The 71,404-nt window shown below is 41.9% G+C and overlaps 2 protein-coding genes and 1 pseudogene across 9 annotated transcripts; 1 reads left to right on the top strand and 2 right to left on the bottom strand.

Moving 5' to 3' along the window:
- Positions 1-8,147: 8,147 nt before the first annotated feature.
- Positions 8,148-41,100, bottom strand: Hnrnpr (heterogeneous nuclear ribonucleoprotein R). 6 transcript variants are annotated; one of them, XM_027399736.2, is made up of 11 exons: positions 40,944-41,100; positions 37,664-37,832; positions 35,344-35,462; positions 34,548-34,655; positions 31,511-31,624; positions 22,889-23,065; positions 20,466-20,601; positions 17,142-17,356; positions 13,529-13,678; positions 9,541-9,662; positions 8,148-9,416 (listed from the first exon to the last, which is right to left on the bottom strand). In XM_027399736.2, the coding sequence occupies exons 2-11, from the start codon at positions 37,818-37,820 to the stop codon at positions 8,804-8,806; spliced, it is 1,911 nt and encodes a 636-aa protein (XP_027255537.1). In that variant the 5' UTR covers positions 37,821-37,832; positions 40,944-41,100; the 3' UTR covers positions 8,148-8,803. The 6 variants fall into 6 exon arrangements, with proteins under 6 accessions (XP_027255537.1, XP_027255538.1, XP_027255536.1 ...); XM_027399737.2 differs by having other exon boundaries at positions 17,142-17,347; positions 37,664-37,835; positions 40,944-41,097; XM_027399735.2 differs by having other exon boundaries at positions 37,664-37,835; positions 40,944-41,097.
- Positions 18,361-18,460, top strand: LOC113833929 (annotated as a pseudogene).
- Positions 41,101-57,693: 16,593 nt separating the features above from the next.
- Znf436 (zinc finger protein 436) lies at positions 57,694-65,464 on the bottom strand. Of its 3 annotated transcripts, none has more exons than XM_027399734.2 (3): positions 65,330-65,464; positions 62,880-63,006; positions 57,694-60,283 (listed from the first exon to the last, which is right to left on the bottom strand). In XM_027399734.2, exons 2-3 carry the CDS (start codon positions 62,983-62,985, stop codon positions 59,031-59,033), a joined length of 1,359 nt encoding a protein of 452 aa, XP_027255535.1. In that variant the 5' UTR covers positions 62,986-63,006; positions 65,330-65,464; the 3' UTR covers positions 57,694-59,030. The 3 variants fall into 3 exon arrangements, with proteins under 3 accessions (XP_027255535.1, XP_035295397.1, XP_027255534.1); XM_035439506.1 differs by lacking the exon at positions 65,330-65,464 and adding an exon at positions 63,973-64,447; XM_027399733.2 differs by lacking the exon at positions 65,330-65,464 and adding an exon at positions 63,973-64,447 and having other exon boundaries at positions 62,880-63,123.
- Positions 65,465-71,404: the final 5,940 nt, after the last annotated feature.

The following is a 71,404-nucleotide window of genomic DNA, read 5'->3' on the forward strand; positions in this document are numbered from 1 at the left end:
TTGCTCAAGCTGGGTTCAAAATGGTAATCCTCCTGCCCAGCTTCTAGTGTACTAGGATGACAAAGCCATCACTGTAATATTTTACACTAAATGGTTTCACTCAGCATTTTTTTTTCATTTAGAAACATCAAATAGAAATGTTTACAATGAATACAACCACATTACTTTTCACAACATAAAAAAATAAGCTTCAGCAACAATATTTACTATTGTTTATATTTAAAGGGTGGAGTCTCCCTGCCTGTATAGCCTCAGACTTTGATTCTCCTGCCATAGCCTCTAGAACAATGCACCAACAGAACTTTATTACCCAACAGGAGGCAACCACACTTTTTGTTTTGGTTTTCTCTGGATGTCCTAGAACTCATCTCTCTCAGAGATCCGCCTGAGTGCTGGGATCAAAGGAGTATGCCACAACTGCCTGGCTCCAAACCTTTGAGTTGTACCATGATTTGCTGGAAAGGCATTTAAGTTCTTCTAACCAAACCAACTGAGCTATTTTAACAAAAGCCAAATAAATAAGCCCAATTATATAAAACAGATTCAATGACAGGAGTTGTTGTACTCACATATTGAGCAATATAAAGCATACTTCCTTTTAAAGCCCAAAATTTTAAACAATATTTTCTGTTTAGTCTATTTAAAACAGCCAGGCTGGAGAGATGGCTCAGTGGTTAAGAGCACTAGCCATCAATTCCCAGCACCCACATGGCAGCTTGTAACTGTCTGTATCTGTATCTGACACCATCATACCACTGCACATAAAATAAAGTTAAATAAATTATTAAAAAAAAAAAACTCTAGGGAACTCAAAATTTATAGGCTTACAGTATTCTTGGCTTGAGTATAGAATTAATCTCCCAAAAACATGTGGGGCAAAATTAAAGCCTTCTGTGGAATATTATGAGACCTGAAATGATGCAGTTCCTTTTCATCAAGACTGGAAACTCCAGGGTGAGTCCTTCCCAGTGGTGCTGCAGCTCAAGGACTGATCCTCCTCACACCACAGTGTGCAGCTGAGTTTTAAGACGATCAACTTCTATGTGATTTTAAAAGGATGAAGCTGTAATTTTTTTTATACAGACATTGATTAGGTTGCCAAGGTTAACCTCAGACATGTCATGAGCCTAACTGTATGATATTTTTTATTTATTTATTTATTTTTACTTATTTTCCCCATCATGATGGGAATTAAACCCAGGGGTTTGTGCACAGGAATAACTGAGTCCTCTTACCACTGAACTATTATCACAGACCCCTGACCTACTAACAACTAGGCCCTAACATTCACCGTCTGAGGCTAGGCGTAGTGATACAGGTTTTTACGTCCAGCACTTGGGAGGCAGCTGACAGATCTGAGTTCAAGGGCTACATAGTAAGATCCATGTTTAAAAATAAATAAATAAAGTAAAGGTTAGGTCACTATCTGGGAATTGCAAATAAATAGTTGAAACAGGATTTCTTACAGGAAATGTTTATACATGGCCCTAATTTTTCTAAAATTTCTAAATAGAAAAGCAACATTTTCATAGATACAGGTATAAGACATCCTTCTATGTCAATAATACAACTGCACAGGAAATGCTCATTTTCACAAATGAACTAAATGAATTTAGGGTCTAGACACTAGCAGACACGGCCTATAGACACCCCAGAGTAAACGTGGCCCACATCTGATCTTGGAGCTAACACCATAGGGCCTAATCAGTACCTACACTACACCTGCACCTGTCTGTCCTCTGCCCTGCCAAACTCTGGCTATGATATCTGAAAAAACTTCAGTATGTCTGCTTTTACAAAGGCCCTTCCTGGTTCACTGATCTTTTGACTTGGGGACCAATTTAAAAAAAACACAAAAAACAAAAAAACCCAGAACAGTAAACTGAAAACCAGTGATCTCAGGGAAGGCCTTACTGTTCTCATCTTATAGTCTACACTTATCAGCCATTTCATTCAAGCCATAAGACAGAATATATTAGGATTCCTTGCTACTCATTCAATTTGTTTTGACCATTTGACCCCTATGACCTTTCCCTAAGTCACACACACACACACACACACACACACACACACACACACACACACACTCACACACTTTAATGGCACAGCACAAAGAGGAATAAGTGTATGACTTCAAGTAAATCTCCATTATGAGATGCAGAACTTCCACCTTTACCATTGGTGAGGATCTGAGTATATATATCCTCAAGGAAAATAACAGAAGAAAACTGGCCATATCAAGGCAACCTGCAAGAGAACGGGAGCTGTATGAAAACAGAAATTAAACTTACTTGAAGACACAAGAGAAGAGAACTCTTCACCTGGAACTTCCTGCTCACTGGCAGTATTATTTCTCAACTACACACCCAAATTCCCCAACACAGCTGTCATCACATACCCCGTTAGCCATCTCTCTTGGTGGTACATCATATTACAGGCTCAAGGCAATAAAAATCCTACAAAAAACACCATATAGATGCTTCCATTTGCCCCTTCAAAGGTTCAAGATCAATTCTAATGTGATTTGTTAGTTTCCTCAGAAAATCTTTGTTGACAGACTGTAACAACAAACAAAACATTCCTGCCTGACATCTGTGAGCCCAGGTCTCATCCAAGGTACTCTAAGTACCCTCCAGAAAGACCCACACCCAGACACTCAGTACAAGTAACTCCTCTACTGCTCCTTGATTAGCTTCCTTCAAACAGGTTAGCACACTAAATTTGGGGGTAATTCCTATTTACTGTAAAAACCTGAATTTAAGAGCCAATGAATCTTTGCACAACTGAATGCATCACACCCCACCCCAAATCACCAACACAACATTTTGAACATGTTAAATTTTATTAAAAATATTAACATTGTACAAATATTCCAATACAGTTATGGTACATGAACACTGTACCAAAATCAGGTTTTTCTTAAAATGATTAAATGGAATATGTCTTGTAAATGACCCCAATTTGGATATAACTCATGGTACTATGTGCATATGAGGAATTTGGTGTCTGTAGGCATTTTCAAGTCAATTATAGAAATGGCCAGAGAACATAATTCTAAACACTGTAGTGACTATGTTCCTTAACAGGCCAGAGAAGTCTCTTTGGTTCTCTCTTTTGGTCTTTCCTTGTGAGAAATCAAGGTTAAGTAATGTTTTGGGATCCTGACACAGCTGCTCCAGGAAATGGAGGCCCTTATTTGAGCAATTTAAGTGTTCTTCTATAGTGCCCCCTACCCTTTCTGGTTCCATTAAGTGTATTTTGTTGACAAATGCATATGGTCAATAAATTTGCACTTTTATTTCTCTTTACTTACACAAATTCATCAAAACTGAGTGTTCCTAACACCAAAGTTCCCCAAAAGCATGCTTTTTATTCCAAGCAATCAAGTTCTACACCTGACTTTTTCTAGCACTCAGACAATGTGCATAAAATGTGTACAAAGAAACACAAAACTTGAATCCAACCCTGAAATTTCTAGTCATTGTGTATGATTTCATTTGTGATACTCAGCTACTCATTCTACAGTAAACTGAGAGCTAAGTAAGCACTTATACTCACAACGCTAACTAGCACTATCTGTCTATACTGACACTGCTAATAGAAGGCTAAGCTCCACAGGAATACTGAGACAGTTCTTTGGATCTGAATACCTATAATTACTTTTGATCTGTTACAAATTAATTATATTTTTGTCTAGTTATTAAATTGTTTTCCCTTAACTTATACTTAATCATAATGAAATTCCCTGAGTATAAGCTGGGATAAGTTTTTGTTGTTATTGACTAAAGAAATTTTTTTGTGCTATTAGGTATTGACCTAGAACCTTAGGTATGCTAGGCAAGTGCTCCACCACTGCACTACATCTGGAGTCTTGGGTTGCTATTGTGTTACCCAGGATGGCCTGGAGCTCACAATCTTCCTTTCTCAGACTCCCTCAGTGCTGGGATTACAGGAGCATCACCACACACAGTACAGAATTGTAATTTAGTAATCATCGAGATTTTGAGCATTAATTCTAGCAGTATTTACTAATCTTGTGAGCTGACAGATTTGTGACATCTTTTTTTACATCTAGATGGGGATGCTGAGGACTGAACTTAGTACCTCAAACATATTAAGTATGAGTTCTCAATTCCACCTTTATGTTTCTGTTCAAGTTTAAGGTCCTAAGACTTTAGCCATGTAAGTAAGCTTCCTCTGGATTCCAAGTTACCGTATCAATATACCTTTAAACCAATACTGTTATTTTATTAAATCGCTAAAACTTTCAAGTTTACTCTTAAAATATCAAAACTTTATAGAAATAAAAATGTATAATATACTGTTTAAATCTTCCAGTCTAGGCAATACCTTCTCCTTTTCACTAAAAATTAGTGTACAATAAATCTTTTAAGATGCTAATATACTAACTTACCCAATAAAAATATAATAGATATGATAATAGAGGTTAAAAATCACAGTAAAATGTCATTATTGCTTCAACAGATGTTCTAGATTGTAAGATATCTATCTTGATAAGTTATAACTGGGATTATTTCATTAATTAATATCTGCAGGCCTTTCCAGTTGATCTACTAATATAAGAATGAATGAAACCCTTATTATATGTTCCTATTGAGAATACAAATACTATTTAAAATCTTATTATTCTATAAGGCTAACATAACCGCTTACTTATAAAATATGGGCAGCATTTTCCCAAAATTCCCCACTAATGAATTAAAAAAAAAAGAAAGAAAGAAAGAAATGAAAGAAATAGGAAAAAAAAGTTCTTACCAACAATTCCATTGGTTATGGTCCCCAGCGAACCCCACCTAGCAAGTCGACATCATGACATGTCAGGGCAGGGCAGCCTCAACCTCGCTTCCCTGATAGTCAGGTGATAAAAGGAAGGAGTTAAAACAGGAAAAGAACACTTGCAGATTTCTGGACAACATCTGAAAATGATAAAAAAAAAAAAAAAAGAAAAAAGAAAAAAGAAAAAACAAAACAAAACCAGAGCTTCTGGTAACCTCAAAATAATAACAGTAATATATATATATATATATATACACACATATAAACATGTACTTTAAAAGAAAAAATTTCTAGAAAGAGTACTAGTAACTACTCCAAATTAAATATTAATATTAAATTACTGACCAATATATTACATAATATTTTTAAAGCTTGGTGTTTGCATTTCAAAAGTAAGACCTGACCAACAAACTTCTAACGAAACAGTAAATATGTTTGGTTCATGGATCTGTTATTCTGGACTCTCCAGCAGTCACCCGATCCACTGGCTTGCTCAGAACTCTACCCTAAGTTAACAGAAGCTCCCACTGTAGAGAAACAGAAACACATTTACAGGTCCAGTACAGTCTTTCTATAAGGCTCTCTTCACTGCTCACTTAGGAAATTTCAAATCAGAGTACAAACACTGCAAGCAGTAAGTACAACTGACTGTCTCTGAAAAATTGTCTCTGAAAGATAGACTTCAAAAGGCAAACTTTTAATACATTTATGAGTCTTTATAATGAACAAGGAATAGCCTTATAGCAAGTATTTACTGGAAGGGTTTGGTTTTACAAATAATACACAATTAATAAAACATAGGTATGATTATATTCAAATGGGCAGGAGGCAAATGATGTAATGAATTTCAAGAATAATTTTATAAGGCTTTATTATCCAAGAGTGGAATTTTATGTCCCTTCTCTCCTATAATTTAAAATACATAATTTATTTTGATGCATGCTAACCTTTATAAGAGGGTTCATATCCTAAACCAGTCAAATGAGAAAAATGGTCTCTGACTAGGAGAAAGCATTGGGCTTTCTTTTGCAGAATAACCCCTATAACTAAGAAAAATGAAAAACAAATCTGCTGTACTTTAAAAAAAAAAAAAACTTTAAACATAATTCATTTTTCCTTATCTCTTTTGATCAAGTAAATCTGAATTTAATTAGGAATCTGGCAACTTATTAGAACTTTTTTGTTTTTTAATTAGAACACCTTCATATAAATATACACATTTAAACAACTGCTATAAATGAGTGATCAAATAAAAAATTAGCATTCCATTATGGGGAAGGAATATACTCATTGATGTCAGGAGGATACCTACAAAGAGGTCTACCTCAATATAGGTATCGTTTCCCAATACTCAGTCATAAATAAAGCTTCACCAACTGGGTTGGGGAGAAAAAAAAAGATGGAAAGATAGAACAGGAAGTCAAATCCCTCAGAATTCATAATCTGTGCCTATTTAATTAAATAAAAAAAAATTCCCTAGTGCAAACCTACAACTTTTCTTGATTGACATTTGTTCAATTTCCATGAAAAGATGAGCACTGAACTTATATTTTTCTGAATGATCCAGCAATAACTCATATGAGTTATAGGAGAAGCTCTATAAAACTTTTATAGTGTCACTGATCGTTAACAAAAATCTTAAAGCAAAAATTAAAGGAAATCTCTGTAAGTATATTTTTAATTAGTGAAAGGGACAGAAAAGGAAGTGCTCATTTAAAATTTAAAATAAAATATATAATTAAAGAATTTTGAAATGAGTTTTACTGTTCTTGATAAAGTTTGCATTTTAGCGTTACTGGCAGAAGCACAATAAACTGCTTTTCCAGAATCTATTCTATTTCCTTTCCTAACTTTTTTTATGACTAACATCTAATTAAATATTTTTAAAAACAATTAATTGTGTGAGGCACGTGTGTCATGCTCACACAGTCAGATCTGACAGTACTTGCTGGGCCATCTTGCTAGCCTGTAACATATTAAAAATTATTAGCAATGAAATTTTTACTTGTATATTTTGCTCTTTCCAAGAAAAAAAATTTGGGAAGTAAGTCTAATTTACATTCAAGGTTTCAAATCATATTTTTAAAATTTAAAAGCAGCATTTAAAGAATATCTGCTGTCTGTATTTGTATACATGGGCATAAGAAAAATTAAAAACCGGAGTCTAAACCTTACCACGTAACATCCATATTAACTTATAACTACAACAGGCCACATAATTCCTTAATCAACTTCTACAAAGCAAGACTATTAATAAGGCCTGTTAAGTTATTAAACTATATAAACTTTGAAAAAATGTGGCATTTGGCTTTCATCAGCAAATGTTAATTTTTAAAATTCAAAATGAAGTCATGAAACTAAAATTATGATCGACTGTGCCGACAAAGAATTAAATGGCTTATGATTCTGAAATCTAAAACTGTGACCACAAAAGACACCAAACAGGAACAAAGCATAAAACAAGGGAGTACACTTTAATTCCCCAGTGGCTTATGTTTTATAATTTAAAACATTTTAGAAGAGGTTAATACAGCTCAATGGGAGCATATGTGCAAGGCTCTGGTTTCAATTCCCAGCACCAAAAGGAAAAAAATTCAAAGTAAAATTTACATTCTATTCTTCTGCTCTTTTCATTCAGTAAAAAGTCATTAGAAGAAATCAGAATTTCTAAAAGAAACAAGGAAATAGATGGTTATTACTTGGCCAACAAAAACTTAGCCAGCAGATATAATAAAATTTAAAAAATATAGGATTTAGCAGAAAGCCAGAGCTATATCTACTTGATATTTAAAGGCCTCTTGCAAGGCATGACTGCTTCCCAAAGCAAGTATACCTACACAGCGATAGGAATCACAGTCCTAAACCGCTAACTGAAACAAGTACTGATCATAAACACTAAAACAGAGGCTTAATCCACAGTGCAAATGACGCCACAATACTAAGTTTTCTCTGATTTTGTATTTACTTATCCAGCAAATAAGGTCTTCAGTCACAAATTATTCTTGATTTGAAAGAATGTGGGTCAAAATAAATTGTAATCTGCTTCCCCAGCTCCATTTTGCTTTAATGAAAATTATTCAATACCTGTTCAAAAACCTTTGAGTCTGTTTTCTTTTTTTAAGAATAAATTTCAAAATTAGAGATTATGAGAGAACACCAATCAATGAAATGCTATTTGGAATATGTGAATTTAGAATCCTCAAATCTGATATACACAATACATGATGGAATAGACAAGAAATTTTTCATGAATTTGATCACTCACATAGGCAGTTCTACTTTGAAAACAGTATTCCTTCAAGGATTACGAATAAAATAATGTTTTAGGACACAATTGAATTTGAAATAGGTAATGTTTTGAATAGATTTTTGAGTTTTATTGAAATCTTACATGAACAAGAAATTGGAAATACAATCACATCAAAGAACAAATTGTCACGGCTTTGACGTTTAAGCCAAACAAATTTTGTAGGGCAGATTTCAAAAAGGTGTGAAGTTATAACAATTTAAAAACACAGTTAACCTGCTTCTAGGAATGCAAAACATACAGTCATAGGTTATTTTCAATACAAGGAAACTTAAATCTGTTCGCTTTAATTTCTTAAAACTACTAAGACAAAGCACTAGCTTGTACTTTTATTTACAGCATACTCCATACTCCTATGTAATCTATTCCAAATCCAAAAAACCAGAACTGTCCAAACCAAAGGTTCTGCAAAATCATGATTTAACAGTTTGTTCTGAAGCTAAAATAAAGCCTGGAACGATAAAAGCATTGTAACCCCAGAATAAGGGAACTCTGCAAGCCCAATAATGTCCAAGAGCATTTAGAAAAGAAGAAAAATAAAAAGACTTGAGTATATACACAATAGTGATTTCTTCAGCTGAATACAAATGGCAGCAAACTGCTACTTAAAGATGAAACAGTTAAGCCAATTTTGTTTTGAAGAATGTAGATCTAGAGCCAATCGTATCTTGCCAGTATCGTTTTCAAGCCCTCACTTGTCTATTTCCACTGTTGCCCATAAGTATCCTGATAAAATTCTTGGTTGTCATTATTGTAACCATAGTTACCAGAATAGTCACCACCTTGTTGAAGCGGCTGCTGAGCGATGGGTTGGGAACCCCAGTTCTGTTGGTTGTTGGTCTGACGACGTTTGGAATCAGGCTGGTTGTACCCATCTGCCTTTCTCTTGCCTCCTACATTGCCCCCTCGATTGCCCCGAGCTCCACGAGAACCACGGCCTCTCTGCTGTTGTGCAGGACCCCCTCTGCCACCCCTTGAGCCTCTTGGTGGTCCCAAAGGTGCCCCCCTCTGTGAATAGCCAGCTCTACCTCTTGGAGGTGGTGCTCCCCGCCCCCTTGGTGGTGGTGGAGCACCTCGCCCTCCCCTTCCTCCTCCTCTTCCTCTTACTGCATAGCCATCATCATAGCCGTAGTAGGGATCTTCATAGCCTCCACGATAGTCGTGATAATCATAACCATAGTAATCATCATAGTAGTCTTCATAGCCATAATAATCTGGAGGGTAGCCATATCCACCTCTCCCTCCGCCACGACCTCGACCTCTCATTGGAGGCGGCATTCGGGGAGGAGGGTGATAATAATAATCTTCATACCTAGCGAATGGAGGGAAGGGAGAAGAGGAACAATGTATCAGTTTACTTCAAAATTCATCCTGCCCTCATCATCTGGATCTGTTACCACAGTATTCTTTACTCAGATAGGAAAATATAAACTCACGCAGTGCTTCTGGAGGCCTGTCTAGCAGCTTGGCGCTCTTTCCTTTTCTTGTCTGGTGGCTTAGCTAAGACAATTTCAATTTCTTCCCCTTCTATTTCTTTTCCATTCATTTCATCCATAGCCTAAATTACAAAAATAAGTTTATTGTATAAGAAACAATATTTTAAAATGTAATATAAATGGGGAATTTGAGAGCTAGCTCAGCAATTAAGTGGCTGCTATTTCAGACAACTCTGGGCTCAATTCCCAGCACCCATGTGGCATCCTTACCACCAGTTACACGGAATGTGGAAACCCCTTCTTTTTAAGTTTCCACGTGCACCGTGCATGTATGTAATACACAGACATACATGCAATCAAAGTATCTATACAAGTAAAATTTTTAAAAAATCTTGAAAAGGCATAAATGTATCATTGACTTTAATAAACATTTAAATTTTCAAGAGTACTCTAGCCAAAAAAAAAAAAAAAGAACAAACAAACAAAAAAACAATCCTCTTTCCTTCACTTTGTTTTATACACAAATTACTATTGAGAACAAAAAGCAATGCTTTACTATATTTTAGAAGGTGAAAGAGGGGCTGGAAAGATGGCTCAGCAGTAAACAGTACTTACTGCTCCTACAGAGGAACCCAGGTTCTATTCCCAGCACTGACATGGTAGCTCACAACCATCCCTAACTCCAGTTCCAGAGGATCTGATGCCCTCTTCTGAACTCTGAGGGCACCAGGTAGGTCATATATATATACACATATGCAGACAAAACGCCCATACACATAAAACAAATAAATCTAAAAGGTTTTCTTTAAAAAATAAAAATAAAAAGCTGCATTTAGCCAAGCTCCTTAATTCCATATAATTAATTATTGAAGCAATCTATACCCAGTGAAACTATCAGCATCAATATACATCAGACAAAAACTAACTCTTCAGATATCAATAAAGATGTGTTATTCATCATTTAAATCTTGTACAGACGTTTCATGCATGGGAAATGCAAAGGTTAACTGAATATAGCTATCTGTGAAAAACGCAAGATACTAAATCTAATTTTCTCTCATATCTAACACAGGACTTATTGTAGCCAAACTAAAAGCAGAGCACAGAAAATGCTAATGAAGCTTTAAGCAACCAAGAGAAAAGCAAAAACCACTTCTCCCCCCCCCCCCCATTTTTTGAGACAGGGTTTCTCTGTATAGTTCTGGCTGCCCTGGAACTCACTCTGTAGACCAGGCTGGCCTCGAACTTACAGAGATTTGCCTGCCTCTCTCCCCACCCCGCACCGCCCCCCACCCCGCCTGCCCCCAGTGCTGGTATTAAAGGCATGAGCCACTACCTCTGGCTGTCTTTTTTTTTTTTTTTTTTTTTTTTTGGTTTTTTTGAGACAGGGTTTCTCTGTGGCTTTGGAGGCTGTCCTGGAACTAGCTCTTGTAGACCAGGCTGGTCTCAAACTCACAGAGATCCGCCTGCCTCTGCCTTCCTAGTGCTGGGATTAAAGGCGTGCGCCACCGACACCCAGCTGTCATTTCATTTTTAAAAGAGTTTGTCTGTCTGGCCTGGAACTATATTCACCAGGCTGGCCACCTGCTCCTGCCTGGCCCAAACACTAAGAAAACTGCTTTTTTTTTTTTTCCTCCCCAAAGTGCTGGGTATCAAATCCAAAATCTTGCATATGTTAGGCAGATTCTACCAGTGAGCTACAGGACTGCTTCAACCTATTATCTTATTGCTTCAGTGCTTGTAGTTTAGGTGGTAAAACCTTTGCCTAGCATCATGTCTGAGTTTGATGTCCAGCACCACACAGCACCAACACAAATAAACATAATGACGTCTATAAACAAAAGAATGGAACACCTATCTCTATCTACCCTAACCATCCAGGATACTTCCCAGTTGTAATTTCACAGGCTTTTTTTTTTTTTAAAGCAAATCATCCTACCATTCTTATATTTTCAGTTCTTACAAGTATTTCCTACTAACTCACCCAATTATTTAGTACCAAGTCAAAAACAATATTCATAAAGTATTAAATAAATTTATGTAGCGTATTCTATACCATTAGAAATTTAAGAAGCCAAACATTAGAAGAAAACTATTGCATAATAAGCTATGAATTTTTTATAATCAGTATCTCAATACACCCCAGTAGAAAGCAAAGTGACTAATTCTACACTAGAACTAGAAGAGGCAGAGCTAAGGTCTAATATACTCGGGGTATGGGATTTGATCATCAGTACTACAAAAAAGCACATAAACAAAGCCCTGTACTAGTCCATGATTCTATAAGTCCTAGGAGGAAAATGTTCCAATCAGGAGTTAACAGTACACACTGTTCTATTCTATGTCAGCACAAGCTAGAGTCATCATGAAAGAGAGAACCTCAATTGAGAAAATGCTCTCTCCCAAATTAACCTTCAGGCAACCCTGGGAGGTATTTTCTTGTGGGATAAGCCAGCTCCCTGTGGGCAGTGTTACTACTGGCCTGATGGTCCTGGGTACTGTAAGAAAGCAGGCTGAGCAAGTCAATAAGCAGCACCCCTCCACTTGAGTTACTGCCCTAAAGTCCCTGGATGATCAACTACAAGCTTTAAGATGAAATAAACCCTTCCCTCCTCAAGTTGCTTTTGGTCATGCTGTTTTATCACATCAACAGAAATCCCAACTAGGACGACCACCAATAGAGAATTTGGAAAAAAGAACAAAGTTTGAGTCACTTAGTATTTTGGACCAATCTTCCTAATCATATTTAAAAAAAAAAAAAATGAAAAAGAAAAACGACAAAAGTAGTCTTGATTCTCCTGCCAAGGAAGGAGACAAGAATAAGAAAATTTGGAAGTTTCACCATTAAGAGGTGGGGCTGAAGCTGGGCAGTGGCAGTGCATCTCTGCGAGTTTGTTTGAGGCCTGGTCTACACAGAGAAATCCTGTCTCGGAAAAACAAAACAAATCAAACAAAAAAATGTTGAGGCTGTGGCATATGTCTTTGACCCCAGCACTTGGGAATACAGATACAGGTGTGTGTACCTCTTTGAGTTCAAAGCTGACCTGATCTACATGGTAAGTTCCAGGACAGCCAGGGCCACACAGAGAAACCCTGTCTCAAAAACAAAAACAAAACAAAAATAAATACAACAGAAACGAGAGTTACTTAACTTACCTGATATTACCCAGTATATCACAACAATATCACACTTTTTGAGACAGGGTTTCTCTGGTTAGCCCTGGCTGTTTGTGGAACTTGCTCTTGTAGACCAAGAAGGCTTGAACTCAGAGATCCAACTGCCTCTGCTTCCCAAGTGCTGGGATTAAAGGCGTGAGCCACCACTGCCTGGTTACACTTTTTTTTAAGTTATGTTCAGAATTTGGCAAAAAAAAATCTTAAGACTATAGTTGGGTATGGCTCAGAGGAAAAGCACTTGCTTCCTATGTATCAAGTCTTAGGTTCAGACTGCAGCAATACACACACAAACATATAATCACATACATACTCCTAAACACCAACTTTATTTCAATTTTAAAAGTTACTTTATGGGGCTGGAGAGATGGCTCAAGCTAGGATAGTATAATGCTGTTCCAGAGAACCTGCATTTGCTTCCACTCTGGGTAGCTCACAACCACCTGGAACTCCAGCTCCAGTGAACCCAGTACACTCTTCTGGACTTCTTGGAGCACCTGCATATTCACACATGTACATACTCTCACTCAGACATACACATATTAATTAATTTAACTAATTAATAATTCATCTTTAAAATCTTAGCTGGGTGGTGTAGCACACACCTTTAACCCAGCATTCAGGAGGCAGAGGCAGGTGGATTTCTTTTGAGTTCTAGGACAGCCTGGTCTACACAATGAGTCCAGGATAGCCAGGGATACACAGAGAAACCCTGTCTCAAAAATAAAAGCAATAAGAAAAATCTTAAAATAGTTATTTTATGAGTCTACCACGTTTGAAAATAGTAAGAAAAATAAAAACCCCAAATTCCTACCTTAACAGCAGCTCCTCTATCTTCAAAATGAACGAATGCATAATCTTTCAATTTCTTCACTCTCTCCAGTTTTCCAAATTCAGAAAATGACTTTTCTAGTATTTCTTCTGTTACTGTAGTAGCCAAGTTTCTCACAAATAAAACTTTCACCTAACAGCAATAAATACACAAAATTGGCACTCCTAAATTTTAGTTCAAATCTCAAAATACCACTTGTCTTCACAGCATAGGCTTTTTTTTGGCTTTTCAACTGTAACCCAATAAGGCTAAAAGTGCAGTCACAGAAAGTCTGAGAACAATTCTCATATTAGCTACCACTTTACTAAGGCTGTTTAAAAGGTAACAGTTACACAAACTGCTGGTTCCTGCCTTCTCTCTCAACAGCTAGCTAGCTCCCACTGAGCAAAACCTATTAGGCACCAATACATAATTATCATTATTTATTCACAAATTTATCATAGCTTCTAAGTTATGACAGAAAATAAGTATCATTTTTATACCTAAAACTATAGATAGTCATATAAAAACTATACAAGAAAAGACTTTCTTGGGCTGAGGAGACAGAGAACAAAATCTAGAAACAAACCACAACACTTAAATCATTTAGAATAGCATTAATGGAGAAAAAATACTCCAAACAGATCAAAAGTACAAAAGTGTAATGTGGGGGCTGTATATGCTAATGCTATATCTTCCCAGAGACATGGTCAATACAGATGAATAAACACAAAAGGCTGCCGACAGCCACTCATCTAAGAACTAAGGAAAACAACAAACTTTTATTTGCCTGTACTTGTCTAAGTAAATGCTAAAAGAGTAATCCATAGATTATTAAAACTAAGTGCCTTCCTTATAGGAATCATGGCAGACATGATGGCAGGGGTGGACTTGTGTATACTTTTCTGTGTGCTTTTTCAATCTTGAATTAAACTATTCAAGCAAAATAAAATTAGCATGCCCAATGAACAAACTGTTACCTCATAAAGGGAGATATGATTCAGAAAGATCTGAGCAGCCCAGGCATTGTAGCACATACCTTTGGGGGGAGTCACAGTACATGTAAGCCTGGTCTATAGTGAGTTCTAGGACAACCAAGGCTCTGTAGAGAGACCCTATCTAAAAATATAATACTTTTTACCTCTACCTGTGTCTTTATATTTTCCATGCTTTCAGACTGAGACCTAGACTAGACAGGCTTCCGGTGGCTTATTCACCTTTTGAAAAGGGGAGGTGGGGGGTAAAAAAAAAAAAAAAAGCTACTCCTTGGACTTGGACTGAAGTGTAACTAACTCAGTGGTAGATTGCTTGCCTCACAAAAATGAGGCTGTAGGTCTGGTCTGCAGCAGCAAAACAAGAAGATACAAACAAGTTTGGAACTCTACTTAAAAATTTTTCAACAGGGCTGGGAAGATGGCTCAGTGGTTAAGAGCACTGCTTGCTCTTTCAGAGGACCAGCACCCACATGACAGTTCACAACTGTCTGTAACTCCAGTTCCAGGGGATCTGGGACCCTTGCACGCAGCTGAAACACCATTGTATATAAATAAGAATAAATAAATCATTTAAAAAAATGTTCAACAGAATTCTAGAGTGTATCTTATTTGTATAGCATTTGCTAAGCACTGCAAGGTCTTTGGTTTGAACTCCATTAGGTTTTTAGGTTTCATCTGACTGTAAAGCTGGCCCAACTTGCCAAAAGGTAAGTTGTGAGACTAATGTGTAAACAACAGAACCTTTACCCAAATACATAAGCTTTCATTTTAAGGTAGAGAGGAATTAAGGTGTCAATTTTACTCAATTCCAAGTTTGCAGAGGCTTCCTTGCCACTCTGAAACCTTTTGTTTTCATGGAATTTGGGGAGGTTTTCTTTTAAGACAGGGTTCTCAATGGCAATGGTGGCAGTGCATGCATTTAATCCAGCACTCAGGAGGCAGAAGCAGGCAGATCTGTGAGTTCTAGGTCAGCCTTGTCTACAGAGAAGACTTCCAAGGAAAACCAGGTCTACACAGAGAAACACCATCTCAAAAAAACAAAAACAACAACAACAAAAAAAAACCAGGGTAGAAAGACATAGTTTCAAAACTAACTACTTACGTAGCCAGCAACAGCATTAAAATTCTAACCTTAATGTCTTTACCTACCAAATACACTACCACCATGTCCAGTTTTATTCATTACTGGGAGTGGAGCCCCGTATTTTGAACCAGAAAATGATAAGTTACAAGATTAAAACTGTGCCATTATCTAGTGGGTGGTGGTAGTGGGAGGGCTTATTCTGAACTTCCACTTGAAAGTTTCAATGAAATGTGATTCAGAAAGCAAAATTACTAGTTCTATCTAGAGATCGATGTGGAATTTTACTACTCCCAATGCATAAGACACCTTTATCTTTTAGGTATTTAAAAAAAAAAAAAAAGCAGAGGATATGTTTTGTCTGTACAGGTGGTCAAAGTTATAGTATAGTTTAAGAGACTTAACCAATCCAAATAAAACACATGACATACAAGGTCCAGTAATTAGTACAAAGCCACAATATACTAGAAGAAACAATGAAGACTGAAATCAAGTGAAAGGAAGGAAGGAAGGAAGAAATGGAGGGAGGGAAGAAGGAAGGGAGGGAAAGACCAGGACTATTTAGATTCCTAGTCCCTTCCCTGGATTATTCATCTACTCAAGTAATATGAGACAAAAAACAGGAAGAACTCATGAGAGAGACTCTGGATCACCTATGTCACTGCACACAAAGAGACTGACTACACCACACTAATATAAACCAGAGTCTCCAACTAGTCAGAGGGAGCATCTGCCTCTTTAAAATTTGGAGAAAAAAAAAAAGATCAAATCAAAAAAATTTCAGTCACGAAGATACAAACACTAATTATGGTCATCAATAAAGATCCCCCTGAGGAAAGAGCCATAAACTGAATACACAAACTCACTGCAAGCAGCAGTCCCAGGAGCCATCCAAAAATGTCCAAGAACCAGGACTCTCAAGCAAAGATCCTGACAATGAGGAAACTTAGGACTGGCTCTTGGTAGGCCCTGTCAAGTCTATTTTGCCACGACCAAATAAATATCAACAAGCATGGCCATCTTTTGTCTTTTTTCAAGGGGGAAAAAAGAACATTGGATACATTAAAATAAATTACCTGTGAATCTAAATAAAGAACAATCACATTCATGTAGTAAAGTCACAGCCTGAGCTGCTTCAGGCCTGTACCGTGAGCGCTCAAGTCTGGGCAAGAGGAGACCAGCCTGGGCTATACAGTGAGTTCCAGGTCAGTCTTCGCTAAACAGGGAGAGTGTCCAAAAAAAAAAAATACTATTTTTGGCCACTATGTTGTTTTTCATGGTGCTAGCATTAAATAAAGGCTCAGTGTATATGAAAAACCGTTTGAAGAAACTAGATTTCAGTTCTTTTGGTGTATTCTGATCTGGAGGAAATTAACCAGATGCTAAGACAGACTACTATGTGTAGTGTTACATAGTGTTTTTGCTTTTTCTAAGCAATTACAGTAAAGAGTTACAATTTGTATTTACTATCACAATGTTTGAGCTTTGAATACAAAATTGAAATGGTAACCTACTCCCAGCCCCAAGCAGCAGTGTTTACCTTAGCCATGACTTCTGGATCTGGTTCTTCGACAGGGTCAGCCCATTCAACCGTAACTACATTTCCCCACACTTTAACTTTTCCACTCATCAGCCGTCGTCTGGCTTGTGCTGCTGACTTGTGATCCTCATATTCAAGGAAGCAGAACCCCCGATTCTTCTTTTTGTCATCGGGTTGATGATAGAGAATAACGTCCACCAAACCCTCTGTTAAACCAACAGCCAGATATATAAGCCAAAAGCATCCACCACACGTCTAGTGATTAGGCAGACCTAAATCCACTTGCCAATGAGCAAAAAAAAAAAAAAAAAATTGAAGAAGCCTCACAGTAGTAAACATTAGATCAGCATTATTCAATGCAGAATTTGGGACAGTAAGTATTATGTGTTTTCTAAGTAGGTTCATCTACTATGACGTTTTTGCAATGATAAAACATTACTCATAAATTAATAAAGGTACTATCAGGACCTCAAAGCTCCAATTACTTACATAAACTCAAGAGAACTGTCAACAACTAATCACAGACAAAAAAAAAAAAAAAAAAGCAAACAAAACAAAACAAAAAAACCCTTCCCTACACCCAACTAAATAGTTACTACTTTTACCATGAACAAAGATGATCAGCAACTATCTATGCCAAGTTCCTCGACCTTAGTCCTTTCCTTTGTCCCTTCCAGGTCATGTGAGCTAACCAAGTACTTTCAACACCCTTATAAACAAATGCACCCATTTTTTTCAAGCCTAGATTTCTCTGAAATCCAGGTGTATGAGGTGCTTAAAATGTCTTGGACAAACTTCACATGTTCAAAACAGCACACCTACACCCAAAATCTATTTTCCCTAAGCTTCCCCACCTAATAAACAATCAACCATATCAGCTAAGTCCTCAAGACAGAACATAAGACTTTTTTTCCTTTATTTCATCTCTATGGTCCAAATTCAACACATTTTATTTAGTTTTTTCCATTTCACTTATTACCCTGGTCCATGCTTCTCTCTAAGCTACTACTAATCCTGGTAAGTTCTAAGCCCTTATCCACAGAATAGAAAGTGTTCTATAAAGATGAAACATGTTATTCCATGCCTAAGACCTTCAAAAATCTTCTCATTCTATATGCAATGAAATGCAAACTTCTAACATGGTCTAAAAGAACTTTAAATTGCCTTTAAACAAATATTAGCTTTCTATTAGTTACTTTAGCATAACAAGTTATTTCTTATGTTGTACAAAAGGAGAGAAGGTTAACACACCTCTTGGCAAAGATAAAAGAGGCCCTTGGGCATAACAACATACAGTTTTAAAAAAAAAAGTTATTTCTTGACATAGAAACTTGATAAATGTTACTCTTTTGGAAGGCACTCTATTGCTTGTATGCTATATGCTCTTAAGTTTTCAGGTCTTGACTGAAATAATACCTTATCAGAAAATCTAACCATGGGTACAGATAGTAGATATTGTGTAGCTAAATAATCTGTATCCCCCCCTTTATTTTTATTTTTTTGGTTTTTTTAGACAGGGTTTCTCTGTGTAGCTTTGGAGCCTATCCTGGCACTTGCTCTGGAGACCAGGCTGGCCTCGAACTCACAGCGATCCGCCTGCCTCTGCCTCCGAGTGCTGGGATTAAAGGCGTGTGCCAGCAATGCCTACCCTGTATTTTCCCTTTTATAGTATTTTACTACAATGTAGAAATACCTCTTTAATTTTTTTGGTCTAAAATCTTTTCCCAGGCCTTATAAAGGCAAAGAATATGTCTCTTATCCACCATTGCATTCCAGAGTTTAGCAGGCATTTTAATAAGCATCTGCTGGAGGAATAAGTAGAAGGACAGGAAGGAACAGAAAGGAACTGCTATATAAACAGTGAGTAGAGCAATTAACCAACACAAAATGAGCATTGGAAATCAAAGTTTCAGAGTGAGTAGAATTTCTGATGAAAAGATCCAGATCTATTCTGGTTAACTTAAGTTTGGCCTTAGATGGGATATCTATATAGATTTTAAAAGTACTAAGAATAAATCAATTTAGGATAGGAGGAGGAGAATTAGGCAACCCCTCGGGTTAAAGGAAGGGTGAAACTAGAGCAATAAATGACACTTTCCCCTTCTTCAAGGCAGAAGACAGTATGACTGGGTGACAAAAATATAAAGGAACACAGCGGGTTTTTGTTTTTTTTTTTTAATAAGAGGCCATGGTCTTAAAATAGTGTTTTCAAATCATAATCCAACCTTTCTTTTTTCTTACTTTCCTGTGTGTAAAAGAGAGAGGAGGAGAGACACACACATACAAAGAGAAAGAGAGAGAGAGAGCATGCCAACAGGTATACCAGCAGATGCTCCTATGCCATGATGCATCTGTGGAAGTCAAAAAAACAACTTTCATGAGTGGGTTCTCTCCTGCCAATTGAACTCAGATCATTAGGCCTGCAGCAAGCACATCTCCACCAGGTAAGTCATCTCACTGGTCCAATCTCAACATTTAAAAAGTGAAATGAGGGCCAGATGTGGTGGTATACTCTTAATTCCAGCACTCCAGAGGCAGAGGCGGAGACAGAGGAAGCAAAATCTCTGTAAATTTGAGGCCAGGCAGGTCTACATAGCAAACTTCAGACCTGCCAAGGCTAGAGACTATTTCAAAGGGAAAGAAAATGTCTAGTAAAATGGCTCAATAGGTAAGAGTACGTGTACAAGCAAGAGGACCTAAGTTCAAATCCCCAGCACCCACATAAAAAGTGAAATGGAATGGAAAATAAGATGAATCATTTGTAATAAATCAAAGTATGGTTTTACTCAATTATTTCAGATTATGTATAGTCTTCCATTTTGTCTTGAGATAGGGTTTCAGTTAACTCTGTTGACAAGCTCCTAACCTTCAAGTTTGAGGAATACAAGCATGCATGCACCACTATGCATGACTCCAGTTAATTTTATTTAAGTATGTGGACCTGTGATATAAAATGTACTTCTCAATCAACTGCATGGATTCTATTAGTATCTTTTAAAATTACATAGACAGGAGGACATCAGGAAGAAATGAGACCTCTCTTCTCCCAAATCCTAAAATTACTGGAGGAAAAAGCTTTCACTTGAGGGATAGAGATTAAAGGCTCTGGCAAAAACCAAGGTTCGATTAAGACAAAGTAAAAGGGAAATTCCATGAAATTAAGAATACTTAGAAACATATTTAGTCCAACCACTATTAAGCATAAAGGAAGCAATTTAGATATAGGAGACTGTAACTCTTAGTCTCCTTCGGGGGGAACATTTATATTTATAAATAAAGCAACAGATTTCCACAAACCAACTTCTAAATGCATTTTTGTTTTACCTGTAACTTTACTGAACTCTTCCAGAATGTTTTCTTTAGTCTTATTCTTTGGAATGGATCCAACAAAAAGTCTGTTGTTTGCCACAGAAATGCACACTCCCAGGTGTTTACCAGGGCGAATCTCATAGCTGTCACACTGCAAAGAAGAAAAGAACCAGAGACCCCCCCCAAACCACCCCAAACTGAGGACAACTGATATTGATCTAAAGAGCCCCACAATTTATGGGCAAATGCTCACCAAGCTCCCAAAAGCTTGCAGAAACATGAGTGTATATTTAAACTTGTTACAATCTCCAGTTATAACTTGGTTTTGGAATCTCTACTGTTCATTTATATAAAAAGGACTCCATATTCATTTTAACATTGACTATTTCTTTTTCTTCTTCTCAGGGAGGGGGTGAGACAGGGTTTCTCTGTGTAACAACCTGGCTGTTCGGGAACGCACTCTGTAAACCAGGCTGGCCTTGAACTCAGAGATCTGTCTGCCTCTCTACCTCCCAAGTGCTGGGATTAAAGACATACAACTACAACTGCCTGGCTACATATTTTCAATTTTATCTACCTAAAATTTCCTTTCCAGAGAATTTCAGAAGGAATACTTGAAACTACTCAGAGTCCCTGAGGATAAAATTAAATATAGATAAGCAACAGCCAAAATAATATGTACAAAGGAACATTGGGTTTAATCAATGCCAAAGAAATGTACTATATACAAACCTCAATTCTAAATAAAGTTGTCAACTACCAAAACACTTTCAAAACTTTATGAAGATAATAAAAAATGTTTTTTGGGTTTTTTTGTTTGTTTGTTTTTTCGAGACAGGGTTTCTCTGCAGCTTTGGAGCCTGTCTTGGAACTAACTTTATAGACTAGGCTGGTCTTGAACTCAGAGATCTGCCTGTCTCTGCCACCCACGTGCTGGGACTAAAGGCATCGACAACCACTGCCCAGCAATAAATAACTACAATGACAAATTCTTTAATAAATTTTAGTTTTAGTTTTAAAAACATTCATTTATTTATTATGAATACAACATCTGCCTCCATGTATATCTGCACTCCAGAAGAGGGCATCAGATCTCATTATAGATGGCTGTAAGCCACCATGTGGCTACTGGGAATTGAACTCAGGACCTCTGGAAGAGCAGCCAGTGCTCTTAACCTCTGAGCCATCTCTCCAGCCCCAAATTTTAGTTTCTTTATATTTTACATTACCATTAGTCTACTAAAAAAGATGACTAAAACAATCACCTATATTCTGTCAAAAATTAAAGCCTTGAAATTTTAATATTGAGTAAACCAAGTTTGAAGAGAAAAAAAAATCCACCAGAAAAACTAAAACCTGGGCCAAGCCAGGAAAGAAATAATTCAGAGCTCACTAATGGAAACAAAACATTGGATGGATACAGCTGTGCTAACAGGGAAGAATGCTCTACCATTCTTCACATGCCCTCAGATGTCTGGCAAGAATCTGTCAAGGAACAATGACACTGTTACACACTGAGAGAGTCACCTTCATAAGGTAAGAATATGGGCTGGAGAAACGGCTCAGCAGTTAAGAGCACTGCCTGCTCTTTCAAAGGTCCTGAGTGCAATTCCCAGCAACCAAAATTTGGCTCACAACCATCTGTAATTAGATCTGGTGGCCTCTTCTGACCTGCAGGCACACATGCAGACAGAACACCATATAAAATAAATTTTGAAAACAAAAACAAAAACAAAAACCACAAGCCACCTGCAAAACTTACTGCTGCTCTAATAAGCACAAGATGGTAATAAACCGTAAGTCTATTGCATAATAAAAAGGGGGATTTAGAATACAATTGTTTAATTGTATTGCTGGATTATGACAAAAATAAAACAGACTCACACTATTTCTTAAACCAAGTCCTAAAAAAGTCATTCTCATCCAGTTATGTTCTGCAGAACCATCTAAGTAAGCCTCCATTATACTTAGTACCAAGCATAAAGTCTGACAGTCTAAGAAAAAACTGAGCCAGGCGGTGCTGGAGCATGCCTTTAATCCCAGCACTCCGGAGCCAGAGGCAGGCGGATCTCTGTGAGTTCAAGACCAGCCTGGTCTACAAAGTGAGTTCCAGTACAGCCTCCAAAGCCACAGAAAAACGGGGGGGGGGGGGGACACGGGGACACGGACACGGGGACACACGGACAGACGGGACTGAATTGGCTTGATACTTATTTTAAAAAAAAAAAAAAAAACTGAGTTTTTTTTTTGTGCTAACCAATCTATTAGTTAACTCAGAATTATAATCAGAAAAATAAAGCAAAGATTACACACCAACTCAGTCAATATAAAGATATTAAAAGAAGTAACTAAAGAAAATGAAACTGTTAACTGCAAGTGTTTTTGAACTGAAGTTTATTCTCTCAAAAGTTCTTCGACAGTGAATATTTATTACATACCAGTTTAACTGCTTCCTGGGCAGCTTCCTTTCCACAGAAGGTGATAAATGCATATCCTCTGTTCTGACCAGAAAGTGGATCCATCATGAGGCGTAGATCCCAGATCGGACCGGCCTTCTCAAAAAGGGGTACCAACTCATCCTCATACAAGTCTCTTGGGATTTTACCTACGAAGACCTGAAATAAAGCTTCCTTGTTAGAATCCAACATAAGCATTTCATTTTAGAAGCAGAGGCAGAATTCCTGTCTCTTATTAGGGGGATAAAAGCATAAACTACTTAAGGCAGAATGAAGACAATTTGAATCTGGCAGTTGGTTTAGATTAAATGTAAACTTGAACTTTTATTATAACCTTGAAGTCAGGTAGGCATGGTGGTACATACCTTCAAAACCAGCACTTGGAAGGCAGAGGCAGGTGGATCTCTGTGAGCTTAAGACCAGCCTGGTCTCCACAGTGTGTTCCAACCCAAACAGGATTACACAGTATGATCCTGCCTCAAAAACAAAGGAAAGGAAGGAAGGGAGCAAGGAAGGAAGGAAGGTAAAGGGAGGGAGGGCAAGGCAGCACACACCTTTAATCCCAGCACTCGGAAGGCAGAGGCAGGTGGGTCTTTGTGAGTTCGAGGCCAGCCTGGTCTACAGAGTGAGTTCCAGGACAACCTCCAAAGCAATACAGAGAAACCCTGTCTCAAAAAACCAAACCAAACAAAAAAAAAAAAAAAAAAAAAAAAAAAAAAAAAAAAAAAGAAAGAAAGAAAGAAAAGAAAACATAATAATAACATTAAAGTAAAAATACATCAGCTTTTGCACCAAAATTTTCAAGTTTCTCCAACATCAACATTAAAACAATTGGTTTTTTTTTGTTTTTTTTTTTTTTTGTCTTTTTGCTTTCGAGACAGGGGTTCCCTTTGTAATCCTGGCTGGCCTGGAACACTCTTTGTAAGCGAGGCTGGCCTAAGAAATCCACCTGTACCTCTGCCTCCTAAATACTGGGTTTAAAGATGTGCACCACATGCCCAGCTCTAAAACAATCTTTTGATATAACATTTATAAGCCACAAATACTAAAGAGTAAACCAACATTTACATGAGAAATTTTCTAGTGAAAATTCATCTACATCAATATTTTAAATTCTGAACAATGACCCAAACCAATAAAGTAACAAGAGCACTCTGAACTAGGACTAGGGTAGTAACTAGGGTAGGTATGATAGAGTGCGTCCTTAGAACACGTAAGACTCTGGGTTCAGTCCCTAACATTGAAATAAAAAAAAAATTATTAATGGTCAGGCATGGTGACACATGTCTTTAGTCCTGCCTAGCCTTTAACTGTTCCCAGAGAGACCCTGTCTCCTTAAAAAAAAAAAAAAGGGGGGGGGGGGGGGACGACAGCCCAAAGGCTATAGCTGTCCATTTCACTGAAGAGGGGTGGAAAGTCAGAAAATAGTGCAAATTAAGTTAAACCATGCCTATAAGTTTAAAGTTTTTCTAGAGATGTGTTGGGTAGGAAAATGACTAGATGTGACTTAAACATTCTAAGGGAAGCATACAGATAACTGGATAGAAAATGAATTGTATGAACAAGCCTCTATCAGTGAGGGTTAACAGGCCAATCCTGGCAAGCTACAATGGTGGCTTAGCCTAGTAATAGTTGACAGCTATAAGGGTGGTAAGATACTAAGTTAAACTAGATTCAGATCTACACTTTTAGCTCCTCGGAACAAGTATTCCAATTAGTGAGCCAATTTCCTCATCTGCCAACCACACATGCAAGGGCAACTTTGATAGTAGAGCTCATATCATAGTCTTTAGTTCTCAGTAAGTTCTTATGTGTTCACTATGTAGCTAAGGATGACCTAGAATTCTTGATCCTTCTGCCTTTATCTGCCAAGTGCTGGGAATCACATGTTCCTGTCATACCTGCCAACTACATAATCCTTTTTGTTATTAAATGTATGGTTGTTTTGCCTACGTGTATGTATGTCTGTTACCCAAAAAGGCCAGGAAAGGGCATTAGATTCCCTGAAACTGGAGTTATTGATGGTGAGCCTCCATGTGGGTTCTGGGAGTAAAGTATGGGTCCCCTGCAAGAGCAACAAGTGTTCTTATATAGAGCCCTCTCACTCCCCCCCCACACACACACACCAGACATGATTTCTCTGTGTAGCCTTGATTGTCCTGGAGCTCACTCTGTAAAACAGGCTGGCCAAGAACTCTTAAGGGATCCACCTACCTCTGTTTCTGAGTGCTAGGATTAAAGGCATGTGCCGCCGCCACCACCCAGTTTTCTCCCCTTTTTAAAGCAGGGTCTCATGTATATCAGAACTCGTCCTCAACTCAATGTGCAGCAGAAGATGGCTTTGAACCTCTGATCCTTCTTTATCTATCTTGGTGCTGCAATTACAAACATGCTCCACCATGCCTGCTTTATGCACTACTGGGCATCAAACACAAGATCTCATGCATGGAGGCAAGCACTGCACCAATTGAGTTACATTCTTAGCCTATAATACATTTGAAGGAAAACAGGATACTAGGAATTAAACCTAGACCCTCACACATAGTAGCCAAGTACCCAATCAGAACTATATCACTAACCCATGCTTAGAGCAGTTTTATATGAGTCTATTATATTTGTGAATTTCAAAATTACACTGATGTAGGAGGCTGGAAATACAGCTAAAGGTAGAAAATGTAGTCTATTCCTAACATGCACAGAATAGAATATCTACGGAGCTCACTGCACAGGAGAGAGGAGGTTCAATAAAGTGAAATTAAGTTTGTTCTTTAATTATTATAATGAAATGGTGTTTGATAATTATATCTTTCATGATTCATGATTTCTCCCTACCCAGTAGAAACAGATAAAGCAAAAAGTTGAGTGGCACTCTGAAAATATATACAGCACAACTGCATCAGATATTTACTCACACTACTTCCTTAACATTTGTGCCATCATTTTTAGAACCAGACAAGCTTATTTCACTAAGCTAAACTAAAATAAAAATATGTATTTCAAAAGAAATAATTTAGAAGTTGGTTAATCTACAGAAAAAGAGTAAGAAAAATAAGCAATTTATACTCTAATAGGAAAAGCTCAACCTGTGCTGGGCATAAGCCAACTCTCCAGCTCTAAGTTTACTATTGCAAAAACACCATTTTCTCCCATGCAGGGCTTTCAAAGTCACATAGCCTAAGTCTCTTAAACTTACAAGCTCTGAAAAAACCTTCATTAATAAAATGATGACCAGCCATTTCTTTTGAAACTTTCTACAGAATAGCCAACTTATACAATGGTCCTTAACCAGAGGGTTTCCACCCTTTCACAGGGGTCACATATCAAATATCCTGCATATCAGATACTTACAATTAAAGTCTTGATCTCCGACTTGACCTCACAAATATTCACCCCAGGTTTAGTCATGTTCCACCATATCCTACTCTAATATTTGCCTTTGTTTTCTTATAGCCACCATTAAAATTCTTTTGGTTTTGATTGAGGTCAGTGCCTCAGAATAGAGAATATTAAAATTGAATTTGGAGATAATGAGGCCTATTCTTTAGATAATACTATCTGTAAGTTACTTCCAGAGAGAGGTATGTACTCATTAACAAATTGTTAAGCATTATCCTGAGAGTGAGAAATGTACAAGAATGACAGATGCTTCTGGGAAAGAATGGCTCAATGGTTAAAGAGCATGTACTGTCTCTTGAAGAGGACCCAAGTTCAATTCCTAGAACCACCTGCCTGTAACTCCAGATCCTGGGGTGTCTGATACCTAGGGCCTCTGCAGACTACCACACACTGTTAGTACACATATCCATAGAAAAAAAAGGTGCTGGGCATGACTTGAATCCCAGCACTCAGGAAAAGGAGGCAGATGAATCTGAGTTCAAGGCCAGCCTAGTCTACAGAGACCTAAATCCTGACCCTGTAATGAGGTATGGATATGTACAACCAAGTCCAGCTTTTACAGTGATGCTGGGGATTAGAACTCAGGCCTCAAACACTTTACCCACTGACAGACCCTATCTCAAAAATGTGGAAAACAAGCCAGGCGTTGGTGGCGCACACCTTTAATCCCAGCACTCGGGAGGCAGAGGCAGGTGGATCTCCAGGCCAGCCTCCAAAGCCAGAGAAACCCTGTCTCAAAAAAAAAAAAAAAAAAAAAAGTGGAAAACAGGGCTAGAGAGATGGCTCAACTGTTAAGAAAACTGCTGCTCTTCTAAAGGACCCAGGTTCAATTCCCAGCACTCACATGGTAGCTCACAGCTATCTGTAACTCCAATTCTAGGGGATCGGCACCCACATACAGACATATCACAGGCAAAACACCAATGCACTAAAAATATTTTTTTTTTTCGAGACAGGGTTTCTCCATGTAGCTTTGAAGCCTATCCTGGCACTCGCTCTGGAGACCAGGCTGGCCTTGAACTCACAGAGATCTTCCTGCCTCTGCCTCCTGAGTGCTGGGATTAAAGACGTGCGCCACCAACGCCCGGCAATAAACAAATTTTTAAAAAGTGGAGAGCCAGTGAGATGATTCAGTCTGACAACCTGAGTTCAATCTCTGGAATCCACATAAAGGTAGGAGAGAACCAACTCCACAGAGTTGTCCTCTGATCCCACATACACACCATGAAATGCAAACCATAGCATCCATGCTCCTCACTACCACACATACAAATAATAAATAAAATTCAATAAACATAGGGGCTGGACAGATGGCTCAACAGTTACAAGCACTTGGTGCCCTTACAAAGAACCCAAGATTAACTCCTAGTACCAACAGAAGCTCACAACACCTTGTACCTCCAGCTTCACGGGATGCCTCTACATATATGTAAGCACTCTCACATACACATTAAATAAACCAACCTTTTGCTAAAATATATGGTGGGAAGCAATTGAGGAAGCACCTAACAAGAACCTCTGTCCTCACCATAGGCACTGAATGGTACAGCATTGAGGACTGCTTTTAAACTGTGCTGTCCTCTTGGAGGTGTTTCAGGATACCTTAAGAACCAGGAAAATACAGAGCAGTTAATACCATTTTTAATCCATTCATTTTGTATGTGTGTTTGCTTATAAGAAAAAGAAAATCTAATGCTAAGAACTCTTAAGCCACAAATGCTGATGCAGTCTCAGCCACACAACAAAAGTGAACACAGCCTGAGGTATGTGAGGCCCTTGACTCAAACAAGTAAAAGAACAATACTAAAACTAGTAGGAAAAAAAAAAATACTAAGAGTTCAAAAAAAAGTGGACCACAATGTCTCTCTTTCCCCCTCTCTCTGTGGTGTTAGAACGGAACCTAAAGCCTTGAACATATTAAATAAGACTCTATCACTGACTATTATCTCTCCCTCCCTCCGTTTGTTTATTTGAAGCAGGCTATATAGCCCTGGCTGGCTTCAAGACCCACAGTGAGCCACCTGCTCCAAGAGCTGGGATTGCAAGTCTAAGCCGACTCATAAACCACACCAGTCCCAGACCACCCCCTTTCCCTTTGAGATACAGTTTTGCTAAATGCACAAACAGGCCTTGAACTTGAGAGTCTGTCTCTACTTCCCAAGTAGCCTGGATTATAGGCTTAAGCCACGAAGCCCAACTGAACCACATTTCTTCTAAATCGATTTAAAAGTATATAAACAAGACAAGAAGTGGTGGCACACACCTCTAGTCCCAGCACTTAGGAGGCAGAGAGACAGGTAGATGGATCTAAATTTGAGGCCAGCCTGGTCTACAAAGGGAGTTCTAACATACAGAAAAATATTCCAAAACCACATCCCACCCCACCCCACTCCCCCCCCAAAAAAAACAGTAAAGGATGGAAGAAGCTGTTAATGATTGGTCAAGAGAGAAATAAAACCATAATATTACTTATTTGTAACCAACCTATGTTTCACTGCTGATACATGTTTCTGCAAAGAGCCTATATAGCTCAGAGTCCCAATTCCAACCCTACTGATAGATAACTTTATTCTTTTATTACATTTATACTGAGGATGGGAGCACACACCATGGCACACATGTTAATGTCAGAAGACAACTTGCAGGGGTTGGTTCTCTCCTTCCATCATGTGTCCTGGGGATCCAACTAAGGTCATCAGATGTGGCAATAAGAACCTTAACCCTCTTACAGGCCCACATTATATGATTCTAAACCAGTCAAAAACTAGTAATATGCAGATGGTCCTAGTGTTTCTAAACCCCCAAAAGGAGAAATGCTTAGAATCCCTTTTAATATTAAGCATTAAGAAACAGAATATAAATATTATAACATGATAATGAAGGTCAAAGAGCAAAGGCAATGACCATACTATGCAAAGAAAACACAAACCTTAAAATTGTTACTGTGGCAGTGAGATGGCTGAGCAAATAAAGATACTTTCCACACAAGCCTGGCGAACTAAGTCTGATCCTCAAACCCTAGTAAGGTGGAAAGAAAGAACCAACTGCACAAAGTTGTCCTCTAATCTCCACACACATCTGCACAAATCACACACGCACAAATCACACGCACGCACGCACATTTTCTTTAAAGTAATGCTAACTACAGTCATCATTGCTTATCCATTTACAACCAAAAAAAAAATTATGATCTTTGCCTTTGGTCATCTGAAAATAAGCTTTAGCTTTTAAAAACATACAATTTATGGGTTGGAGAGACGGCTCAGAGGTTAAGAGTACTGACTGCTCTTCCAGAGGTCCTGAGTTCAATTCCCAGCAACCATGGTTGTGGAGATCTGGTGCCCTCTTCTGGCATGCTGGCAGAACATTATATACATAATAAAAAATAAAATCTTTAAAAAATATCATTAAAAAAAGAACATACAATTTTTAAGTGTAAAGGTGTCACTGTCTCCTTAAAACTGTTCAAATGGGAGTCTAATTAAATTTTTAATTTCTTGTAACTCTAATAGACAACCTAAACACTTTTTGTTTGTTTGTTTTTTTCAAGACAGGGTTTCTCTGTGGCTATGGAGGCTGTCCTGGAACTAGCTCTTGTAGACCAGGCTGGTCTCAAACTCACAGAGATCCACCTGCCTCTGCCTCCCTAGTGCTGGGATTAAAGGCATGTGCCACCAACACCAGGCCAACCTAAACACTTAACTAATGTCTAATAATGGTAATACTCCCCAAATAATGAGCAGACACCATGACTATCTAAGAAGTTACCCCTATCATCCTCACTTCCATCGTGTTGTTTATTTAAGAGACTCCTATAAGCAAGGGAAGGTATCACATGCCTGTAATGCCAGTACCTGAGACGCTAGACAACTTCAAGTCCAGCCTGATAAATATCTTTCATCAAATACTGTCCACTGTGTTCCTGACACAATGATAAATACTAAATATAGACAACGGAGACATCAAATCAGAAAAAGTCCCTGCTGTAACGGGCTACTTTTTGTTGTCTAGTTTCTCCATTTAAAAGATCAGAGAATGTTACAATAAAAACAAGCACATGGAGGACTAGGGCTGTAGATGTGGGAGGAACCCAATGAATAGGGTGCTTGCCTAGCACACAGGAACTCTTGGTTGGATCCTCAGCACTGCATAAACCTGGTGTGGAGTAAACTTGTCACCCCAGCACTCTGGCAGTATGAGCAAGAGAGAAACTTTTACAAAAGCCTAAGAGCCACTTCTTTATTATGTGTGAACCAATATGCTCAACTCTTTTCTCTGATTCTACAGCTGCACCTTCCCTTGTGGAATTCCCTCCCATTTACAATGTCTCTCATTAACTACTAAGTGTATTTTATGTGTTGAGAACAAGTAGAGTTTAGAAAGTATTGACATTACAAAATGGAGCCAAACATGATGGTTAACCCCAGCACTACAACACCTGCATGTTGTTGAGGCACACAGAACTGCCAATTGTTCAAGGCAAGGCTGGTCTACATGGAGCACTATAGCCACTAAGGATTACATGTAAGACTTTGTCTTAAAATAAACATGACCCGAGTATACTGGCACGTGCCCATGACCCCAACTCCCAAGAAGGGAGGATTGCAAGTTCAAGACTAGTCTGGGCTACATACTTAGATACCATTTCAAATAAAACGTCTTGAGTCAAGAGCACAGCACGTAACACATTCAGAATGCATGAGGCCCCAAACTCAAATTCCCAGCACATGCACATGAGCGTGTGCGCGCACACACACACAAAGGCAAAATTAAAAACAGAAGGAAAAAAAAAAAACCTGCTTCTCCCTTTAGCAGTAAGCTCTAAGACTCCTTATCTGTATTTCTTTGATTTAAGAAGTATCAAGCTGAGCTTAGTGGAACATACTTTTAATCCCAGAATGTGGCTGCAGAGGCAGGCAGATCTCTGTGAGTTCGAGGCCAACCTGGTCTATGAAGTGAGTTCCAGGACAGCCAGGGCTGTTACACAGAGAAACCCTGTCTCAAAAGACAAAACAAACAAACAAAAAAGTATTAAGATATCTATAACAAGATTTCCTTACTAATAAAGACACAAGATGCACATAGATATCACCAATATAACATTAGCCTCTTTGAAAGAAATCAAGTACTTTACACACACCACACACTAGATAACACAGTTAATAGACTGGAAAGACTTTTGGCAAAGGGATGGATACAAACACTTACCTCTGTTCCAATTCCAGGTTGCACACCCGAGTACACACTGTCTGGTGGAGGACCACCATACTTCCTCTGTCCTGTGGTTACATCCAGAGTATAACCAGTCCTCTCGAGCAAGGCCTAAACATAATTACACATCTATTATACTTGAAAATATAAACATACACAAATCAGTATATTAATCTTTTCTAAAAGTTACTATAATTTTTTTGTTTTTGGTTTTTTGTTTGGTTGTTTTTGCTTTTCCAGACATGGTTTCTCAGAGCAGCCTTGACTGTCCTGGAACCTGCTCTGTAGAGGAGACTAGCTTGGAACTCACAGAGATCCACCTGCCTCAGCCTCTAGAGTGCTGGGATTAAAGGTGTACACCATCAACACCTGGCTACTATAACATTTTATGAACTGTACTTTATGGCTAAAGGGGAGCAGCTGGAAATATAGCTCAGTTGATAAAGGTATTTGTTTAGTTAGCATGAGGCCCTGGATTCTAAGCCCCAGTATCATATAAAAACCTGGTATGGGGCCTGGCTGTGATGGTGAATGTCTTTAATCTCAGCACTCAGGAGGCAGATGGCTCTCTGTGAATTCGAGACCAGCCTGGTCTATAGAATGAGTTCTAGTACAGTCAGAGCTACAGAGAGAAGCCATGTCTCAAAAAAAAAAAAAAAAAAAAAAAGAGGAAGGAAAGAAGGAAGGAAGGAAGATGAGTGAGGGGCTAGAAAGATGGCTTAGCAATTGTAAGAGTTTAGTTCCTAGCAACCATGTGCAATCTCATAATTAACTAACTGTAACTCCAGGTCCAGGGATCCCAATATCCTCTCCTGGCATCCATGGGCTGTAGTCAGGCGCACAAACCTACACTCAGACACACACATATACATATAATTAAAAATAATAATAAAATATCAGGCTGGAGAGATGGCTCAGTAGTTAAGAGCACTGGCTGCTCTTCCAAAGGTCCTGAGTTCAATTCTCAGCAACCACATGTTGGCTCACAACCATCTGCAATGAGATCTGGTGCTGTCTTCAGGCATTCATGCAGCAGAACACTGAATACATAATAAATAAATAAATCTTAAAAAAATCTAAAAGGGGATGGCTGGAGAGATGGCTTTGAAATAAAGAGCACTTGCAGAAGACCTAAGTTTGATTCCCAGCATACATATAGTGGCTCACAACTGTCCTTAACTCATTTCATTTGTTAGTTGCATATTCTATGCAACAGCTCCAGAAACACTGAACAATTTCACAGTATGGACTAAATTTGGCAACTACCAAATAACCTCAGATTTCAAAAGAAACCTTATAATTTCTTGATTATCATCCTACCTCAATAACATTAGTTTAGAGAAGTCACAGAAAAAATGCCCTTGCCCTCAAAGAGCTTGCACTATAGATAGCATCATATGAAAGGACTATAGAACATCTTTTGTTGGCAAACAAAATATACCATCTATCAAGAAAGACAAGAGCTTTGCACATTAGGTTTTTAATTATACAGAGTAACACCAGATTGATGTGAATTAGGTTTAGTTAATCCTGGGATTCCACAGGGATGGATGTCTTGGGCCTTCCATTTTTCTACCTTTGATTCAACTATATCAAATACAACCAAATATATATATTACAAATAACATACAAATTAGCAATTGTACTGTGAGATTTTTGTTGTTTTTGTCTATCTTTGTTTTGTTTTGTTTTTTGTCAACTTGACACAACCTAAGCATATCTGGGAAGGACTTAACTGATAAAATGCCTCCATAAAACTGTCCGGCAAGTCAATGGGGGTATTTTCTTAATGAATGATTGATACAGGAGAGCTCAGCCTCCTGGGCAGGTGGCCCAAGGGTGTATAAGAAAACAAACTAGGCAAACGATGGGAAGCAAGCCAGTAAGCAGGGTTCTTCTACAGTCTCTGCATCAGTTCCTGCCTGACTTTCCTCAATGATGGACTGTGAAAGGGAAACGTATGATGAAATAAACCCTTTCCTTCCCATGTAGTTTTTAGTTAGTGTTTTATCACAATAGATACTCTTAACTAGGACAAAAATATACACATATTATTTCTTTAACATACCCATTACTAAAGGCAAATAGCCTGGTACTCAGCTATTCGGTGAATGTCAATTTTTAAACTAACCCTCAAACCAGAACTGGAGGCAGTAAAGAAAGGCTTTTATTAGGGATGAGGAAATAAACACACACCACGAGCTCACGAACATACACTAGAGATCAATTGGGGGGGGAGGGGTACTCAGGAAGCCAAAGTCTTTAAGGGCTGGGGATTTTAAGGGTCTTTCACCCCCAATTTAAGGTTGGTCAGCCAAAAAGAATTTTTATATAGTAGTTTGGAATTTTCTAAAGAATGGAACTAGTTCATTTCACAAATGGCAAGGAGGAAAATATAAAGGCACTTTACAAAGTTAGTTATACCTAATAAACATAAGGCACCTGAGTAAACAACTCCAACATTCAATACCATTCAAATTAAATCTGGAGTCCAGCCCAGAACAGGGCACTTGCTTAGCATGTGTGAGGCCCTGGGTGAGACCCCCAGGGCTGAGGTTGGGGGTAATCTCTGCAACATCAACAATACCCATTTAACTAGGTCTCTCAGGAAAAGTCTATTAGCCTTTCAAAGCAGTTTATCTAAGTAATAACAATGACTGGAGAGGGTGGATACTTTACATATGAATTCACTTAATCTTCACAACTCCAGGAGGTAAGCACAACCATTACCATTTTATAAATAAACTGAGGTCAGGGAAAATTCAAAAGAAGAAAGTCAGACTACAAAAGCTCTTTCCCAAGGACAGAAGGCTCAGGCCTTTCACTTCAGCACTCAGGAGGCTGAGGCAGGAGCACCATGAATTTGGGACCAGCCTGGGATACACAATGAGTCTCATCCCAGCTTGCGCTGCATAATGTTGCAAACAAACAAAAATATAAACAGTGCTTATAAAGAAGATAATAAACATGCCCCTGTCAGGAAGAGTCGGAATTAGAGCTCCTCATCTATACTTCAACCACCAGTCATGTTTACCTTGATCTTCGCCTCATCGGGCCCTTTCGTGGACTCCTGCACCTTGCTGCCCTGTTTCTCTCTCTGCCTGTAGGTCTTCATAACTCCACATAAAAATGCACTTTTGTTCTAAAACATGCAAGCAATTCAAAAGGTAGAATTACCAGTAATCTTTGAAGGGTCAAATACACAATTAAATTTAATATTCATTCCATTCATTCAACAAATAGTTTGATGAGTAGTCACTATGGACCAGAGGTTGGGCCAGACAGTGCCTCAGGGAGCTTACCTTCCAAACTGGGGAAAGGAAAAAAAAGTTCTTCTATTTGTTAATATTTAATTGAAGCTGAACTATTTTTCCAAGATGTCTAAAAGTATTTCTCACACTAAAATAGAATAACCAAAAAATTAGCTTTCTTTTCTTCTTTTTTTTTTTTCCTGAGACAAGTGTTTCTCCTGTGTAGCTTTGTAAACCAGACTGTCCTGGAACTCAGATCCTTAAAGGCATGTGCCACCACTGCCCGATCCCAAAAATATTTTTAATGTAAGCAATTCAAGCATATAAAACCTTAACAATAACAATAATCAAGCCATGGCTTTAAGTTTTTGAAGAAACTTACTGTATAAAAGGTGGAGGAGACTTTCGCTTTGTGCTTATGCTTCTGAAACTCTTTGACCCAGATCTTTTTCCCTTCAGTTTTTCAAAGGAGAGATAGTCACAAGCAAAAAAGACCAGTTCCCCACAGGGAAAAGAATGCCATCATAGTGCAACAGCTGCAGATCACTGCTCAGAGGCATTTGCTAGAACTGACCTTACCTGAACATGAGATAAGTCACTTTCCTTGAACTGCTGTAGCACAGACAGAGCTCCTTCTTCATTAAATTCCCTGAGAGCATCAATTGCTCTTTCATCAAGATCGACATAAGCTACCAACCCTAAAAACCAAATTGAAAAGGGTTAACATTATTGCACTAAGAGGCTAAACTCTCATAGTAAGAGCTGTTACATTCAATACTACCTCTGACAAACTACATTCTCATTTACTTATATGCATATACATAGTTATACAAATAAGATATAGCAAATACAAATACAAAAATCAAAGATAAAATGTCAACAACTATAAACATGAATTTTCACTTTAAAAAAAACTTAAGATCCTAAAATGTTTCCAACTCCCCAAACAGCAGTTAAGTTCTGAAAGTCTGATATACACACTGTACTAAAGATGCACCATTCACTTAAATTCTGGTTTATATTAGAGTGGCAAGAAATACCCTGTATTTGATAAAGATAAACATTCAAATTACAGGTTGTTGCAATTGTTTACTATAGAAGAGGTAGGAGAAAATATAAGAAGCAATTTTACTTAATTCTTTCCACTCCAAAAAGTGTCAAAGGTTTTCCCTCCTTAGCACCCAAAATAAATTAAAATGTGTTTATCCAAGCATCTACTTTGCTGCAGTCAGAATGTGGAAGGGCATAATTTTAAATTATTCTACAAATGCAAGTGCAGCTTGCTAAATCAACTCTGAATTTCAGATTTTAAGTCAGTCTTTTTCTCTTCTGAAGTAACAAGCTGAGACTTAAAATATGCTGTGGCATTCACAACACTGTCAATAACGACAATCTCTTTCAAATGTCAGTAAAAATGTTACAGATTTTTAAATAAAGTATGCAGAATATATATGCTGCATTCTACATATGTAGTCTACCTAACTACACACAGAATATCTATGTTTAAAATAACTTACTATATAAGGAATCTTTTCAGAATTGGACCAATGTAAAACAGAAATATTTGACAGATTAACAGTCCCCTCCCCAATTCCATATGAACCAACACCAAAAGTGATTCTATTTTGGTAAAGCCAAAAAGAACTTTATTTCATACAGCAAATAAACTGAAAATAAATATAATGCCACTTGGAAAGTTATTGTTAAAAAAAAAAAAAAGTTGCCATGTCATGTTTTAAAAGCTCAAAATGAGCATGGCTAAGTGACTGGAGTTTCCTTATACTTGAGTATTTCATACCACCACCCAAAGCCACAACTCAGGACAATCATCAATCCATCCTGTCAATCCAACCCTACACCCAAACCATCAGCCTCTTAGCAGTAACAAAACACTATACAGGGAGCGTCTCTAAGCAGATCTCTGCCAGTTCTCTAGGGCAGATAGAATGTCACAGAAAGTTCCTGAGAACTGGTTTTCAAATGGGACCATCACCCAGGAGTCATTTTTATAAGCCATTTTAGTATCTAAAATTAAATCTCAGTTGTGAGATTTAAAATATTTTAAGGGAAAAAAAAGCACAGCTATTTGTCTACTGTACTTAAGACACATTTCTAAGAGGAAGCAGTTCAATTCTCTCTCTCTCTCCTGATCTGGATAGGCACACAAACACAGAGGAAGAAAGTTTCCATCTATGGCCCCAGAGGAGGACACATTTATTTACGAACACCATTCCCTAAGGGTAAATATTTCTCTCCCTCTTTAAAACTTCACCACTTACAACCAACCATATTAAGATGTTCAAATTTTCGTAAGCACTTAACCATGGGACTTACACATTAAGGAAAAAAAAAAACAAAAACAAAAAACAGCTGTTACAAACCAAACACTTCCAAATTACGGAGAGATGTGTTATTTCTGTCTATTAGAAACTAGACAGGCCACAAACTCTCAAGGAGTCTGACATATGTTATCATTTCAGACAATACAGTCTAACTATTCCTCTTACTATGCCACCTAATCAGACCTAAGCTGAATTAACACTCACTTTTAAAAAGCTAAAAGTAGAAAAGTAAAAAACAAAATGATGACTGATTTAGGTTAAGGAAAAATGTAAAATTTGGTATGCTGAAACATACATTTTAATTGGTAGTAAATCTAAGACAAATTGATGTTCTGTTCTGATACAACTAAGACTGCATATTCAACACTAAGAAGGCTTCAAAATAATGAAACAGGAATATCAAGACAAACCCAATATGCCCTCAATGAAGGGAAAGTATATTCAGCTCTACACAGATCAGAAACAGTAAGCATTATTTAACCTTAAAAATCTATAAAATTCAACGTGGTTTGCCCTCACTTTCATAACCAGTCAGAAACAAGAAATGCATATTATACCTGTCTGAAATATTTCATCAAGTCTCTCTGCCACCTTCTGTGGGAGGCCTGCCTCTATCAGTGTCTTGTAGTGCTCTGTGTGAGTTACACTGGAAGTGTCCATGGGTTCCTCCTCTTCTTTTAACTGTACCGCATTACCATTCACCTGATTAGCCATTTTATTATGCTGCTGCTGGAAAAAATTCAGGAGCTATATTACATTAAGCCAGAAATAACTAGTTTGTAGGACAATGCATGATTTATCTGAACTAATTTGTACACATGCTGCTAATAACAACTATCCAGAATATTTAATGCCTTTTGTGAGCATCTGACCTAAATTTTCAATAATAATCTTGTGAAACTATAGAAAATGTACATGGAAGCATTAGATCCTTAAGCAACTTCATGTACTCTGGGTTAAAGGGCTTGAATTTACTGAAGGTACAATTGCTGAGTAACAAAAGCAGCCATTGTGTTCTGGGGAGCAGATCAACAAACCACCACAAAATCCTAAAAGCCCCTCAGCTTATAGATATCTAAAGTTTGGTTTAAAACAGAATGAACACCCACACATCACTTAATCAAGGTTTAAGAACTTTCCATTCTTTCTAGCTCTGCTTCAGAAACAACACAGGTATAAAATAAATCCATGTTGTATCCAGTTCAACGAGCTGGTGGCTTGGGTTCTCTCCAACTCACTTAAAAAAACACAACTTTCACATTAGTTTTGTGCTATGATTAATTTGCTATTCCCATTCACAGATTTAAAAGAAAAAATGACCAACTTTAAAAGCTAAGCCATTGTTTAAAGTTTACATAAAAATAAGTGAGCTATAGTTGAGGTTGCTTCATGCTTAAAAAAAATCAGGAGTATGAATTGAATTTTTCTTGTCAGTGAAAAAAAGTTGCAAAAAATACTGAAGAATGGAAAACTTCCAAAAAACTTTACAAACACTATCTAATTGGCATAAACTTCAGTCATATTTCTCAGATTAACCTACCAAAATCATTTTGTATGTTCAGCCTGTATATAATGCTGAAATGGACCAATTCCCTGAAGAGACAGTAAATCACAAAAGCATACAAGGCCAGTCTATACTACCTCAAAGTCAGGGAATTAAAGTGTGTGTTTGTGGTGAAATTATAATGCGATGAAGAATAACTGGTGGCACAATAAAGATACTGAGGCACATACTGAAATAAAGGCATGATGAAGGTGGGTCTCAAGAAAATGCCTGCTTTTCTTAGAGAAACTCAAGATAGCCAGCTAAGAAAATACAACTCACCTAAAAGCACTAGAGCCTAAAATAACCAATCACTTCCAGATTACTCATCAAACACTATGCAAATGCACCAGGTGCTGTTTCCTGACATAAAACAGCTCTTCATTTGAACATCCACTGATATTTAGTAGAAGTTAACGAGAGGAGAAAGACAGAGGACAGGGAGGCAACAGTAGAAAGGAAAATGTGAACAGTGTTACTCTGAAAATGACCTAAACAGCATGACTTCCCATCATCACAAAACTCTCCCTAGCCCTCTAATGTCTCTAGAGACGCGGACTGTAGTTAAGTCTGAATGGGCAAAGGTCAGATTCTGATGAGCTAGCAAAAAATGGAAACATCCAAAACTGGCACAAGAAACTATTAGCACATAAGATGAGCATATTTACTGATTAATACAACCTAGTACTATAAAGCAGCATTCTAAATTCCCCAATCTTTTTGTGAACATATAGTTGTGTTTTCCCATCCCCTCCCAACCACTACAGTAAGATCACCAAAACTGAAAAATTCTACCACAAGACCTTACAGCACTACACCTGTGACTACTATGTTACAGGAGAGGCAAATTAAAGGAGTTCAATGAACATCTGTTAAGGTGAAGTGTTTTCTTAAAAGTATGCGTGAAGCAAAATGACAAGTTATGTATTAAGCACAAGACAGATACTTATGACTATCATCAATATTGAAATTGTTTTACAATTTCCATCTTGTCAACTTTAACAAAAAAAAAAGGTAAAATAGATTCCAGAAAATAAAACCTTCAGAACAAGGCAAAACAAAACATAACACCTCTTCAAGCCGAATACAAAGTGCTCCTTTAAAAGACTTTTATGTTATGAGACCATTTAAAACTCATGTCAATTCAACACAATGCCACTCAGCCAAACCATATTTCTGGATGCAGCAAATATACTAACGTATCTGGAATCCTTTGACCTGAACTTTTTTTTTTTTTGCAAAAAAAAAAAAAAAAAAGAAAGAAAATTACAAAATAAAGCCATTTAAATAAAATATATAAGGGCCACTGGGAGACTTGGGAAGTCAGTACTAGATCCTCCCTGACTTTGGGCCAGCATCTCTAAAGCAAAATTTTAAGAAGGGCTTTAAAAGAACTAACGAAAGCTAACCGTTATCTCAAAGCTCGGTGGTGCCAAGCCCTTAATCACTACGACTGAGATTCCCTGACACATGCATTCTGCCATTGAAGGGCAGGTGGGGGGAAAAAAATCTCAAACAGGTAACAAGAAAGGATTGAACCTTTCAAGAACCCCTGGGCTTTCGTCTTGAAATTCTGGCCACATGGTTACTACGGTGTTAAGAAAAAGAGCTTTTCCAATGTGGAGCGCCTGTGACATTCTCCGAATTACCTAGCTCAGGCGCCGCTCGACCAAGTGTCACGGCCTGAAGTAGTCATTTTTTCCTTCAAATCTCGGCTCCAAGCATGCAGGATGAGGATCGGGTGGGAGGCACCCCCCCATACCTCGGCCCCTCGGCTCCGACTCCCACAAAGTTTGCTCCCGGCTCAGGTAACCCTGGGATTTGCACCCCGCCCTCGGCTCACCCCACCCCCTCGGGCGCGACCCGGTTATCAACACATCCCACCCGCGCCGGCCGGCGATGTGCGAGCCAGGCCTGACCGCAGGCCTAGGGGGAAGCGCCGGGGCCGGGGGGACGCCTGGAACCCTTCGCCCGGCCCGGCCGCCGCCACCGGCGGGCGGAGGCGGGAAAAGCGCCGCGAGACCGGCAGGCCGCGGGGAGGACGGCGGACCGAGGGACCGGGCGCCGGAGGGGCTGAGGATGATGAGCGAGGGAGGAGGCGCCGCGGCAGGACTCAGGCCCGCGGCTGCGCGGCCGGCCCGAGCAGAAGCCGCCCCCGGCCCATCCCCACCCCCACCCTCGGGCCTCGGAGCCAAGACCCAAACTGCAGACCCGGGCGCCGAGCGTGGGCCGGGCCGAGTCCGGTCAGACCGGGACTCCCGGCCCCTCCCCCCACGGGCCAGCGCGAGACTCACCAGGGCAGAGCGGGGGGCCGGCGGCCTGGCCCGTGAGAATCAGCGCGAGGCGCTTTGAAAACGACCAGAAATGGCGCGCGCGCCACCCCCTCCCCCCCTTCAAGCACAGAGACGCGATCCCGGCAGCACGCGGGGTCTCCCGGAACTGCTTCCAGGGACTCCGTGCGGCCGAGCAATCGGCTCCTGAGGCTGTCTGATAGACAGCTCGGCGGACCAATCAGAGAGAGGGAAAGCGGCCCCCATGCCGGTGGCTCCGCGAGCCAATCGGTGTGGCCGTCGGGCTGAGCCAATGAGGGTTCTCAGCGCCACTGGCTGAGGCGCCTCCGGGGCGGGGGCATGCACACAAAGGGGTCTGTTGGTGGGAGCCCCTGGTAGTGGCGAGGCTGCGGGGCTGCAGGCCGTGCGTGGCCGAAGCTCCTCCCTCTTCGTCTTCCACGGTTACGAGGCTGGAAAATCTAGGCCTCGCGCCGCGTGGCCGCCTCCGGAGCCCCGCCCCCCTCGGGTGCGAGCGGCCACGCTCGGCAATGGCGCTCGCTGCCACCCGGCGCGGGAGTTGCTTATCTCGAACCCTCCCTCACGCCTGGCTGGCAGGTCCCAAACACACCCTTCGCCACGCGCTGGGCTCCGCGCTACGTCGTCTTGGCTCCGGTCAAAACACAGCTGAAGGATGATTTGACTCGTTTGGCTGGAGATTTTTCGGTAGAAAAGCATCCCTTGGAACGATCGGGAAAACTTGTTCCCCTCCCTGGCTCCTTTCCACACAGAATAAAGTGGATAAAGTGGACCTGACTCAAGAGCCATGTTAACAGAAGTCAGGAACTCCGGAGTTTGGAGCACAGAGTAGGTAGGGCACTGGATCTATGACTGAAAGCCATGCAGGGGGCAAAGTAGTCAGTCATTCCCCCAAAGAGACTAATTCTTCTTATTCATAAACCTCTCTCTCACCTGTCACTCCGGTCCTACCCCAACTGCCACCTCAGTGAGGGTCAAGAGATTTGCTTCCAAATGTACCTGGAGATCAAGTTTCTCAAAGCCGATAAACCAAAATGTAATTACTGTTCATCTACCCCGCGTTTTTTAAAGTGCTTCTGCAAAAATGCAGGTGTGGCGGACTTGATGGCCTCTGTGACAGTGGTGAGGGGTGTGGCCTTTAGTGGGAGGTGTGTCAGGCACTAGGACTCCACCCTCAATGGGCTAATGCTAACTATGGAAGGGCTTCAGGCTTTGAGTTTGATGTCTGACTCTGATTTTCTCAGCATCTTTTGCACTCCCACCATAGGGTGACATTGCAAAAAAGCCATTACCCCTTGTGCCCAACAACGTTGGACTTCCCTACCTACAGAACTGTACAATTTTAAACCCTGTTCGGGGGGCTAGAGAGATGGCTCAAAAGAAGCTTAGAAGCCTGGCAGTAGTGGCACTCACTTTTAATCCTAGCACTTGGAAGACAGAGGGTCTGTGAGTTCAAGGCCAGCCTGTCTATAAAGTGAGTTCCAGAACAGCCAAGGCTGTTACATAGAAAAACCCTGTCTTGAAAAAAAACAAAAACAAAGCAAACCCTGACTTTGAATCTAGCACCTGTGTAAAAAGCCTGGGCTGATCACATGCAACAGTAAGCCCCAGTGCTGAGGAGGGCTGAGACGGGAGACTCACAGAAGCTTGCTGCCAGTTTAACTCCAGGCTTAAGGAGAGACCCTGTCTCAAGGGAATAAGGTGGAAAGTGGAGAGCAGGACACCCACACCCTCCTCTGCCCCTTGGTCTGTACCTCCCTTCATACACACACACACACACACACACACACACACACACACACACAATCTTGTTCTCTATAAATTATCCCGTCTCAGAATTCTGTAACAGCCATACTAAAGAGCCATACTAAAGACACCCATTGTAAGTCTAGTAGCAAAGCAGTATTAATATGGGATATAAAATACAGACATGCTGGGCTGTAGCTCAGTGTTAGAGCATGTACTTCCATACAAAGAGCTCTAAGTTCAGACCCCAACTTGAAGAAAAATCATAATTAAAGTTCTGGAAGCTGTAGAGACCCAGGTTCAATTCCAGCACCTACATGGTAGCTCCCAAAAGTTACTCTATTTCCAAAGGATCCAACTCCTTCTTCTGACCTTCTTGGACATTAGACACATGAGGTATGTGAACCTGTTTGCAGGCAAAGCAGCCAAATATATGAAATAAATAAATCTTTTTTAAATTTTAAATAAACCTTTGTATCTTAAAAAAAATTCCAGGACACACCAGACTATTCAGATCAAAGTTTTTACTTGTACTGTTCACAACCTGAATGAAGACTTGCTTGTTTGATTGCTGAGCCAGGGCTATGCAGCCCTGGCTGTCGTAGTCTCTATGTAGATCAGGCTGGCCTCACAAAGATCTGCCTGCCTCTGCCTCCGAGTGATGAGATTAAAGGTGTGTACTTTTGTGTCTGGACCATATACTTTTTTTTTTTTTTTGGTTTGGGGATTTTGGTTTTGCTTTTATTTTTTGGTTTCTTCTTTTCTTCTCCTCCTCCTCTTTAATATGGGTATTTGCCCTGCATGTGCTCTGTGCACCACATGTGTGCCTGGCACCTGAAGAGACCAGAAGAGGGTGTCAGAGCCCTTGGAGCTGGAATTACAGATAGTTCTGAGCCACCATGTAGGTGCTGAGAATTAAACTCAAATCCTCTGGAAAAGCAACAAGTGTTCTTATCTTGAAACCAACTCTCCAGCTCTTCATCAAAGGTATTTTTAAATGAAAAGTGTGTTTTCATTTTTGTGGAGCATCTTTAAAGATAATTTCCACTATCATTTATTGTATTGACTTGGCATATATGCTATTGCTGACTTTCATATGGAACCAGATGCCTTAGTAATATTAATTCAGGGTGTCTCTGTGGCTTTGGAGGCTGTCCTGGAACTAGCTCTTGTAGACCAGGCTAGTCTTGAACTCACAGATATCCACCTGCCTCTGTCTCCCAAGTGCTGGGAATAAAGGAGTGTTTATTTTATGTACATTGGTGTTTTGTCTGCATGTATGTCTGTGTGAGGGTGTCAGATCTTGAAATTGCAGACAGTTGTGAGCTGCCATGTGGGTGCTCTCTCTGTGTAACCCTGGTCATCCTGGAACTCAGATCCAGACCAGGTTGGTCTGGATCTCATAGAGATTCTCTTGTCTCTGGGATTATAGGCATGCGCCACCATGCCTGGCTCCAAATCTAATTTGTATGTGAGTTCAAGTGTTCACTGAGTCTGTAAGTAGGTATCTGGTCCCCTGGAACTGGAATTACCCAACATGGGTGCTGGGAACTGACCTGAGGTCATCTGGTAAAGCAGTACTCTTTTTTTTTTTTTTTTTTTTTTTTTTTTTTTTTTTTTTGGTTTTTTCGAGACAGGGTTTCTCTGTGAGCTTTGGAGCCTATCCTGGCACTCGCTCTGGAGACCAGGCTGGCCTCGAACTCAGAGATCTGCCTGCCTCTGCCTCCCAAGTGCTAGGATTTAAGGCGGGTGCCACCAATGCCCGGCTAGCAGTACTTATTCTTAATTCCCCTAAATCATCCCTTCAGCTTCCCTTCCCTCCCATTTTTTTTTAAATGAATTTTCTTCTTAGGTTCAGATGAAGAATACTGGGAGGAAAAACAGAAAATTTAGCTAAGAAATCTCTCCTTTCTCAGCTTAATTTTAAAAATCAACTATTGGAGCTGGGCATTGGTGGCACATGCCTTTAATCCCAGCACTTGGGAGGCAGAGGCAGGCGGATTTCTGTGAGTTCGAGGCCAGCCTGGTCTCCAGAGCGAGTGCCAGGATAGGCTCCAAAGCTACACAGAGAAATTCTGTCTCAAAAAACCAAATAATAATAATAATAATAATAATAATAATAATAATAATAATAAACTATTGGACTGGAGAGATATGTCTACTATTCCAGAGATCCTGAGTTCAATTCCCAGCAACCACATGGTGGTTCACAACCATCCGTAACAAGATCTGGTGCCCTCCTCTGGTGTACAGACATATATGCAGACAGTACACTGTATACATAATAAGTAAATTTTTTAAAAAGCAACTGCCAATTCTAATTCCAATTAGGATTATCAAATCCAATTTCAAAGTGTTAAGTACTCGGACACAACATTCTTCCATTCTGTAATAGTGGAATTCCCTGGCAACTCACTACCATAGTCTCATAGCACACACCCAGTGACACCAAATTCCACATCCATTTTAAAGAGACCAGAACAGGCAACAGCAGTAGATACCAGCCCTGTTCCAGGAGCCACATCCCAGCTGGCTGCTTCACATAACTTCTTTGACCCTAATTATCTCCAGGCTTCCCCACAGGCAAGCAAGTGAGCCACATGCCACGGAGGTGGTAGTGCAAGTTTTTAACTTAAATCCTGTCTGATTCTAAGATACATATTACCACCCATATTCATATATACAAGTTAAAATACACAGCTTCACAAATCCAATTCTATGGGGATTGTGAGTCTTGTTTCCAATACCAGTGTGGTGCCGTGAAGTAATTATAGCGTTCAGTCTAACTTTAGCACATGTTTGGAAATTCAACAAAACACTAAATAGACTGTGTATATAACTAAGCTCTCATTACCCTTAAGCTAAAATATCCACTGCAGGATGGGGCATGTGCTCTGTAATTATCAGGAATAATAACCACAATATAAGGTTTTTCCATTTACAGCCTTCCAAACTCCAAACATCTCTAGACATCTTGCCCACATTTGCACATCTTGAAATATACAGGCCCTTTGCCCCATAAATCTCCCATCCTGGTCCTTCCCTCAGGGTCCTACCCTCTCCTCCAGATCATTACCTGTGGTGTTCCCAGGATTCCATGCTTCACAATCCCTCACTCCATCCAGGCTTCCTTATTCCCTCCCATGCTTTTGCTGCCACTTTTTTTTTTTTTTTCTTTTTGACAGGATTCCATGTAACCCAGGAAGTCCTCAAACTCATTATGTAGCACTGAGGATGACCTTGAATTCTAAGTCTCCTGTCTCATTCTAACCAGTGCTAGGATTATGCATTGTTCCATCAGGTTTACAGGGTGCTGGAAATCAAACACCGGACTTTGAACATGCCAGCCAAGCATCCCACTAATTTAACAACTCCAGGTTTTACCATTTCCATATTAGTGCTATTCTCACTATTTGCCAGGTACGGTGCTTGTTTGTTTGTGACAAGATCTCACTATGTAGCCCAAGGCTGACAATCCTCTTGCCACAGCCTTCCAAGCACTGGGATAATCAGCATGTGCCACCATGTCCAGTTTCCAAGTTTCTTTATCTTTATCTGGTTCTGAACTTTGAATTCATAATTAAACTCAACAACTAGTCTCTAGCCCCATGAGTGTAGCTCATAGCTGTAATCCCAGCACTTGGAATTCTCAGAAGGGAGAACCATGGAAAATTCAGGGCTAGCTTGGGCTACTTGTTGAGTTCCAAGGCTAGCTCAAGCGACAGTGGGAGAGCCTGTCTCAAAATGAACAAGCAAACAAACAGCAACAAAAATAATTGTAAAGATGACTTTTGTCCCCACCATTCAACCCCTTTATCCCTGAGCTCAACCTCATCGGCTACCTGATAGCTGCCCCCTCAGTTACCTGTGCTCAGCTCCTCCCAGGTAGCCAGCTCATCCACTCATTCTGAACTCTGCTCAGAGCTCCACTGTGGTTTGCTAATTTGCAAAGCTGGGAATCCATTCCTAAGCTCTGCATGTACTAGGCAACTATTTTGTCACTGACTTACACCCACACCCCAAAGAGCACCGCTTTAGAGACACTTTCCACGACCACTTTCTATAAAATCAGTTCCCACCCACTCCCTGCAATTTTCTCCATTTCTACCACTTGATGTGTCTTTGATATGCCAAAATTTCTTTATAGGACAGGAATATATTTTATGTCTATGGGTATTTTGCCTGCCCGTATACCATGCACATGCCTAGTGCCTGTCAAGTAAGGAGGGCATCTTGTGGTCTTTCTCACCTTCCTATATTCCTTTTCTTTGTATGTTCTGTTCTATAATTGCATACTAAACTGTACAGTAAACCACAGGCCTTTGTAATCTGGGGCTCAATATTCTGGCTGTTTATCGAATAAGTCTTTCATGAAAATATACAGTAGTGAGACTGGACCAGGACTGAGAAATGAGTCTAAATCAGTGGTTCCCAACTGTGGTGATACTTGGTTTATGATCTAACATATAAAGCTTGCCTGAGGATCAGAGTACAGAGCTAGCCACACTAATTAGTCATAGAGGACGGGCAGTGGTGGTGCACACCTTTAATCCCAGCACTGGGGAGGCAGAGGCAGAGGCAGAGGCAGATGGATCTCTGTGAGTTCAAGGCCACCCTTGGCTACCTGAGATTGAATCTGTCTAAAAGAGAAGCAGAGCTCACACAAAGGTGATCCTAGCACTTAGAGATCACACCCTTTAATCCCAGCACAAGGGAGTTGGAGACAGGAGTGATATGGCTGGGCTGCGGGAGACAGGAGATCATTGCAGTCTAGGCAGTCAGTCTTAGCATTCAGTCTAGGATTCTGGGAGACCCGATCACCCACTTGGGCTGAGGTAGGGGTAAGAGCTAATGGCTGGCTGCTTTGCTTCTATGATCTTTCAGCTTCCCCCACTGTAACACAAAAAAATAAATGATCCAGAGACTGATATTAGGGTTCAGACTTCAAGCTGAATATCAGAAAAGCAAAACAATGGCCATTAGCTTCTTATTCTGCCTCAGACTGAATGGGCTGTTCCTGTCTCCACAAGCTCTCACCAAGCCTCAGACTGTAACATCTCCTCAGCATGGCTGGAGAATGAATGTCCCATACTCTCCTTGCTCCTGTCTTTTATACCCCTCTAGTGCTGGGATTAAAGGAGTGAGCTATAATTCTCTTTTTGACTGATTCAATCTTATTTAGCTCTGGGTGGCCTTGAACTCTCTCTCTCTCTCTCTCTCTCTCTCTCTCTCTCTCTCTCTCTCTCTCTCCTCTCTGGTTTTTTTTTTTTTTTGAGACAGGGTTTCTCTGTGTAACTTTGGAGCCTATCCTGGCACTCACTCTGGAGACCAGTCTGGCCTTGAACTCACAGAGATCCGCCTGCCTCTGCCTCTGGAATACTGGGATTAAAGTCGTGCGCCACCAACACCCAGCTCTGTTTATCACTGAATCCTGAGTCCTAGGATTAAAGGTGTGTACCACCACCTCCTAGCTTCTGGCTGCTGGGATTAAAGGTGTGAGTATCACCACTACCTGATACAGCTTGAGGCTGACTTTGCTTTTCTGAATCTTCAGTCAAGCTTTAATAATTAATCATAATTAATATATGACTATACCCCACCCCCCCAGTATCTGACTCTGAATTTTTATTATTAAGACCAATTAGAATTCATGCTACACTCAACCTTCCCTTTAATACAGTTCCTCATGTTGTGGTGACCCCCAACTATAAAAAATCCCCCCCCAGACAGGGTTTCTCTGTGGCTTTGGAGCCTGTCCTGGAACTAGCTCTTGTAGACCAGGCTGGTCTTGAACTCACAGAGATCTGCCTGCCTCTGCCTCCCGAGTGCCGGGATTAAAGGCGTGCACCACCACTGCCCAGCTAAAAATTATTTTCATTGCCACTTTATAACTGCAATTTTGCTACTGTTATGAATCATAATGTAATATCTATGTTTTCTGATGTTCTTAGGGGAAGCCTGTGAAAGGGCTCGAGACCCACAAGTTTAGAATCACTGGCCTAAATGGAGGCCTGCCCCTTCTTTTCCATTACCACTGAACTCTGCTCTTCCAGGGCTATCCTCATTTCCATGTGTGGGGTGTGGTATGCAACTCCAAGCTCCACCCATCTCACCACAATGTCTCAGGGTACACACTGGCAGATTGATCGGCCCTCGAGAGACCGGGCATGGAGACAAGACTTTGAAGTGGGCTGTTTAATTGGGCATAGAATTTTAAGATCCTGGGCAGTTTAAAATTATAATATAGAAGTAGGGGGTAAGTGTTGAGTGTGTATGGGCACACGGCTTTAGAACCTGGGGGCAGGGGGGGGGAAGTATAGCTATATGGTGGTTTGAGTGAGAATGGAGTTTTATGGGAGAAATGGTAAAAAGCAGGTATGTCCGTACAGAAATGAGTCCAGAAAGCCTAAATCAGAAGATGGAACTTTTATTGTTTGTTTGTTTGTTTGTGAGGGTTTCTCTGTGTAGTCCTGGCTGTCCTGGATCTGTAAACCAGACTGGCCTAGAACTCACAGAGATCCACCTGCCTCTGCCTCCAGAATGCTGGGATTAAAGGCGTGCCTTGTCTCATCAAATTGCTTTAGTCATGATGTTTCATCACAGCAATAGAAACCCTGACTACGACATGTTGGTATCATACGTGGGGTGTTATTGTGACAGACCTGACCTGTTGTTTAGGGGAGGACTGCAGAACTTTGGGCTTAGATAAGTCACTGAGTGTTGAGAGCCCAGTGAGCTATTCTGTAGGAGCTTGGAAGATAAGAGTTTTGAGAACAGTGAAGAAGACGGAGTCCAGCTTGTGAAGTTTCAGAGGGAAGTTTAAAGACTCTATCAGGGCCATTTATTATTTTGATTTAAGATTCTGTGGTTCTGATTCTGAAGAATCAGCTGTGATTAACAAGATATCAGAACTACCAAAGTGAAAACTTGGCTGCGATACTTGATGTTGGTTGGAGCTAAGAAATTAGTGGTAATTAAGAAGACATTAGCCGGAGCTTGGAGAGATGGCTCAGCAGTTAAGAGCACTGACTGCTCTTCCAGAGGTCCTGAGTTCAATTCCCAGCAACCACATGGTAGCTCACAACCACCTTGAATGAGATCTGGTGCCCTCTGCTGGCATGCAGGCAGAAGACATAATAATAAATAAATAAAATCTTTTTTAAAAAAAAAAGATTAAAAAAAAAAGAAGAAGACATTAGTCACTCAGGAAGCAGAGGTGGGCGGATCTAAGTGAGTTCGAGGCCAGCCTGATCCACAAAGTGAGTTCCAGGATAGCCAGGACTGTTACTCGGAGAAACCCTGTCTCAAAAAAACAGCAAAAACAAAAGACATTAGCATCATTGAGATGAAATCTGGTAAGTGTTTCTTGAGCAAAGAGAAGCTGTGTCCCGGACAAGGCCAAGGTTGTGCCTTATGCTGTCAGCCAACCTTGGTAACGTGCAAGAGTCACCGAAGCAGCATTGGTTTCGAAGGCACGAAGGGTCATGGAAAGTACCCGAGGCTTGGCACTCTGAGAGGCCAAGAAAGGGCACTGGAGAAGGTGCAGCTTCAGTAGCAGTTGAAGCCCCAGGACTGAAGAGGTCCTGAAGAGAAGTTGAGGCTTGGCACCATGAAGAGAACCAAAGAGAGGCTATTAGTGTAAGTGCAGCCCAGTTGGAGCAGAGACCCCAGCATTTTGGAAATGCCGGTACCATGGGATAACTACCACAGACAGCAGCAGTTTGGATTGCAGCCAGCCAGAGCTGTGTGTACTGCAGAGGATGGAGTCTAGGAAGTGACCCAAGCCCTTTGGAAGAGCCCAGAAGACCACAAGTGAATCCCAGGTACTAGACCTAGAGTTATTTACACTTTTGGATTTTGGTTTTGTTTTGTTGGGATTGTGACTCTGCCCTGGTTCTTCCCTCTTGAAGAAAGTATTTAACTTAATTTTTTTTTTTTGGTTTGTCGAGACAGGCTGTGTAGCTTTGGAGCCTGTCCCAGAACTCACTCTGTAGACGAGGCTGGCCTTGAACTCACAGAGATCTGTATGCCTCTGCCTCCTTAATGCTGGGTTTCAAGGCCTGTGCCACCAACACCTGGCTAATTTTGATTTTTATAGGAGCCCACAGTTGAGAGATTTTGAACTTTTAAGAGAGATAATTGGATTTTTAAAGAAACTGGATTTTTGTTTGTTTGTTTTTCGAGACAGGGTTTCTCTGTGTAGCTTTGGAGCCTATCCTGTCACTCGCTCTGGAGAGCAGGCTGGCCTCGAACTCACAGAGATCTGCCTGCCTCTGCTTCCCAAGTGCTGAGATTAAAGGCATGTGCCACCAATGCCCAGCGAAACTGGATATTTTAAAGGGACTGAACTTTTTTTTTTCTTCAAGATAGGGTTTCTTTGTATAGTCGCTGACACAAGCTAAATCCTGACTAAGACAGCTAGCAAGGATTCATCATTAAGCACAAGCGTAGCCTGGAGGCTTTAGATGGGTCATATTGTCACTGGGGGCTTTCCTCTTGCACAAGTCCCTACCTAATATTGCAATGACAGATATTCCACAGTTCTCTCAAGACTAGTTTGGTGTGGTGATAATCAGAACTAAATTACCAAATAAATATAAAATCCTCTCTTATGTATTCAAGAAGTATTTGCTACCTGCCTACTTCAGGCCAAACATTCCCTGAGGCTTGACAAGGGCACAGGGCTGCTGAGCATGGTGGGGCGCACCTATATTCCCAGCACGTGGGAGGCAGACCCAGGAAAATCAGGAGCACAAGGTCAGCCAGCATGAGCTACACAGAGAGTCTCTGTCAAAAGGAAGGAAGGAAGGAAGAAGTGGGAGGGAGAGAAAGAAAAGGGAGGAAACAAAGGAAAGGAAAATGGAGGGATGGAGGGAGAGGAGCAAGACTGTGACTTCCAGTTTTATGGGAGGAACAGGGATAAACACTGTGTTCATCCCAGGAAAACCAGAAAAGAAGCACTTGGTCCGGTTTTCTGGAAGAAGTCAGGCCAGAAACCGGAAAAGGGCTAAAACCAGCCAGAGAGAGGGGACAGCTGCAGCTGTGGTTATTCAAATGCTGGGGAGGGGGAGCCAGATCACAGATGACCTCCTCTTCAGGCTGTGTGGAGGGGCTTCAGTGTTTGTAGCTGGCGAAGGGGAGCATGTAAAGAAAGGGGTTTTTGTTTGTTTAGAGTCTCTGTTAGCGTACAGCCAGCATACAACTGCTGGGCCATCTCTTCCACCCTAAATGCAAAGGCTTTATATTTATTTATTTATTTATTTATTTATTTATTTATTTATTTATTTATTGAGGGTTTTTGAGACAGTGTTTCTCTGTAGCTTTGGAGCCTATCCTGGAAGTCGCTTTGTAGAACAGGCTGGACTCAAACTCATAAAGATAACACCTGCCTCTGCCTCTGCCTCTGCCTCTGCCTCTGCCTCTGCCTCTGCCTCTGCCTCTGCCTCTGCCTCTGCCTCTGCCTCTGCCTCTGCCTCCTGAGTACTGGGATTAAAGTCCTGTGTCACCACCTCCCAGCCAGGCCAAAGGCTTTGCTTTATTAGATTTCTTTTTCCTGATGTATTATTATGTAGCCCTGGCTGTCCTGGAACTCTCTATGCAGACCAGGCTGGCCTTAGACTCACAGAGATCGACCTGCCTCTGCCTTCTAAGTGCTGGGATTAAAGTTATGTGCCACCATACTCAACTGCAAAGGTTTTATTTCTAAGTTTTTTTTTGGGGGGGGGGGTTGAGACAGGGTTTCTCTGTGGCTTTGGAAGCTGTCCTGGAACTAGCTCTTGTAGACCAGGCTGGACTCTGAACTCACAGAGATCTGCCTGCCTCTGCCTCACAAGTGCTGGGGATTAAAGAAAAGCATGCACCACCACCACCCAGTGCCTAATTTTCATTTTTTTTATTTGCAGTGCTGAGGGTTGAACTCTAATCTCCACAAATGCTCAGCAAGTGCTCCACCGTCAAGCTTTCATTCTCACTCCACTTTTTAACTTAAAGAAAAATGTTTATTTATTATAGTGCTCATGTGTGAATCCTGCATGAAGTCCAGAGGGCTTGAATCCTCTAGAACTCAAGTTACAAGTGGTTCTCTCTCTCTCTCTCTCTCTCTCTCTCTCTCTCTCTCTCCCTCTCTCTCTCAGTTGTGAGCTATCTCTCTCTCTGTCTCTCTGTCTCTGTCTCATTTTGGTAATGGTTTTTCAAGACAGGGTTTCTCTCAGTAACTCTGGCTGTTCTGGAACTCGCTCTGTAGACCAGGCTGGCCACAAAATCACAGAAAATCCACCTGCCTTTGCCTCCCAAGTGCTGGGATTAAAGGAGTGAGCCACCGAAGCACTTCTACTGAAACCACCACTTGTCTCTTAACTACTGAGCCGTCTTTCCAGCCCCACTACTCCTTTTCTCCCTTCAATGCTGGAGATCAAATTTAGGACCTTGGGAAGGTTTATCTCAAAGTGTGCCATAAAGAGAGTTGCCTTTCAGAAAGATCATTAGAGCTGTGTAGCAAAGGAGAAGGTACTGAAAAAGGGACTGAAATCAAGGAAACTCATTTGGGGCTTATTTAGGTGGTTATTTCATTATGAGTGGCAGTAGGCAAAGGGTCAATAGTGAGGCCTGTTGTGTATGACTTTAATCCCAGCACTCAGGAGACAGAGGCAGGCAGATCTCTGTGTGTTTGAGGTCAGCCTGGTCTGCAAAACAAGTTTTCCAGGACAGCCAGGATTGTTACACAGAGAAGTCCTGTCTTTAAAATCAGAGGGAGAGAGGGAGAGAGAGGAAGGGAGGTTGAGAGACTAGACTTGTGAATGATTTAGGCGGTGACTCAACAGCTGCCACATTGATGTTTGTCAATGATTGGGGACAGGGAGCTTCAAGGTGCAGGTGGCAAGGGTAATACATGAGTTTCCAGCTAGGATATCTTGGGAAGTGCAGGAGAAGCCCAAGGAGCCATGGGAGAAGTGTCTAGTGGCTTGTGGAGTTTGATTTCAGGGTATCAGAAACTCCACAAGGAGCTGCCGAGAGGCAGCTGCAGGGGTGGTGGTGGAGCTCAAAGCGAGAGTTGTGATGTCATCAACCTCAACCTCAGCCAAACCAAAAACAAAGCAAAACTACTTTCCGAGACCTACCTTTTCTTGCACTGATTTTACCTGTTGGTATTTTCCAAAGACCCCATCTTCTCTTTCCTTCCTCCCCCGAGTGTGGCAGGGGCTGACTGTATCACAGTCATCTTCATCTCTGGAGTCAGCTGAGATTGCAGGTGTGTGTTATCAGGCCTGCTATATGGTTTTTCTTATTTGAAGGCCTCACAGAGATCCACCTGTCATCTGCTGGTCCCTGCCTCAAGTGCTGGCATTAAAGGTGTGTATTATCTAGTCCAAGAGATTTTTTTTAACATTTATTTTAATTATTTAAAATTTCGTGTGTGTGTGTGTGTGTGTGTGTGTGTGTGTGTGTGTGTGTGTGTGTGTGTGTAGGTATGTGTGTGTGAGTACAGGTGCTCTAGGAGACCCCCAGAGTTTTAACAAAAGCTTCCTAAGGGCCCATTTCCCCCAGGGTGTGGGAGCCCTGGCTAGCAACATCAACTTCTGATACACCAGGGAACCAGTTAGCAAGTCATCATTATGGTGTCATCCCTGGTGTCCTAACAGCCTGGGAACAGCTCTGTGCTCCCTTTGCAACCCTAACCTTTGAGAAGACAGTTCACACTGGAGCACATTTGCTTTGCTGGAAATGCTAGAGAAATAGTAACACCCCAAATATGCTACATGGGAGGTTCCTAGTTACACTTGAGCTGTATTGATATATTCCTTTAACTTCCTTTCCAGACACCGAAGGTGCAGAACTGGTGGAGGGCTCTGCTTGTTCTAGAACTGAGGACTGAACTCGGAGCCTCCCATGTGCTAGATACCTACCTACTCCACTACTGATAACATTCTCAGCAGTCCCCACGCCTTTTTAAATTTAAATTATGTTTATGTGTATGATAAGTGTTTTTGCTTTATGTATATTCGTCCACCACAAAACCAGAGAAGTCACACGAGAGCATCCGATCCCTAGGGCAGGAGTTCTAAACAGTTTTGAGTTGTCATGGGGTGCTAGGAATTGAATCCAGGTAGATGTTCTACAAGAGCAGCAGGTGCTCTTACCACCAAACTGTCATTGAACTATCATCAATGCTGTCCAGCCTCGTTCCAAAGCCCTGGTCTCAAATGATTCTCAGCCGGGCAGTGGAGGCGCACACCTTTAAATCCCAACACTCTGGAGGCAGATGCAGGCGGATCTCTTAAGTTTGAGGCCAGGCTGGTTGGTCTACAGAGTGAGTTCCAGGGCAGCCTGAAACCATCCAAAAATAAAATTAATAATTTTGCATACACACACATGAGAGTTCTGCCTGCGTGTATGTGTGTGTGTACCATTCCTGTGTCTGGTGTCCACAAAGGTCAGAAAAGGGTCTTCGAACCTGGTCCTTTCCAAAAGCAAGAACTGCTCTTAAATGCTGAGCCACCTCTTCAGCCCCTGCTCTTGTCTTGAATCACAAGCTCTGACTGTTTCTGAGATGGTCTGATTGTTTTGCTATTTTTTTCAGGGGCAGGGTTTGAGACAGGGTTTCTCTGTGTAGCCCTAGCTTTCCTGCAACTCACTCTGTAGACCCTGGCCTCCAATCCTCTTGAGTGCTGGGATTAAAGGCTTGCACCACCACCGACTGTTTTGTTATTTGTTTGTTTAGTAACCTATTGGGATGGGGGAAGCACAAGCCAATTACATGGCAGGTGGTCAGGACAACTTCCAGGAGTTTTCTCTGTCAATAGGAGTTGAACTCAGTCATCAAACAGGCTTCTACTGAAAGCACCTTTACCCACTGAGCCATCTCACTAGCCATTTTAGTTGTTTTCCTTGTTTGTGTGGAGACAGGACGCTGGTCTCAAACTCAAGAGATTCCTCTGACTCTGCCTCCTGAGCACTGGGATTTAAAAAAAAAAGTTTGCCGCCTTTAATCCCAGCACTCGGGAGGCAGAGGCAGGCGGATCTCTGTGAGTTTGAGGCCAGCCTGGTCTCCAGAGTAAGTGCCAGGATAGGCTCCAAAGCTACACAGAGAAGCCCTGTCTCAGGAAAAAAAAAAAAAAAAGTTTGCACCATTATGCCTGGCTCTTGTTGTGTTTCCAGGAACTCTCTCTCTCTTTTTTAAGGAAGATTTCTTCATTTTATGTACATGAGTGCTCTAGTTACATGTACACCTTTGTGCCAGAAGAGGGCATCAGATCCCACTCTAGATGGTTGTGAGCCACCATGTGGTTGCTGGGAATTGAACTCAGGAACTGTGGAAGAGTAAATAGCCAGTGCTCTTAACCACTGAGCCATCTCTCCAGTCCCCAGAAACTCTCTTTTTAAAACAAACACTGTAACTTTTCCTTTTGGATGTGTTTTCTTTTTTCTTGCAAAGCTAATGAGATATTCATACCCAATACTTCCACATTGCTTTTCCACTGGCCCATGCCCTTAGAAACTATCCAGGCTTTCACACTGACTAGATGAGATGTAGCATACTCAGAGTTCAAGACACACTGTATCCACAATTCCTACAGGACAGCCTAAGCAAAGTACCTGTAAAACTTAGGCACAAAGCATAAATGTAAAAGTGATCATGTCCAGGTTTTTTGGTTTTTTTTTGTTTGTTTGTTTGTTTTGTTTTTGTGCCCAGGTTTTAATAAACCCAGTAAGTGATATCAACCTGTTTGAGATTACCAAAGTAACTGAGTTGTTTTGATTTTAAAAATTATACCTTTAATTATAGAATGTTGTTAGGATAATACAGCTATAGACAAGACAATAGAGTAATTGACCAATACCAAGGGAATCTGCTCTACACATTTACTTGTTCCTCCACTCTCCATGACCGTAAACACAGGCACAGAGTGTCTGGGCATGTGCAGAAAGAGCCAGGGACCTGCAAATAGAAGGCATGCAAATAGCTTTAGTGAAGTGTGGCAGGCCACGCCTCCACACAGTTCAGCACAGGAAGTGGACAGCAGTTGATCGTAGGAGAGGGGGCAGAGCTGGCATGGCCACCCAGCTGGAGTGTACATGTGTGGAGAGATTGGAAGGCAATCGGAAACCTTTCCCAGGCTTTATCTCCTAGAAGACAAAAGCATCAAATGGGACACTAGCATAACCTTTAAAGGAAGGCTGGAGGGGGTGCAGGGGGGAAGGGGGCAGGGTAAGCATAGGGGAGGGGAAGGGGGTGAAATGAAGATGGGTCGGAGGTGCTGTCTTCTACAAGCTACTCCCAAGCAGTCACTTACAGTGACTTAAAGAAGCAACAGGAGAATGCTGAAATCCACCCAAGTCATTGGCTACACTGATATAGACAACATATTTGAGTTTAGTTACCAAGAATATGTAAGTCACCTAACAGTTAAAATATGAATATTCATGGTAAGCTACATTTTGTACAGATAGAAACCATGTGCTCTGCTCCAAGTTCGTACTCAAATGGAGTGACCACTTCAAGGCCCTAGGAGTGGTTTTTCACTGGGTTGCTTTTGAGGTTGTCACTGGTGAGTGACTGGTATCACCCAGCTGTGCTTACAGTGACTCTGTGGTAAAAGCGATACTCCTGAAATGCCAAAACCCAAAGAATTTCAACAAAAAGGGTTTTCTTCTTTTTTGTTGTTTTTCAAGACAACAAGCTCTTTATGTAGCCCTGGTTGTCCTGGAACTCCCTCTGTAGACCAGGCTGGCCTTGAACTCACAGAGCTCTGCCAGCCTCTGCCTCCTGAGTACTGGGATTAAAGGCATGTGCCACCCTTACTTGTTCCCCCATACCCCCTGGAAAAAAAAGTTCTCTTAAAAAAAAAGTTAACGTTTGCAACTTTGCACTAAGCACCATAGAAACACACTGGGCACCGGTTCCCTTCCATCCCCACGGGACTGGATAAGCACCAATATCCGGGCTATCTCAATGGGCTGAGAGAAGGAGAACTGAGGTACACTGGGTCAACTCTCGTTTTAACTATTTGTATCTGGAGGCTGGAAACACATTCCTCTTTTAGGTTTATTCATTTCTTCTGATGAGGCCAAAGAGGTTTTCATCACAGGAGAAGATAACTCAGTCTGAGAAAGGACAATGGACCTAACTGTCCAGTCATTATCTCACAACTGATGGAAACATACAAACAAGAGTTTGGTTCTGTCCAAGACAAAACCTTACAGGACAGTGCAGGCTTGAGCACTAGTGTAAAATTTTTTTCCCATAACAAAAGAAAAATAAAGGACATTTCTCACAACAGAGTTATGTCTACAGTTCTATCTTAGGATCTACACCCCATAAGAACATGCTAATGCTTATGAATTCGGTTTCTACTATTAGAATACACATTTCACTGTACATACACATGCCTTTATGCAAGCTAAGATAAAGACTGGGGTGTGGCCCTATCAAACCCTAGAGTTAGCAGTACAGGGGCAAGTGATCTTAAAGATAGATGGCAAAGAACCCAGAAATGACTGACACTCCCTGGGAAGGGTTCTGTGCCCCCTTCCCTGAAGGGGTCAGTTCGCTTCCTACTTTCATTCCATCATAACTTACAGTCCTATCTTTTCCTAAAGGCAGTTTCCACACTATGATCCCTAAAGTGATTTTTGAAAAAATACATAAACCTGATTAATGACAGCATCAATGGGTATCTATCTATCTCTTGCCAAGGTCACCACCATCCATGGGCCCTTGGTCCTTAATTAACCCTGCACCTCCTTTTCCCTTTCACACTGTATCTTCCGGCAGCTTTCAAACAAGCGAGAAAAAGGAGAAATGATGAGATGGCTGCCTTCAGTGTGCAGGATCCTGTGTCGAGAAGATGGCAAGACACAGATACGAGCTCCTCAAGGAGAAAGCGCTTTGGAAGTGCAGTGTGTGGACAATGACAACTCAGGACAAGTCTGCCTGCCCTCTGCCAATGCAGCCGCGGCCACCCTGTTTCAGTGCTGCATTCCCACTGCAGTCTTTTGGGACCAGAGATCCAAAAGAGAAACACTCTTTAAAGATCTACTCCATCTCCAGGCCTAAGCATCCGCCAGCATCTCATCCTCTAGTCTTGAGCTTTCAAGTTACTTGGGATGGGGGCTGATTTTGATGAAACAATTAATATAATAATCAGTGAATAAAAATAACTATGGGGGGGATAACATCCCCAAAGCTGTGGGTGGGGATTTCAAAAGGGTTGTCTTCTTCTGTGTCTTCACTGTGGCCCACAACAAGGAAAGTCGGTCTTAAGAAGGCTCACTGTCATCAGATACGACTGTACCTTCAAATGAATCGTTTCTTACACGGGATCACTGGACTTAGTCCGTATGGACTCTCTTGTGTTTAATAAGAGCTGAGCTCCGGCTGAAGCTCTTATCACACTCGGTACATTCGTAAGGCTTCTCTCCCGTGTGAACTCTCTGATGTGTGATGAGGTTGGAGCTTTGCGTAAACCCCTTTCCGCACTGCACACACTCATAGGGCTTTTCCCCCGTGTGGGTTCTCTGGTGCTTAATCAGATCTGACCTCTCCCCAAAGCTTCGCCAACACTCGTTACACTCGTAGGGCTTCTCGCCGGTGTGAATCTTCTGGTGTGTGATAAGATGGGAGCTCCGGCTGAAGCTTTTCCCACAGGCGGTGCACTCATACGGCTTCTCTCCCGTGTGAGTCCTCTGGTGCTGAACCAAGTGTGAGATGCGGCTGAAGTTTTCCCCACATTCGTTACAGTGGTACGGTTTCTCCCCGGTGTGGGCCCTGCGGTGCCGCACCAGGTCAGAGTTCTGACTGAAGTGCTTCCCGCACTCCTCGCACTTGTAGGGCCTCTCTCCCGTGTGGACGCGGTAGTGTTTGATGAGGTCGGACCTCTCGCTGAAGCCGCGCCCGCACTCATTGCACTCGTACGGCTTCTCACCCGTGTGAGTCCGCTGGTGCTGCGCCAGGTGGGAGCTCCGGCTGAAGCTCTTCCCGCACTCCTCGCACTCGTACGGCTTCTCCCCGCTGTGGGTCCGCTGATGCTGGATGAGGTGAGAGAGCCGGCAGAAGCTTTTCCCGCACTCGTTACATTTGTGAGGCTTCTCCCCGGTGTGGATTGTCTGGTGCTGAATGAGGTGAGAGCTCCTCCCGAAGCTTTTCCCGCACTCGTTGCAGTCGTAGGGCCGCTCGCCAGTGTGTGTCCTCTGATGCTGGATCAGGTGGGAGCTGCGGCTGAAGCCCTTGCCACATTCGTAACACTTATAGGGTCTGTCTCCCGTGTGGGTTTTCTGGTGCCGATTGAGGTCTGAAATCTGACCGAAGGCCTTTCCACACTGCGAACATATGTGATAGCGGATGTCTGCGTGGACTTCTTTGTGGACAAGCAGGTCGGTGACCTGCTGGAGGGGGTAGCTGACCCACTCTTCTGCTGTCAGGTCTCCCCACTGTCTTTCGGACCTGTCCCCACTTTCAAAGGCCTCTTCGCTTTCAGGATTCTTCTCAGCATCCCCAATAGGCTCTTCAGACATGGTCACAAATTCTACGTCCTCACTAAGCTCTTCTTTCTGGTTTGCTTCATTCTCACTCCTGATCTCAAAATCTGTACAGAAGAGTGGATAACGTAGAGACCAGTCAGTGCACAAACGTATCTACTGTGTTCTAAGCACTCCCCTAAGGGGTTCTATTTATTCCCCCACTCAAGGTGCTGGAGAGTAAACCCAGGATTTTGGGCTTGGCATTTAAGTGCTCTACCAATCACCTACACCACGCCTAGCTCCAGTACCCAGTTCTCTTTCTTTTAGTTTTCTCTTTAGTTTATTTCAGCAGCAGGTAAGAATGCAAAAGTGGGAGGTAGGTGTATCATCCACAGGGGAGGGTGGGTTGAAATGTTGACACCCTAAATTCTTAACATGAATATATGTCAATTACCATGAAAGTCCATCTCCATAAAACTCATCATCTCCATAAAACTCAGAGAGGTGAAGTGGCTTTCGAAAGGTCATTTGCACATCCGTGTGCACACAGGTACATGTAAGACATCACACACACACTCACATGCACACATACCCCAGCACACACACACACACATACACACACACACACACACTCACATGCACACATACCCCAGCACACACACACACACACACACACACACACACACACACACACACACCACAAAGCAAGCAACAGAAAAGAAATCCAAGCTCAGCTTGGTGGCATATGCCTTTACTCCCAGCACTTGGGAAGCAGAGGCAGGGGGATCTCTGTGAGTTCAAGCCAGCCTGGTCTATAAACGAGTTCTAGGATAGCCAGGGTTGTTACACAGAGAAACCCTATCATGAAAAGAAAAAAAAATCCAAATATTTAATGATACATTAAAGGATCCAAGGGACCCTGAGATAGACAAACAAAAACACCTTGAAGAGCCTGACAGATGGCTCAGTGGTCCAGAGCACTTGCTGCTTTTGCAAGAAGACCTGAGCACAGTTCCCAACACCCAACATCAGGCAGCATACAAACTGTCTGTAACTCCAGTTTCAGGGGATCTGATGCCCTCTTCTGGCCTCCGTAGGCACCAGGTATGCACATGGTGCACAGACATTCATTCAGACAGAACGTCCATACACATTAGAAGGAGAAACAAAACCACAAAGTGCCTTGGAAACATTTCTTAACGCTCCCCTAAATTTATCTGGGTAAGCAACAAGGCTCTTGGTGATTCTATATAAGAAGTGCTCTTAGATAGTCTATTGGGATACAAGAGCATGTCTTTTTAAAAATGCTCCTTTCTGTCAGGTGATGGTAGCACACAACTTTAATCCCAGCACTTGGGAGGCAGAGGCAGGAGGAGCTCTCTGAATTTGAGAGCAGCCTGGTCTACAGAGTGAGTTCCAGGACAGACTCCAAAGCTACAGAGAAACCCTGTCTCAGAAAAAAAAAAAAAAAGAAAACAAAACAAACAAATCTCCCTTTTCTTCCTTTGTTATTGTTTTGTGGAGTGATATATTTAGGCTGTATTTGCAATAGATCTGGGTAAATAACATAGTTATGGCTATTTCATTTTTACTTCATTTTTAACTATGTGTTTGTGTCTGGGTTGGTGTATGGGTACCTGTGATTGCAGGTGCCCTTCAGGGACAGAAGAGGGCATCTGATCCCCTGGAACTGGAATTACAGGTGGTTGTGAGATGCCTGATGTGGGTACTGAACTCAGGTCCTCTGCAATAGCAATACATGGTCTTAACAGCCAAGTCATCTCTTCAACCCATTTTTATTTTTGTTTGTTTTGTTTTTGATAGTGGAGTTGTTGCTGTTTTTAAGGAATGATTCAAGGGACAAAGAAGGGCTCAAGGAAGAAGCAGGGTAGGGGAACAAATCAGAATAAAGTATACCAACACATATATATGAAAAACACCACAATGAAACCCATCATTTACTATCACCTAAAAATGAATTAAAAAATAAATAAAAAGAAGAATCCAAAGAAATTGGGACATCAGAAAAAAGTCTAAGCTAAGAAAACCCCTCAGGTCACTTTTTATTCTGAGAATAAAAACATTTTAAAATATCTTAGTCCTGTGCTTAGCTTATGTAGTTCTGAGGATCAAGCCCAGCACTTCAAGTATTCGAAACACTCTACCCACTGAGCTGCATCCAGAGCCTCACAAGTTCTCCTCTAGTTAGGCTTTGTGACCTGACTAATCAGCACAACACAGCACACTTGGAAGGATGATCACCTCTGAAACAGCTCTAGACAAGAAGCTACCTCAACAAAGTACCTGAGGCAAAGCTGCAGCTATGGAGCCAAAACAAACACAAAAGGGGTGGCTTCTGCCCTTCTGTGAACCTGCTTCAGAACCCCTCATCTCCTAGCGCCCCAGAGAAAAAGTGCCATTTACAGGGCACGTATGACCTGGCAGGCACCGCAGCGTCAGACCTGTTTGGTCAGTGATCTGTACAAACAGGCTGCAGGGTGGCAAATGACTCAGGGCACGAGAACCCTCAAAGTCTCTAAAACTGCAGAAATTCTTTTTCTTTTTTTGGCCACATAACATAGATCGTCCACATTTAAAGCTTTGCATAACTAGTTGTGTTGTTTTCCTCAAAAAAAAAAAAACAAGTCTGAATCGAAAGACCTAAGCCATTTTGACAGTTTCATGACAGGAGATGAAAATAGATAAAAAATCCTGACTCACCCAATGAGACAACATTTCCATAATTCTCCTGCATCACATCCCTGTAAAGATCTCTTTGTGTAGGATCCAGAGGTCTCCATTCTTCCCGAGTGAGGTACATGGCCATATCTTCAAATGTCACAGGGGCCTGAAATCACACAATGCTTCCTCACTACTTAGTACCTAGGAGTTTAGTACCAGCTTTTCTTCTTGAAATTAGAGACATGATTAGAAATGTCGAGAAGGCAATGGCATTAAGTCTGATCTGTAGATTCCAGAGAAGAAATAAGAAAGAAAGAAAAATAAATAAATAAAAACACGTGGTCAAAAGGCAGGGGCAATCTGCTAGCTGCCTCCTCAGGCATTCTACTAGACATCCCTGCCCACTTGGGGACCCTTATTTTCTTGCCACTTCCTCTTCAGAACAGACATAGAACTTACATGGCTCTATATCTCTACATACAATGTTCTTTTCTTTTTCTTCCTGGGATTTTGTTTTGTTTTTCGAGACAGGGTTTCTCTGTGGCTTTGGAGGCTGTCCTGGAACTAGCTCTTGTAGACCATGCTGGTCTCGAACTCACAGAGATCCACCTGACTCTGTCTCCCGAGTGCTGGGACTAAAGGTGTGCACCACCAACGCCCGGCTACAATGTTCTTTTCTAAGACCAGTGAAATTCTCCTCTTTATGATCCAAAGTGCCAACTGTTATTTTGTGTCCCCACCCTCCCTTTTGCCCTTCATTCCTTCCTCGGATACCTCATCTAGGAGTTAATCACGATTTACTGGTTCCCAGTAACTTCCTTGTTAAGGCAAAGAAGAGTACTTATCACTTTGTATCAAGGATAATCCTATGCACCTCTCTCTCCACAGAACGTTGGCAAGGAGGGTACCACCCATCTTGTTCGGTTTTATTCTCCCTAGTATTTAAAGACATGCAATAGATAGATGTTCGATCTATGTTTGTATATGGCTAAATCAGCCAGCACTAAGGCCCTGCAACAGAACAGTGAAATGAGCTAATCCCAGGGGTTTCCTATAGGGGTTTGCAGAACGGGGAAACACCGGGCGAGATGGATAAGCAGAGGCGAGGTCCGGGAAGCCACCCCCGGCTTACCTGGGACCCAGCCATGAGCAGGGTGGCTGCCATCTCAGGCTCAAGCGTTCGTCTCCTGGGAGAGAGAGCAGGGAAAGCAGCTAGTAGACAAGGCTGAAGGAGGCGAAAAGCAGGGAGTGAGGCGCGGCCAGAGGCCCTGCCCACTCCCTAGGGCTGGAGTTCTGAGGGCAGGGTATGCGGGGACGGCCCAGGACCGGCCACTCTCCTCCCTGATCCCCGAACGTGACCCGCTGTCCGTGCCTCCGTTAATTTCGAGTACATGCAATGTAAGGGAGGACAGCCTCTGGCTAGGTGCCCCCTGGGTGGGGGTCAGGCCGATGCTATTTGAGGGAGGAGGCTTTCAACCCAGCCCTAAGAACGCCTCTGCTCTTCCATCTCTGGGCTGGGGGCCTTTCCGGCAGCAACCTCAGCCAATCAACAAAAAAAAATCATAAAACACTCGGCCAATCAGATGCCAAATCATCGGCCCTCCTCCTGCCGCGTGGCCGAGCATCTCCAGCACGCGTGCGTGCGCCTCGCGGCCTGCCGGGACTTGCAGTTCCACTCTGGCGTACAAAGGCCACTTAGAGGCCAAGAGCAGGGGTGGGAAAAGAACAAAAGGGAGGAGACGGCACCACGTCCTTCAAGACCAGACGGAGTATCCTCCACTTTCTTCTCGGAGACCACAGCGCGACTCAGTAAAGGAGGCGTCCCTGTCTTTTCTCACGGCGCCACCGCCGTCTTTGAGTCAGATATTATCCGCGATGTCAGACTAAGTGTGGCGGCCTGGGCTGAACTCAGCTGGGATCAGCCCTCATTTGACAGCCCAGGCCAGAGCGGGAAAAGGCTCCAGTTCCCTCCCTCGGGAGACTCCCAAGCCGCGACGGAACTTTGGGCCCCGCCCACGTGCTCACAACACCTCCCAGCGCCGCCTGCAGCGGTTACTCCCCGTGTCCGAGAACTACAACTCCAAGCAGACCTTGCGGCATTCGCAACCCGCCTGCCGACTACATATCCCAGGAGGCTTCGTGCTACACGCCCTCTGCAGGAGTGCTGTCCGCAGCCCGGCCCGGGGTATCCTGTTAACCCTGTCGGGAGCTTCTCGCGCTCTTTTATAGAGAAAGTGCACTTATCTAAAACGCCAGAACACTGAAATCAGAAGCTAGGGTGTGTAGGGAGGTAACTGGCCTCAGAGTGGAGACTCAAGGACCTTGCACTTTTGGCTGTCTCTCTGTTGAATGAATTCCTGTGAAGACCTCCCAACAGCATGGAGACCCTGGACGATTACGATGACCAGAACCCGAAAGAATCCTAATAGTAATCTAGGTCTGTTTCAAAAGAGCCACAGACCGGGTTAGGGTGGAACGAAAAGGCTTACCTCCTGGTCTGTGAAAGATCCAGTGGATCGCTGGGATCCTCGAGAGGCCTGAAATCCCCAAGCCTCAGAGTTCTAAAGAGCCCTGATGTTCGGAAAGATTCTAGATACCACCAGCAGATTCCGGAGACCTCAGAGCCACGGGTAGAAATCCTAATCCATAGACTAAACAGGCAAAGGCCAGGATTCGATGGTAGGATTGAGCCCAAAGCTTCAAGGTTTGCAGAGATCTCAGACTGTGCTATTGCTCGGAGAAACCACAAGCTCATAAACAGGTCTCTGAGGCCGTAACAGCTGGCCAAGAAACACCAGCAGTAGCTAAACTGCATTCAGTAAGAATTCTCCAAACGGAAGGACTTGGAGCCTTCCCTTTCCCCAGCCTGGATGAAGGAATTACACAATGGAAGGCGAGGGCTAGGCAAAGCAGACATTCTGTGTAAGGAAGCGCTCCCAGCTTGCTGTAGCCTTGGAGAGGGAAGTGATGGAAAAAGAATATAGCAGCTTATTAGGGACTCCCACCCTCTTCAAGTTATAAATATCCCCAGAACCTTGGCTTGATGCCCAGAAGCCTGTTGTCTCTGACTGAACAGGAGACTGCTCTGCCTGGGCTGGGGAAAGGGGCTTTTCTTTTGTTTTGTAGCTACATCCATGCACTGAAGGACTTAAAAAAAATTTTTTTTTCAAATATGACTCCCGACCATGCTTTTTATTAGAGTGTCCTGTTCCCAGTGCCCAGTTATTTATGGCTACATTGCTCGGGGATCTAAAAATGAGCTAGCAGGACCCCTACCAGCCATAAAACATCTCTTCTGCCTGTCCTTCTCTTCCACTCCCAAAGCTGGGTCGCAAAAATGTTTAGATGCCACAGAATTGTTCCATTCTACCTACTGTAAAATTGACCCAGCCACCATGTAAATTAGAATCCTGAAGGATTTACAAGAGTCAGAAGAATGTGGACATAAAGGTCAGACAGAAAGAACAATTGGACCCTACGTATTTGGATAGTCTTTGGTAACAGGAGAAACTTCCAGAAAGGTTCATGGGTGTATCTGATGGCCTGAAGGTCTGGGAAATCATAACAACTCTGGGTTGACCTTATCCTCACACTATTATTTCTGTTGGAAATACGTAAGAAAGTGGAAGTTGGGCCTGTGGGCCGGTTCAAGTTTATGGTATGTGTATGTATTCAAGCCTAGTATATGGGATTGCCAATAACCCAGAAAGTTGAGGCCTCACTCAGAAAACTGAGTGGTCAAAAACAGGGGTCAATAACTGAACTCCCAGAAACAAAGTGGATGACTGGTGCAGAGCTGGGCTGCTTAACAACAGGTCTTTTAAGGTCAGAAGAGGGCCCAGCCCCATCTTGGAAGGGGCTCCCTTTTCAGGTCTCTTCTCGAAGATTGCTTTGTAAACTTGAGGCCTTTTGTCCCTTTGCTGTCAAGCTTTTAAGCCCTCCTTTGTCCCTCTGGCTATTCTTTTTATTCCCAAGGATGGGGGTGGCAGAATGGCTGTGTGCCCAGCTTGTCAGCTTGCCTCAGGAGTAAGTGCTTTTTCTTTATCCACCTGGGAATGGAGAAGCTTTGAGCAGGATGTTCCATCACCTGGGAGGGTGGGGCAGGAAAGACAGGGTTTATGGGTCTTCCTGTAGCAGCTTGCTGCCTAACTCTGTGGGTTGGGGGGGGCGGTTGTCACTGGAGGAGGCAGCAGCTTCCTGCCCTATGGTTCAATGTCATTCGAAATACGGTTTTGGGTTTTCTAGAGTGAATTGGAAAGTCCTGTCTGTCCCCGTCACCCATTAGATGATGAATACCTTCTTCGTGTGGAGGCTTCAGTAGATCTTGGCCCTGGGGAAATGAGGATCTTCCTTGAAAGTCTTTAAAATAAGCATTTGCTGCTGAATCACTGTTCCGATGGGGTTCTGTAAATGGTTGTTTTTGTTTTGTTTTTCGAGACAAGGTTTCTCTGTGGCTTTGGAGCCTGTCCTGGCATTTGCTCTGGAGACCAGGCTGGCCTTGAACTCACAGAGATCCACCTGCCTCTGCCTCCTGAGTGCTGGGATTAAAGGCGTGCGCCACCAATGACTGGCTATAAACATTTTTCTAAAGATTCATTTTATTAATTCCCTACCGTGTGTGTGTGTGTGTGTGTGTGTGTGTGTGTGTGTACACCCAGGTACGTGTCCTGAGAAAGCCAGGAGATCCCCCTGGAGCTGGAATTGCAGGCCATTGTGGGCCATCCAATGCTGGCAAACTCCAGTCCTCTAAAAGAACAAGCATTTTTAATCTCTGAAGCAGTTCCCTGGCCCCATGTTTTAGTAAATCTTATGGTTATCTATGAGCAGTCCAAATGTAGCTTTTCTTTGTTATCAGAAGCATTAATCTGTTAAACATTTTAAAATATGGCTCCATATTTGTAATTCTATTTTCTCAATTTTCTTTTTCAAAGGAAATGACCTGGATTTCCCTTGACCTTAGAGCTGCACCCAGACTTGCATCCTGTCATGTTCCCGCCTGCCACCCACTTCTCCCTGGGAAAGAAGGAGGCTTTGCAATGGAGGTGACATCCAAGAAGTCTTGCAGATTCGTGGGCATGTCAGAGATGGAGACTGTAGGAGGGAGAGCTTTAGTCTTGAACAGTTTGTGCAAAGGCACAGAGGCGTGAAAGGACAGCTCTGTTCCAGCATGGCTTGGTTCCTTAGGACCTGAGGGAAGAGTGGCAGAGCAAAGAAGCAGGGCGAGGACAGCGTCTCATGCTCCCTTGCCTGCCTGCCTGTCTCTGCCTTTGGCTGCAGATCAGTGAAGCTGGTAGTCGGTCCTGCATGAAGGCCCTGGGGGTGGAGGGAGGAGTGCTGGCCTGGGTGACAAGAGCAGACGGGCTCTGCGGGAGAAGAGCAGGGCACAGGGGACTGGGGCACTTGGTCCCATAACGCTTCTGCTGGTTTTCCCCCAAGAAAGGATTTTACCAAAAATGTAGAGCATAGCTTTAAAAATGCACAACAAACTGATTAGGTATTGTCTAGGCTATTTAAGGACATCAACTGGACCCAGGATATTATGCCATTCCTGTACTAGATACTTAGCTAGGAATTGGATACCACCCCCTAAATGGCTGCAGGACTGCTGTGAGGATTAATCGTGAGAATGACACAGAGGAGGGCCTTGGCACATGGTGGCCATTATCCAAGTCAGGAGGGAGTTAAATGTGTCACAGATGTTCTGTGTGGTGAAGCCATATGAAGTGACTCAGAAGGTAACTGGGGATCTGGGTCCAAATCCAAGCTGTCTCCCAAGAACAAATTACTCCCTGAACTTTGGGCTTCTCAGCTTATAAAGAGTCTAATAATACAAACAGAGCTCTAGTTGTTGCCAGGATGGGGGAGGGTGGGGAACTGAAGGAGGGAAAGAGCCTCCCATATGTTAGACTGCTAGACAAATACTTGACCGCTGAGCCACAGCTTCAGCCTTTAAGAGCTGAAGAAGTTGCCGGGCGTTGGTGGCCTTTAATCCCAGCACTTGGGAGGCAGAGGCAGGCAGATAGATCTCTGAGTTTGAGGCCAGCCTGGCCAACAGAGAAAGTTCCAGGACAGCCAGGGCTACACAGAGAAACCCTGTGTTGAAAATAACCAAGACTAGGAAGATGGCCGATCTGGAACTCAGTAGACCAGGCTAGCCTCAAACTCACAGTGATCCACCTGTCTCTGCCTCCTAAGTGCCAGCTTAAAGGTATGTGCCACCAATGCCGGCTTAAGTAATTTTTTAAAAGGTTTAATACCACCAAGTCAAGTCGGTCTGTACCTCCAGTTACTAAGGAGGCAAATGTAGGAAGATCCAAGTTCAAAGTCAGCCTGGGAAGCTTAGGTGAGACCTCATCTCAAAAAAGTAAATAAAATGAAAGGGGTGGGGGTGGGGGGGGACTGGAGATGTAGTTCAGTGGTAGAGCACTTGCCTAGAATGCTGAAAGTCCTAGGTCCAGTCGCCATTAGCTCCACAACCCAGTGGCCCAAGCGACCCAGTTCTTGGGCCAAAGGGTTCACTGAGAAAGTCACCATCAGGTGCTCTTAGCAAAAGGAGTAGCTGTTGCTACCAGATAGTGTGTGTGTAAAGCAGGAGTCTAAGCATTTCACATGTTGTTAGCTTCATGCTAGGAGTGAGTATAGCTAATGTTTTGCAGTGGAAAACTGGAAGCATGGAGAGTTACCCAGTAGTGCGCCCCAGATACCCACTTGGTAAATGCCCACTGACTGACAGATGCTACTGGCACTGTGAGACAGAAGTATTTTAAGAATCATGGACTACAACAAGAGACTGAGCTAGAAGAGGTAGGGGAGTTCTGAGGCCCCATCTCCTGTTGCCTGGGGGTGGGAATTGCAAGGGAATGTGTCTGTCAAAGGTGAGCTTGAGGAATGGGTACAATTTGCACCAGTCTGGGGTGGAGGAAGCCAAACAGCTAGCCATAGGTAGGAAGGGCCTTGTGGTAATGAATATGAAAAATAGACCACTTAGGCTAGAGCAGCAAGAGAGTAGAAGTGGAGGCTAGGCAGTGGTGGCGCACGCCTTTAATCCCAGCACTCAGGAGGCAGAGGCAGGAGGATCTCGGTGAGTTGGAGACCAGCCTGGTCTGGTTTACAAGAGTGAGTTCCAGGACAGTCTCCAAAGCCACAGAGAAACCCTGTCTCAAAAAACCCAGAGAGAGAGAGAGAGAGAGAGAGAGAGAGAGAGAGAGAGAGAGAGAGAGAGGAAGGGAGGGAGGTGGAAGATGAGAAAATTGAGCCATTTAAGATGTGGCCAGTTGGCAGGTTAAGACCACTGGCTGCTCTTCCAGAGGACGGGGTTCAATTCCCAGCACCCGCATGGCAACTCATAACTGTCTGTGACTCCAGTTCCAGGGGATCAGGCACTCCTATATAGGCATACATGTCGGTAAAACACCAATACACATTTAAAAAAGACAGGAAGAGGGAAAGCATCTACCAAACCATTTCAAAAAAAAAAAAAAAAGCCTCCAGATTTTTCAAAACATAAAACACAGGCAGCTAGCAGATGGAGAGACACACTGCAAGCTGGATAAGGCTTTTGAACTTGATTTGTGGGCTGATAGAAATGCACTGAGGATGACTGAGGCCACTCAGGTGAGCTGACAAAAGTGGAATAGGAAGGCCACTGCGCTGGGAGCCCAGCTGAAGGACTTTCCATCAGTCCCTGAAAGAGAATCTTGCGAAGCCTGTTGATCATAGAAGTGATGGAGAGAAGGGCTTCACAACAGAGGGACTTGGCTGTATCTGAGAGGCCCTGAGTGACACAGTCTTGACTTAAAGAGAATGGAGGACTAGCAAGAGAGACCTGGTAGCCTCAATGAGATGATTAAGATTTCAGGGGAAGGGGACACTGGAGAGATGGTTCAGTGACAAAGAGTACTTGCTGCTTTCAGAGAGGTCCCAGGTTTGATTCCCAGCACCCACATTGAGGCTCACAATCTTCTGTAACCCCAGTTCCAGAGTTATCCCATACCTTCTCCTGGTTTGTGTGGGTACCAGGCATGCGCTTGGTACTCTGCCATGCATGCAGGCAGACACTCATATACATAAAAAAAAAGCTAAGAAAGACTTTCCAGGGCTAAGGGTGTTACAGGATGTAGAGTGCTTGCCTAGCATTCACAAGGCCATGGCTTGACCTTTAGCACCACATAAACTGGGCATATTATTGCCCACCTGTAATCCCAGCTAATAGGGAAGCTCAGGAGCTCAGGTCATCGTTAATTTTGTATGAGTTAGAAGCTCACCAGGGTCCCGGTTGCCTATTCTGTCTGTCTGTCTCTCTGTTATACAATAAATACAAATAAAGACTTAGATACCATATTTTAGATGCCTGTAACACTCCTGACCCCTGCCAGTGTTGGGGATCAGACAACCAAAGGGTCTCACGCATATAAGGCAATGTTCTACCAACTGAGCTATTTCCCAGCCCCTTCTGAAAATACAAATACCCTCTACATTAGTTGCAAGTTATTTAATGGGCTTTTATTTTCAATATTTTTTTGCTGAAATAACTCAGTAAGATCTTTTCCCAAAACTCCCAAAAC

Source organism: Cricetulus griseus, chromosome 2 (assembly GCF_003668045.3).
Source record: "Cricetulus griseus strain 17A/GY chromosome 2, alternate assembly CriGri-PICRH-1.0, whole genome shotgun sequence".
In the NCBI taxonomy this organism is placed as follows: domain Eukaryota; kingdom Metazoa; phylum Chordata; class Mammalia; order Rodentia; family Cricetidae; genus Cricetulus; species Cricetulus griseus.

What these genes read in the sequence shown, in the direction of transcription:
- Hnrnpr (XM_027399736.2), bottom strand. Translation starts at nt 37,820, where the DNA reads ATGGCTAATCAGGTGAATGGTAATGCGGTACAGTTAAAAGAAGAGGAG. An exon ending in GTGACTTATCTCATGTTCAG is followed by an intron (nt 34,656 to 35,343) that starts GTAAGGTCAGTT and finishes TGCATGTTTTAG; the next exon opens with AACAAAAGTGCATTTTTATG. An exon ending in AGAGTTCAGTAAAGTTACAG is followed by an intron (nt 17,357 to 20,465) that starts GTAAAACAAAAA and finishes ATCTGGCTGTTG; the next exon opens with GTTTAACAGAGGGTTTGGTG.
- Znf436 (XM_035439506.1), bottom strand. Translation starts at nt 64,005, where the DNA reads ATGGCAGCCACCCTGCTCATGGCTGGGTCCCAG. An exon ending in TGCTCATGGCTGGGTCCCAG is followed by an intron (nt 63,007 to 63,972) that starts GTAAGCCGGGGG and finishes GTGTGATTTCAG; the next exon opens with GCCCCTGTGACATTTGAAGA. An exon ending in TGGAAATGTTGTCTCATTGG is followed by an intron (nt 60,284 to 62,879) that starts GTGAGTCAGGAT and finishes TCTTCTGTACAG; the next exon opens with ATTTTGAGATCAGGAGTGAG.